The 70,759-nt window shown below is 41.5% G+C and overlaps 3 protein-coding genes and 1 long non-coding RNA gene across 10 annotated transcripts in view; 2 read left to right on the plus strand and 2 right to left on the minus strand.

Moving 5' to 3' along the window:
• Positions 1–43,053: 43,053 nt before the first annotated feature.
• On the plus strand, positions 43,054–46,374 carry LOC147268917 (uncharacterized). Its single transcript, XR_015119310.1, has 3 exons — positions 43,054–43,232; positions 44,020–44,058; positions 45,402–46,374. It is a non-coding gene; the product is annotated as an uncharacterized LOC147268917 (long non-coding RNA).
• Positions 46,375–49,271: 2,897 nt separating this feature from the next.
• Positions 49,272–50,175, plus strand: LOC147268918 (beta-arrestin arr-1-like). The gene is made up of 2 exons (XM_086224809.1): positions 49,272–49,693; positions 49,789–50,175. Exons 1-2 carry the CDS (start codon positions 49,551–49,553, stop codon positions 49,928–49,930), a joined length of 285 nt encoding a protein of 94 aa, XP_086080935.1. The 5' UTR covers positions 49,272–49,550; the 3' UTR covers positions 49,931–50,175.
• Positions 50,176–50,288: 113 nt separating this feature from the next.
• Positions 50,289–55,764, minus strand: LOC147268919 (uncharacterized). Its single transcript, XM_086224827.1, has 8 exons — positions 55,515–55,764; positions 54,971–55,213; positions 54,715–54,852; positions 54,388–54,453; positions 54,191–54,295; positions 53,826–53,929; positions 53,260–53,603; positions 50,289–52,828 (listed from the first exon to the last, which is right to left on the minus strand). Exons 3-8 carry the CDS (start codon positions 54,761–54,763, stop codon positions 52,801–52,803), a joined length of 696 nt encoding a protein of 231 aa, XP_086080953.1. The 5' UTR covers positions 54,764–54,852; positions 54,971–55,213; positions 55,515–55,764; the 3' UTR covers positions 50,289–52,800.
• A 4,905-nt stretch (positions 55,765–60,669) lies between these two features.
• ankdd1a (ankyrin repeat and death domain containing 1A) overlaps positions 60,670–70,759 on the minus strand; it is a 12,908-nt gene continuing 2,818 nt past the window's right edge. For 5 of the 7 annotated variants that reach the window (XM_086224865.1, XM_086224913.1, XM_086224893.1 and 2 more), the window contains 9 exons: positions 68,516–68,614; positions 68,281–68,379; positions 68,091–68,189; positions 65,330–65,428; positions 64,881–64,979; positions 64,436–64,531; positions 63,241–63,442; positions 62,872–63,003; positions 60,674–62,180 (listed from right to left, as the gene is read on the minus strand). In XM_086224865.1, the coding sequence (XP_086080991.1) occupies positions 62,119–62,180; positions 62,872–63,003; positions 63,241–63,442; positions 64,436–64,531; positions 64,881–64,979; positions 65,330–65,428; positions 68,091–68,189; positions 68,281–68,379; positions 68,516–68,614 (987 nt within the window). In that variant the 3' untranslated portion in view covers positions 60,674–62,118. Of the gene's footprint in view, positions 62,181–62,871; positions 63,004–63,240; positions 63,443–64,435; positions 64,532–64,880; positions 64,980–65,329; positions 65,429–68,090; positions 68,190–68,280; positions 68,380–68,515; positions 68,615–70,759 lie in introns of all 7 variants that reach the window. The other 2 variants (XM_086224855.1, XM_086224874.1) reach the window with 2 other exon arrangements.

Consider the following 70,759-nt stretch of genomic DNA (forward strand, 5'->3'; position numbering starts at 1 on the left):
CTCTAACTTTAGCTTTTTGCATCTTTCTATTCCTTCAGGTTGAAACTTGACTGAAAACACACTTTGAACAAAAGATATGGCTGTTTTGTGTCACAGGTCACAAATAGCGTTTTCTCAGTGAGAGAAGGCCAAAATGAACACTTCATGCATGCCTCCTGTATTTTGAGGAAAACTGAGTAAAATCCACCTCAAACTTCAGTTTTTTGCATCTTTTTATACTTTCAGGTTGAAACTTGACTGAAAAAACACTTTGAACAAAAGTTAGGGTTGTTTTGTTTCACAGGTCACAAATAGCGTTTTCTCAGTGACAGAAGGCCAAAATGAACAGGTAATGCATAACTGCTATATTTTGAGGAAAACTGATTGAAATCAACCTCTAACTTCAAGTTTATGCATCTTTCTATACTTTCAGGTTGAAACTTGACTGAAAACACACTTTGAACAAAAGTTGTTGCTTTTTATTTTCACAGGTCAAATTTAGCGTTTTCTCAGCGAGAGAAGGCCAAAATGAAAACTTTATGCATAACTGCTGTATTTTGAGGAAAACTGAGTGAAATCCCCCTCTAACTTCAAGTTTATGCATGCTTCTCTACTTTCAGGTTGAAACTTGACTGAAAACACACTTTGAACAAAAGTTATGGCTGTTTTGTGTCACAGGTCACAAATAGCGTTTTCTCAGTGCGAGAAGGCCAAAATGAATACTTCATGCATAAGTCCGGTATTTTGAGGAAAACTGAGTGAAATCAACATCTAACTCCAGGTTTTTGCATCTTTCTATGCTTTCAGGTGGAAACTTGAATGAAATTCACTTTGAAAAAAAGTTGTGGTTAATTATTATCACAGGTCACAAACAGCGTTTTCTCAGCGAGAGAAGGCCAAAATGAACACTTCATGCATAACTGCTGTATTTTGAGGAAAACTGAGTTAATTCCACCTCTAACTTCAAGTTTATGAATCCTGTCTATGCTTTCAGGTTGAAACTTGACTGAAAGCACACTTTGAACAAAAGTTATGGCTGTTTTGCTTCAAAGGTCACAAATAGCGTTTTCTCAGTGCGAGAAGGCCAAAATGAACACTTCATGCATAACTCCTGTATTTTAAGGAAAACTCAGTGAAATCGACCTGTAACTTCAAGTTTATGCATCTTTCTCTGCTTTCAGGTTGAAACTTGACTGAAAACACACTTTGAAAAAAAGATATGGCTGTTTTGTGTCACAGGTCACAAATAGCGTTTTCTCAGTGCGAGAAGGCCAAAATGAACACTTCATGCATAACTCCTGTATTTTAAGCAAAACTCAGTGAAATCCACCTGTAACTTCAAGTTTTTGCATCTTTCTATGCTTTCAGGTTGAAACTTGCCTGAAAACACACTTTGAACAAAAGTTGTGGCTTTTTTGTGTCACAGGTAACAAATAGCGTTTTCTCAGTGAGAGAAGGCCAAAATGAACACTTTATGTATAACTGCTGTATTTTGAGGAAAACTCAGTGAAATCCACCTCTAACTTCAAGTTTGTGCATCTTTCTCTGCTTTCAGGTTGAAACTTGCCTGAAAACTCACTTTGAACAAAAGTTGTGGCTGTTTTGTGTCACAGGTAAAAAATAGCGTTTTCTCAGTGAGCGAAGGCCAAAATGAACACTTCATGCATAACTCCGGTATTTTGAGGAAAACTGAGTGAAATCAACCTCTAACTCCAGGTCTTTGCATCTTTCTATGCTATCAGGTTGAAACTTGACTGAAAACTCACTGTGAAAAAAAGTTGTGGCTTTTTATTGTCACAGGTCACAAATATCGTTTTCTCAGCGAGAGAAGGCCAAATTGAACACTTCATGCATAACTGCTGTATTTTTAGGAAAACTGAGTTAAATCCACCTCTAACTTCAAGTTTATGCATCCTGTCTATGCTTTCAGGTTGAAACTTGACTGAAAGCACACTTTGAACAAACGTTATGGCTGTTTTCTATCACAGGTCACAAATAGCGTTTTCTCAGTGCGAGAAGGCCAAGATGAACACTTCATGCATAACTCAGGTAATTTGAGGAAAACTGAGTGAAATCCACCTGTAACTTCAAGTTTCTGCATCTTTCTATGCTTTCAGGTTGAAACTTGCCTGAAAACTCACTTTGAACAAAAGTTTTTACTGTTTTGTTTCACTGGTCACAAATATCGTTTTCTCATTGAGAGAAGGCCAAAATGAACACTTCACGCATAAATCCTGTATTTTGAGGAATACTGAGTGAGCCACCTCTAACTTAAGGTTTTTGCATCATTCAATGCTTTCACGTTGAAACTTGACTGAAAACTCACTTTGAAAAAGAGTTGTAGCTGTTTTGTGTCACAGGTCACAAATAGCATTTTCTCAGCGAGACAAGGCCAAAATGAACACTTCATGCATAACTGCTGTATTTTGAGGAAAACTCAGTGAAATGAGCCTCTAACTTCAAGTTTATGCCTCCTTCTATACTTTCAGGTTGAAACTTGACTGAAAACTAGCTTTGAAAAAAAGTTGTGGCTGTTTTGTGTGACAGGTCACAAAGAGCGTTTTCTCAGTGAGAGAAGGCCAAAATGAACACTTCATGCATAACTGCTGTATTTTTGGGAAAACTAAGTGAAATCCACCTGTAACTTCAAGTTTCTGCATCTTTCTATGCTTTCAGGTTGAAACTTGACTGAAAATTCACTTCGAAAAAAAGTTATGGCTTTTTTGTGTCACAGGTCATAAATAGCGTTTTCTCAGCGAGACAAGGCCAAAATGAACACTTCATGCATAACTGCTGTATTTTGAGGAAAACTCAGTGAAATCCAACGCTAACTTAAGGTTTTTGCATCTTTCTATGCTTTCAGGTTGAAACTTGACTGAAAACTCACTTTGAAAAAAGTTATGGCTGTTTTGTGTCACAGGTCACAAATAGCGTTTTCTCAGTAAGAGAAGGCCAAAATGAACACTTCATGCATAACTCCTGTATTTTGGGGAAAACTAAGTGAAATCCACCTGTAACTTCAAGTTTCTGCATCTTTCTATGCTTTCAGGTTCAAACTTTAATGAAAACTCACTTTGAAAAAAAGTTTTTACTGTTTTGTGTCACTGGTCACAAATAGCGTTTTCTCAGTTAGAGAAGGCCAAAATGAACACTTTGTGCATAACTGCTGTATTTTGAGGAAAATTGAGTGAAATCCCCCTCTAACTTCAAGTTGATGCATCTTTCTATGCTTTCAGGTTGAAATTTAACTGAAAACTTACTTTGAAAAAAATTGATGGCTGTTTTGTGTCACAGGTCACAATAGCGTTTTTTCAGCAAGAGAAGGCCAAAATGAACACTTCATGCATAACTGCTGTATTTTAAGGAAAACTCAGTGAAATCCACCTCTAACTTCAAGTTTATGCATCTTTGTATGCTTTCAAGTTGAAACTTGCCTGAAAACACACTTTGAACAAAAGTTATGGCTGTTTTGTGTCACAGGTCACAAATTGAGTTTTCTCAGTGAGAGAAGGCCAAAATGAACACTTCATGCATGCCTCCTGTATTTTGAGGAAAACTGAGTGAAATCCACCTCAAACTTAAGTTTTTTGCATCTTTTTATGCTTTCAGGTTGAAACTTGACTGAAAACACACTTTGAACAAAAGTTAGGGTTGTTTTGTTTCACAGGTCACAAATAGCGTTTTCTCAGTGACAGAAGGCCAAAATGAAAACTTTATGCATAACTGCTGTATTTTGAGGAAAACTGAGTGAAATCCCCCTCTAACTTCAAGTTTATGCATGCTTCTCTACATTCAGGTTGAAACTTGACTGAAAACACACTTTGAACAAAAGTTATGGCTGTTTTGTGTCACAGGTCACAAATAGCGTTTTCTCAGTGCGAGAAGGCCAAAATGAATACTTCATGCATAAGTCCGGTATTTTGAGGAAAACTGAGTGAAATCAACATCTAACTCCAGGATTTTGCACCTTTCTATGATTTCAGGTTCAAACTTGAATGAAAACTCACTTTGAACAAAAGTTATGGCTGTTTTGTATCATAGGTCACAAACAGCGTTTTCTCAGTGAGAGAAGGCCAAAATGAACACTTCATGCATGCCTCCTGTATTTTAAGGAAAACTCAGTCATCCACCTCTAACTTAAAGTTTATGCATCTTTCTATGCTTTCAGGTTGAAACTTGACTGAAAACACACTTTGAACAAAAGTTGTGGCTGTTTTATGTCACAGGAAAGAAATTGCGTTTTCTCAGTGAGAGAAGGCCAAAATGAACACTTCATGCATAACTCCGGTATTTTGAGGAAAACTGGGTGAAATCAACCTCTGACTCCAGGTTTTTGCATCTTTCCATGCTTTCAGGTTGAAACTTGACTGAAAACTCACTGTGAAAAAAAGTTGTGGCTGTTTATTGTCACAGGTCACAAATAGCATTTTCTCAGTGAGAGAAGGCCAAAATGAACACGTATTGCATAACTGCTATATTTTGAGGAAAACTGATTGAAATCAACCTCTAACTTCAAGTTTATGCATCTTTCTATACTTTCAGGTTGAAACTTGACTGAAAACACACTTTGAACAAAAGTTGTTGCTGTTTATTTTCACAGGTCACATTTAGCGTTTTCTCAGCGAGAGAAGGCCAAAATGAAAACTTCATGTATAACTGCTATATTTTGAGGAAAACTGAGTTAAATCCACCTCTAACTTCAAGTTTATGCATCCTGTCTATGCTTTCAGGTTGAAACTTGACTGAAAACACACTTTGAACAAAAGTCATGGCTGTTTTGTGTCACAGGTCACAAATAGCGTTTTCTCAGTGAGAGAAGGCCAAAATGAACACTTCATGCATAACTGCTGTATTTTGAAGAAAACTGAGTGAAATCCACCTCTAACTTCAGTTTTTTGCATCTTTCTATGCTTTCAGGTTGTAACTTGACTGAAAACACACTTTGAACAAAAGTTATGGCTGTTTTGTGTCACAGGCCACAAATAGCGTTTTCTTTGCGAGAAAGGCCAAACTGAACACTTCAAGCATAACTGCTGTATTTTGAGGAAAACTGAGTGAAATCCACCTCTACCTTCAAGTTTATGCATCTTTCTATGCTTTCAGGTTGAAACTTGACTGAAAACTCACTTTGAAGAAAAGTTATGGCTGTTTTGTGTCACAGGTCACATTTAGCGTTTTCTCAGCGAGAGAAGGCCAAAATGAACACTTCATGTATAACTGCTGTATTTTGAGGAAAACTGAGAAAAATCGACCTCTAACTTCAAGTTTATGCATCCTGTCTATGCTTTCAGGTTGAAACTTGATTGAAAACACACTTTGAAAAAACGTTATGGCTTTTTTGTGTCACAGGTCACAAATAGCGTTTTCTCAGTGAGAGAAGGCCAATATGAACACTTCATGCATAACTGCTATATTTTGAGAAAAACTGAGTGAAATCCACCTGTAACTTTAAGTTTCTGCATCTTTCTATACTTTCAGATTGAAACTTGACTGAAAACACACTTTGAACAAAAGTTATGGCTGTTTTGTGTCACAGTTCACAAATAGCGTTTTCTCACTGCGAGAAGGCAAAAATGAACACTTCATGCATAACTCCTGTATTTTCAGGAAAACTGAGTGAAATCCACCTCTAACTTCAGGTTTTTGAATCTTTCTATGCTTTCAGGTTGAAACTTGACTGAAAACTCACTTTGAACAAAAGTTATGGCTCTTTTGTGTCACAGGTCACAAATAGCGTTTTCTCAGGTAGAGAAGGCCAAAATGAACACTTGAATGTATAACTGCTGTATTTTGAGGAAAACTGAGTTAAATCCAACTCTAACTTCAAGTTTATGCATCCTGTCTATGCTTTCAGGTTGAAAGCAGACTGAAACCTCACTTTGAAAAAAAGTTATGGCTGTTTTGTGTCACAGGTCACAAATAGCGTTTTCTCAGTAAGAGAAGGCCAAAATGAACACATCATGCATAACTGCTATATTTTGAGGAAAACTGATTGAAATCCACCTGTAACTTCAAGTTTATGCATCTTTCTATACTTTCAGGTTGAAACTTGACTGAAAACTCACTTTGAAAAAAAGTTATGGCATTTTTTTGTCACAGGTCACAAATAGCATTTGCTCAGTGAGAGAAGGCCAAAATGAACACTTCATGCATAACTGCTGTATTTTGCAGAAAACTGAGTGAAATCCACCTCTAACTTCAGGTTTTTCATCTTTCTATGCTTTCAGGTTGAAATTTGACGTAAAACTGACTTTGAAAAAGAGTTGTCGCTGTTTTGTGTCACAGGTCACAAACAGCATTTTCTCAGCGAGAGAAGGCCAAAATGAACACTTCATGCATAACTGCTGTATTTTTGGGAAAACTAAGTGAAATCCACCTGTAACTTCAAGTTGATGCATCTTTCTATGCTTTCAGGTTGAAACTTGACTGAAAATTCACTTTGAACAAAAGTTATGGCTTTTTTGTGTCACAGGTCATAAATAGCGTTTTCTCAGCGAGACAAGGCCAAAATGAACACTTCATGCATAACTGCTGTATTTTGAGGAAAACTCAGTGAAATCCAACTCTAACTTTAGCTTTTTGCATCTTTCTATTCCTTCAGGTTGAAACTTGACTGAAAACTCACTTTGAAAAAAAGTTATGGCTGTTTTGTGTCACAGGTCACAAATAGCGTTTTCTCAGTGAGAGAAGGCCAAAATGAAAACTTCATGCATAACTCCTGTATTTTGGAAAAACTGAGTGAAATCCACCTGTAACTTCAAGTTTCTGCATCTTTCTATGCTTTCAGGTTCAAACTTTACTGAAAACTCACTTTGAACAAAAGTTTTTACTGTTTTGTGTCACTGGTCACAAATATCGTTTTCTCATTGAGAGAAGGCCAAAATGAACACTTCATGCATAAATCCTGTATTTTGAGGAATACTGAGTGAGCCACCTCTAACTTAAGATTTTTGCATCATTCAATGCTTTCACCTTGAAACTTGACGTAAAACTCACTTTGAAAAAGAGTTGTAGCTGTTTTGTGTCACAGGTCACAAATAGCATTTTCTCAGCGAGAGAAGGCCAAAATGAACACTTCATGCATAACTGCTGTATTTTGAGGAAAACTCAGTGAAATGAGCCTCTAACTTCAAGTTTATGCCTCCTTCTATACTTTCAGGTTGAAACTTGACTGAAAACTAGCTTTGAACAAAAGTTGTGGCTGTTTTGTGTGACAGGTCACAAAGAGCGTTTTCTCAGTGAGAGAAGGCCAAAATGAACACTTCATGCATAACTGCTGTATTTTGGGGAAAACTAAGTGAAATCCACCTCTAACTTCAAATTTCTGCATCTTTCTATGCTTTCAGGTTGAAACTTGACTGAAAATTCACTTTGAAAAAAAGTTATGGCTTTTTTGTATCACAGGTCATAAATAGCGTTTTCTCAGCGAGATAAGGCAAAAATGAACACTTCATGCATAACTGCTGTATTTTTGGGAAAACTGAGTGAAATCCACCTCTAACTTCAGGTTTTGCATCTTTCTATGCTTTCAGGTTGAAATTTGACGTAAAACTGACTTTGAAAAAGAGTTGTAGCTGTTTTGTGTCACAGGTCACAAATAGCATTTTCTCAGCGAGAGAAGGCCAAAATGAACACTTCATGCATAACTGCTGTATTTTTGGGAAAACTAAGTGAAATCCACCTGTAACTTCAAGTTGATGCAAATTTCTATGCTTTCAGGTTGAAACTTGACTGAAAATTCACTTTGAACAAAACTTATGGCTTTTTTGTATCACAGGTCATAAATAGCGTTTTCTCAGCGAGAGAAGGCCAAAATGAACACTTCATGCATAACTGCTGTATTTTGAGGAAAACTCAGTGAAATCCAACTCTAACTTTAGCTTTTTGCATCTTTTTATTCCTTCAGGTTGAAACTTGACTGAAAACTCACTTTGAAAAAAAGTTATGGCTGTTTTGTGTCACAGGTCACAAATAGCGTTTTCTCAGTGAGAGAAGGCCAAAATGAACACTTCATGCATAAATCTTGTATTTTGAGGAATACTGAGTGAAATCCAGCTCTAACTTCAGGTTGTTGTCTCTTTCAATGCTTTCAGGTTGAAACTTGACTGAAAACTCACTTTGAAAATAGTTGTGGCTATTTTGTGAAACAGGTCACAAATAGGGTTTTCTCAGCGAGAAAGGCCAAAATGAACACTTCATGCATAACTGCTGTATTTTGAGGAAAACTGAGTGAAATCCACCTCTAACTTCAAGTTTATGCATCCTAGTATGCTTTCAGGTTGAAACTTGACTGAAAACTCACTTTGAACAAAAGTTGTGTCTGTTTTGTTTCACTGGTCACAAATAGCGTTTTCTCAGCGAGAGAAGGCAAAAATGAACACTTCATGCATAACTCCTGTATTTTGAGGAAAACTGAGTGAAATCCACCTCTAACTTCAAGTTTATGCATCTTTCTATGCTTTCAGGTTGAAACTTGACTGAAAACTCACTTTGAAAAAAAGTTATGGCATTTTTTTGTCACAGGTCACAAATAGCATTTGCTCAGTGAGAGAAGGCCAAAATGAACACTTCATGCATAACTGCTGTATTTTGCAGAAAACTGAGTGAAATCCACCTCTAACTTCAGGTTTTTCATCTTTCTATGCTTTCAGGTTGAAATTTGACGTAAAACTGACTTTGAAAAAGAGTTGTAGCTGTTTTGTGTCACAGGTCACAAATAGCATTTTCTCAGCGAGAGAAGGCCAAAATGAACACTTCATGCATAACTGCTGTATTTTTGGGAAAACTAAGTGAAATCCACCTGTAACTTCAAGTTGATGCATCTTTCTATGCTTTCAGGTTGAAACTTGACTGAAAATTCACTTTGAAAAAAAGTTATGGCTTTTTTGTGTCACAGGTCATAAATAGCGTTTTCTCAGCGAGACAAGGCCAAAATGAACACTTCATGCATAACTGCATTATTTTGAGGAAAACTCAGTGAAATCCAACTCTAACTTTAGCTTTTTGCATCTTTCTATGCTTTCAGGTTGAAACCTAACTAAAAACTTACTTTGAAAAAAACTGATGGCTGTTTTGTGTCACAGGTCACAATAGCGTTTTTTCAGCGAGAGAAGGCCAAAATGAACACTTCATGCATAACTGCTGTATTTTGAGGAAAACTCAGTGAAATGAGCCTCTAACTTCAAATTTATGCATCCTTCTATACTTTCAGGTTGAAACTTGACTGAAAAGTAGCTTTGAACAAAAGTTGTGGCTGTTTTGTGTGACAGGTCACAAATAGCATTTGCTCAGTGAGAGAAGGCCAAAATGAACACTTCATGCATAACTGCTGTATTTTGCAGAAAACTGAGTGAAATCCACCTCTAACTTCAGGTTTTGCATCTTTCTATGCTTTCAGGTTGAAATTTGACGTAAAACTGACTTTGAAAAAGAGTTGTAGCTGTTTTGTGTCACAGGTCACAAATAGCATTTTCTCAGCGAGAGAAGGCCAAAATGAACACTTCATGCATAACTGCTGTATTTTTGGGAAAACTAAGTGAAATCCACCTGTAACTTCAAGTTGATGCATCTTTCTATGCTTTCAGGTTGAAACTTGACTGAAAATTCACTTTGAACAAAAGTTATGGCTTTTTTGTGTCACAGGTCATAAATAGCGTTTTCTCAGCGAGACAAGGCCAAAATGAACACTTCATGCATAACTGCTGTATTTTGAGGAAAACTCAGTGAAATCCAACTCTAACTTTAGCTTTTTGCATCTTTCTATTCCTTCAGGTTGAAACTTGACTGAAAACTCACTTTGAAAAAAAGTTATGGCTGTTTTGTGTCACAGGTCACAAATAGCGTTTTCTCAGTGAGAGAAGGCCAAAATGAAAACTTCATGCATAACTCCTGTATTTTGAGAAAAACTGAGTGAAATCCACCTGTAACTTCAAGTTTCTGCATCTTTCTATGCTTTCAGGTTCAAACTTTACTGAAAACTCACTTTGAACAAAAGTTTTTACTGTTTTGTGTCACTGGTCACAAATATCGTTTTCTCATTGAGAGAAGGCCAAAATGAACACTTCACGCATAAATCCTGTATTTTGAGGAATACTGAGTGAGCCACCTCTAACTTAAGGTTTTTGCATCATTCAATGCTTTCACGTTGAAACTTGACTGAAAACTCACTTTGAAAAAGAGTTGTAGCTGTTTTGTGTCACAGGTCACAAATAGCATTTTCTCAGCGAGACAAGGCCAAAATGAACACTTCATGCATAACTGCTGTATTTTGAGGAAAACTCAGTGAAATGAGCCTCTAACTTCAAGTTTATGCCTCCTTCTATACTTTCAGGTTGAAACTTGACTGAAAACTAGCTTTGAACAAAAGTTGTGGCTGTTTTGTGTGAGAGGTCATAAAGAGCGTTTTCTCAGTGAGAGAAGGCCAAAATGAACACTTCATGCATAACTGCTGTATTTTGGGGAAAACTAAGTGAAATCCACCTGTAACTTCAAATTTCTGCATCTTTCTATGCTTTCAGGTTGAAACTTGACTGAAAATTCACTTTGAAAAAAAGTTATGGCTTTTTTGTATCACAGGTCATAAATAGCGTTTTCTCAGCGAGATAAGGCAAAAATGAACACTTCATGCATAACTGCTGTATTTTGAGGAAAACTCAGTGAAATCCAACGCTAACTTAAGGTTTCTGCATCTTTCTATGCTTTCAGGTTCAAACTTGACTGAAAACTCACTTTGAAAAAAAGTTTTTACTGTTTTGTGTCACTGGTCACAAATAGCGTTTTCTCAGTGAGAGAAGGCCAAAATGAACACTTCATGCATAAATCCTGTATTTTGAGGAATACTGAGTGAAATCCACCTCTAACTTCAGGTTGTTGCATCTTTCAATGCTTTCAGGTTGAAACTTGACTGAAAACTCACTTTGAAAATAGTTGTGGCTATTTTGTGAAAAAGGTCACAAATAGGGTTTTCTCAGCGAGAAAGGCAAAAATGAACACTTCTTGCATAACTGCTGTATTTTGAGGAAAACTGAGTGAAATCCACCTCTAACTTCAAGTTTATGCATCCTAGTATGCTTTCAGGTTGAAACTTGACTGAAAACTCACTTTGAACAAAAGTTGTGTCTGTTTTGTTTCACTGGTCACAAATAGCGTTTTCTCAGCGAGAGAAGGCAAAAATGAAAACTTCATGCATAACTCCTGTATTTTGAGGAAAACTCAGTAAAATCCACCTCTAACTTCAAGTTTATGCATCTTTCTATGCTTTCAGGTTGAAACTTGACTGAAAACTCACTTTGAAAAAAAGTTATGGCATTTTTTTGTCACAGGTCACAAATAGCATTTGCTCAGTGAGAGAAGGCCAAAATGAACACTTCATGCATAACTGCTGTATTTTGCAGAAAACTGAGTGAAATCCACCTCTAACTTCAGGTTTTGCATCTTTCTATGCTTTCAGGTTGAAATTTGACGTAAAACTGACTTTGAAAAAGAGTTGTAGCTGTTTTGTTTCACAGGTCACAAATAGCATTTTCTCAGCGAGAGAAGGCCAAAATGAACACTTCATGCATAACTGCTGTATTTATGGGAAAACTAAGTGAAATCCACCTGTAACTTCAAGTTGATGCATCTTTCTATGCTTTCAGGTTGAAACTTGACTGAAAATTCACTTTGAACAAAAGTTATGGCTTTTTTGTATCACAGGTCATAAATAGCGTTTTCTCAGCGAGACAAGGCCAAAATGAACACTTCATGCATAACTGCTGTAATTTGAGGAAAACTCAGTGAAATCCAACTCTAACTTTAGCTTTTAGCATCTTTCTATTCCTTCAGGTTGAAACTTGACTGAAAACTCACTTTGAAAAAAAGTTTTTACTGTTTTGTGTCACTGGTCACAAATAGCGTTTTCTCAGTGAGAGAAGGCCAAAATGAACACTTCATGCATAAATCCTGTATTTTGAGGATTACTGAGTGAAATCCAGCTCTAACTTCAGGTTGTTGTCTCTTTCAATGCTTTCAGGTTGAAACTTGACTGAAAACTCACTTTGAAAATAGTTGTGGCTATTTTGTGAAACAGGTCACAAATAGGGTTTTCTCAGCGAGAAAGGCCAAAATGAAAACTTCATGCATAACTGCTGTATTTTGAGGAAAACTCAGTGAAATCCACCTCTAACTTCAAGTTTATGCATCCTAGTATGCTTTCAGGTTGAAACTTGACTGAAAACTCACTTTGAACAAAAGTTGTGTCTTTTTTGTTTCACTGGTCACAAATAGCGTTTTCTCAGCGAGAGAAGGCAAAAATGAACACTTCATGCATAACTCCTGTATTTTGAGGAAAACTCAGTGAAATCCACCTCAAACTTCAAGTTTATGCATCTTTCTATGCTTTCAGGTTGAAACTTGACTGAAAACTCACTTTGAACAAAAGTTATGGCATTTTTGTATCACAGGTCACAAATAGCATTTGCTCAGTGAGAGAAGGCCAAAATGAACACTTCATGCATAACTGCTGTATTTTGCAGAAAACTGAGTGAAATCCACCTCTAACTTCAGGTTTTGCATCTTTCTATGCTTTCAGGTTGAAATTTGACGTAAAACTGACTTTGAAAAAGAGTTGTAGCTGTTTTGTGTCACAGGTCACAAATAGCATTTTCTCAGCGAGAGAAGGCCAAAATGAACACTTCATGCATAACTGCTGTATTTTTGGGAAAACTAAGTGAAATCCACCTGTAACTTCAAGTTGATGCATCTTTCTATGCTTTCAGGTTGAAACTTGACTGAAAATTCACTTTGAAAAAAAGTTATGGCTTTTTTGTGTCACAGGTCATAAATAGCGTTTTCTCAGCGAGACAAGGCCAAAATGAACACTTCATGCATAACTGCATTATTTTGAGGAAAACTCAGTGAAATCCAACTCTAACTTTAGCTTTTTGCATCTTTCTATGCTTTCAGGTTGAAACCTAACTAAAAACTTACTTTGAAAAAAACTGATGGCTGTTTTGTGTCACAGGTCACAATAGCGTTTTTTCAGCGAGAGAAGGCCAAAATGAACACTTCATGCATAACTGCTGTATTTCGAGGAAAACTCAGTGAAATGAGCCTCTAACTTCAAATTTATGCATCCTTCTATACTTTCAGGTTGAAACTTGACTGAAAACTAGCTTTGAACAAAAGTTGTGGCTGTTTTGTGTGACAGGTCACAAAGAGCGTTTTCTCAGTGAGAGAAGGCCAAAATGAACACTTCATGCATAACTGCTGTATTTTGCAGAAAACTAAGTGAAATCCACCTGTAACTTCAAGTTTCTGCATCTTTCTATGCTTTCAGGTTGAAATTTGACGTAAAACTGACTTTGAAAAAGAGTTGTAGCTGTTTTGTGTCACAGGTCACAAATAGCATTTTCTCAGCGAGAGAAGGCCAAAATGAACACTTCATGCATAACTGCTGTATTTTTGGGAAAACTAATTGAAATCCACCTGTAACTTCAAGTTGATGCATCTTTCTATGCTTTCAGGTTGAAACTTGACTGAAAATTCACTTTGAAAAAAAGTTATGGCTTTTTTGTGTCACAGGTCATAAATAGCGTTTTCTCAGCGAGACAAGGCCAAAATGAACACTTCATGCATAACTGCATTATTTTGAGGAAAACTCAGTGAAATCCAACTCTAACTTTAGCTTTTTGCATCTTTCTATGCTTTCAGGTTGAAACATAACTAAAAACTTACTTTGAAAAAAACTGATGGCTGTTTTGTGTCACAGGTCACAATAGCGTTTTTTCAGCGAGAGAAGGCCAAAATGAACACTTCATGCATAACTGCTGTATTTCGAGGAAAACTCAGTGAAATGAGCCTCTAACTTCAAATTTATGCATCCTTCTATACTTTCAGGTTGAAACTTGACTGAAAACTAGCTTTGAACAAAAGTTGTGGCTGTTTTGTGTGACAGGTCACAAAGAGCGTTTTCTCAGTGAGAGAAGGCCAAAATGAACACTTCATGCATAACTGCTGTATTTTTGGGAAAACTAAGTGAAATCCACCTGTAACTTCAAGTTTCTGCATCTTTCTATGCTTTCAGGTTGAAACTTGACTGAAAATTCACTTTGAAAAAAAGTTATGGCTGTTTTGTGTCACAGGTCACAAATAGCGTTTTCTCAGTGAGAGAAAGCCAAAATGAACACTTCATGCATAACTCCTGTATTTTGAGGAAAACTCAGTGAAATCCACCTGTAACTTCAAGTTGATGCATCTTTCTATGCTTTCAGGTTCAAACTTTACTGAAAACTCACTTTGAAAAAAAGTTTTTACTGTTTTGTGTCACAGGTCACAAATAGCGTTTTCTCAGCGAGAGAAGGCCAAAATGAACACTTCATGCATAACTGCTGTATTTTGAGGTAAATTCAGTGAAATCCACCTCTAACTTTAAGTTTATGCATCCTTCTATGCGTCTAGCCACAACTTTACTGAAAACTCACTTTGAAAAAAAGAAATGTCTGTTTCCTGTCACTGGTCACAAATAGCGTTTTCTCAGCGAGAGAAGGCCAAAATGAACATAACTTGCATAACTCCTGTATTTTGAGGAAAACTGAGTGAAATCCACCTCTAACTTCAAGTTTATGCATCTTTCTATGCTTTCAGGTTGAAACTTGACTGACAACTCACTTTGAAAAAAAGTTATGGCATTTTTGTTTCACAGGTCACAAATAGCGTTTTCTCAGTGAGAGAAGGCCAAAATGAACACTTCATGCATAACTGCTGTATTTTTAGGAAAACTGAGTGAAATCCACCTCTAACTTAAGTTTTTGCATCTTTCTATGCTTTCAGGTTGAAATTTGACTTAAAACTCACTTTGAACAAAAGTTGTGGCTGTTTTGTGTCACAGGTCACAAATAGCGTTTTCTCAGCGAGAGAAGGCAAATGAAAACTTCATGCATAACTGCTGTATTTTTGGGAAAACTCAGTGAAATCCACCTGTAACTTTCAGTTTATGTATCTTTCTATGCTTTCACGTTAAAACTTGACTGAATACTCACTTTGAAAAAACGTATTGGCTGTTTTGTGTAACAGATCACACATAGCGTTTTCTCAGCGAGAGAAGGCCAAAATGAACACTTCATGCATAACTCCTGTATTTTGAGGAAAACTCAGTGAAATCCACCTCTAACTTCAAGTTTATGCATCTTTCTATTCTTTCAGGTTGAAACTTGACTGAAAACTCACTTTGAAAAAAAGAAATGGCTGTTTTGTGTCACAGGTCACAAAAAGCTTTTTCTCAGCGAGAGAAGGCCAAAATGAACACTTCATGCAAAACTCCTGTATTTTGAGGAAAACTCAGTGAAATCCACCTGTAACTTCAAGTTTATGCATCCTGTCTATGCTTTCAGGTTGAAACATGACTGAAAACTCACTTTAACCAAAAGTTATGGCTTTTTTGTGTCACAGGTCACAAATAGCGTTTTCTCAGCGAGAGAAGGCCAAAATGAACACTTCATGCATAACTGCTGTATTTTGAGGGAAACTCAGTGAAATCCTCCTCTTACTTCAAGTTTTTGCATCTTTCTTTGCTTTCAGGTTGAAACTTGACTGAAAATTCACTTTGAACAAAAGTTTTTACTGTTTTGTGTCACAGGTCACAAATAGCGTTTTCTCAGCGAGAGAAGGCCAAAATGAACACTTCATGCATAACTCCTGTATTTTGAAGAAAACTCAGTGAAATCCACCTCTAACTTTATGTTTATGCATCCTTCTATGCTTTCAGGTTGAAACTCGACGGAAAACTCACTTTGAACAAAAGTTGTGGCTGTTTTGTGTCACAGGTCACAAATAGCGTTTTCTCAGCGAGAGAAGGCAAATGAACACTTCATGCATAACTGCTGTATTTTGAGGAAAACTCAGTGAAATCCAACTCTAACTTTAGCTTTTTGCATCTTTCTATTCCTTCAGGTTGAAACTTGACTGAAAACTCACTTTGAAAAAAAGTTTTTACTGTTTTGTGTCACTGGTCACAAATAGCGTTTTCTCAGTGAGAGAAGGCCAAAATGAACACTTCATGCATAAATCCTGTATTTTGAGGAATACTGAGTGAAATCCAGCTCTAACTTCAGGTTGTTGTCTCTTTCAATGCTTTCAGGTTGAAACTTGACTGAAAACTCACTTTGAAAATAGTTGTGGCTATTTTGTGAAACAGGTCACAAATAGGGTTTTCTCAGCGAGAAAGGCCAAAATGAACACTTCATGCATAACTGCTGTATTTGGAGGAAAACTGAGTGAAATCCACCTCTAACTTCAAGTTTATGCATCCTAGTATGCTTTCAGGTTGAAACTTGACTGAAAACTCACTTTGAACAAAAGTTGTGTCTGTTTTGTTTCACTGGTCACAAATAGCGTTTTCTCAGCGAGAGAAGGCAAAAATGAACACTTCATGCATAACTCCTGTATTTTGAGGAAAACTCAGTGAAATCCACCTCAAACTTCAAGTTTATGCATCTTTCTATGCTTTCAGGTTGAAACTTGACTGAAAACTCACTTTGAAAAAAAGTTATGGCATTTTTTTGTCACAGGTCACAAATAGCATTTGCTCAGTGAGAGAAGGCCAAAATGAACACTTCATGCATAACTGCTGTATTTTGCAGAAAACTGAGTGAAATCCACCTCTAACTTCAGGTTTTGCATCTTTCTATGCTTTCAGGTTGAAATTTGACGTAAAACTGACTTTGAAAAAGAGTTGTAGCTGTTTTGTGTCACAGGTCACAAATAGCATTTTCTCAGCGAGAGAAGGCCAAAATGAACACTTCATGCATAACTGCTGTATTTTTGGGAAAACTAAGTGAAATCCACCTGTAACTTCAAGTTGATGCATCTTTCTATGCTTTCAGGTTGAAACTTGACTGAAACTTCACTTTGAAAAAAAGTTATGGCTTTTTTGTGTCACAGGTCATAAATAGCGTTTTCTCAGCGAGACAAGGCCAAAATGAACACTTCATGCATAACTGCATTATTTTGAGGAAAACTCAGTGAAATCCAACTCTAACTTTAGCTTTTTGCATCTTTCTATGCTTTCAGGTTGAAACCTAACTAAAAACTTACTTTGAAAAAAACTGATGGCTGTTTTGTGTCACAGGTCACAATAGCGTTTTTTCAGCGAGAGAAGGCCAAAATGAACACTTCATGCATAACTGCTGTATTTTGCAGAAAACTAAGTGAAATCCACCTGTAACTTCAAGTTTTGCATCTTTCTATGCTTTCAGGTTGAAATTTGACGTAAAACTGACTTTGAAAAAGAGTTGTAGCTGTTTTGTGTCACAGGTCACAAATAGCATTTTCTCAGCGAGAGAAGGCCAAAATGAACACTTCATGCATAACTGCTGTATTTTTGGGAAAACTAAGTGAAATCCACCTGTAACTTCAAGTTGATGCATCTTTCTATGCTTTCAGGTTCAAACTTTACTGAAAACTCACTTTGAAAAAAAGTTTTTACTGTTTTGTGTCACAGGTCACAAATAGCGTTTTCTCAGCGAGAGAAGGCCAAAATGAACACTTCATGCATAACTGCTGTATTTTGAGGTAAATTCAGTGAAATCCACCTCTAACTTTAAGTTTATGCATCCTTCTATGCGTCTAGCCACAACTTTACTGAAAACTCACTTTGAAAAAAAGAAATGTCTGTTTCCTGTCACTGGTCACAAATAGCGTTTTCTCAGCGAGAGAAGGCCAAAATGAACATAACTTGCATAACTCCTGTATTTTGAGGAAAACTGAGTGAAATCCACCTCTAACTTCAAGTTTATGCATCTTTCTATGCTTTCAGGTTGAAACTTGACTGACAACTCACTTTGAAAAAAAGTTATGGCATTTTTGTTTCACAGGTCACAAATAGCGTTTTCTCAGTGAGAGAAGGCCAAAATGAACACTTCATGCATAACTGCTGTATTTTTAGGAAAACTGAGTGAAATCCACCTCTAACTTAAGTTTTTGCATCTTTCTATGCTTTCAGGTTGAAATTTGATTTAAAACTCACTTTGAACAAAAGTTGTGGCTGTTTTGTGTCACAGGTCACAAATAGCGTTTTCTCAGCGAGAGAAGGCAAATGAAAACTTCATGCATAACTGCTGTATTTTTGGGAAAACTCAGTGAAATCCACCTGTAACTTTCAGTTTATGTATCTTTCTATGCTTTCACGTTAAAACTTGACTGAATACTCACTTTGAAAAAACGTATTGGCTGTTTTGTGTAACAGATCACACATAGCGTTTTCTCAGCGAGAGAAGGCCAAAATGAACACTTCATGCATAACTCCTGTATTTTGAGGAAAACTCAGTGAAATCCACCTCTAACTTCAAGTTTATGCATCTTTCTATTCTTTCAGGTTGAAACTTGACTGAAAACTCACTTTGAAAAAAAGAAATGGCTGTTTTGTGTCACAGGTCACAAAAAGCGTTTTCTCAGCGAGAGAAGGCCAAAATGAACACTTCATGCATAACTCCTGTATTTTGAGGAAAACTCAGTGAAATCCACCTGTAACTTCAAGTTTATGCATCCTGTCTATGCTTTCAGGTTGAAACATGACTGAAAACTCACTTTAACCAAAAGTTATGGCTTTTTTGTGTCACAGGTCACAAATAGCGTTTTCTCAGCGAGAGAAGGCCAAAATGAACACTTCATGCATAATTGCTGTATTTTTGGGAAAACTCAGTGAAATCCACCTCTAACTTCAGGTTTTTGCATCTTTCTATGCTTTCAGGTTGAAACTTAACTGAAAACTCACTTTGACCAAAAGTTGTGGCTGTTTTGTGTAACAGCTCACAAATAGCGTTTTCTCAGTGAGAAAAGGCCAAAATGAACACTTCATGCATAACTGCTGTATTTTGAGGGAATCTCAATGAAATCCACCTCTAACTTCAAATTTATGCATACTTCTATGCTTTCAGGTTGAAAATTTACTGAAAATTCACTTTGAACAAAAGTTTTTACTGTTTTGTGTCACAGGTCACATATAGCGTTTTCTCAGCGAGAGAAGGCCAAAATGAACACTTCATGCATAACTGCTGTATTTTGAGGGAAACTCAGTGAAATCCTCCTCTTACTTCAAGTTTTTGCATCTTTCTTTGCTTTCAGGTTGAAACTTGACTGAAAATTCACTTTGAACAAAAGTTTTTACTGTTTTGTGTCACAGGTCACAAATAGCGTTTTCTCAGCGAGAGAAGGCCAAAATGAACACTTCATGCATAACTCCTGTATTTTGAGGAAAACTCAGTGAAATCCACCTCTAACTTTATGTTTATGCATCCTTCTATGCTTTCAGGTTGAAACTCGACGGAAAACTCACTTTGAACAAAAGTTGTGGCTGTTTTGTGTCACAGGTCACAAATAGCGTTTTCTCAGCGAGAGAAGGCAAATGAACACTTCATGCATAACTGCTGTATTTTTGGGAAAATTCAGTGAAATCCACCTGTAAGTTCAAGTTTATGCATCTTTCTATGCTTTCAGGTTCAAACTTTACTGAAAACTCACTTTGAAAAAAAGTTTTTACTGTTTTGTGTCACAGGTCACAAATAGCGTTTTCTCAGCGAGAGAAGGCCAAAATGAACACTTCATGCATAACTGCTGTATTTTGAGGTAAATTCAGTGAAATCCACCTCTAACTTTAAGTTTATGCATCCTTCTATGCGTCTAGCCACAACTTTACTGAAAACTCACTTTGAAAAAAAGAAATGTCTGTTTCCTGTCACTGGTCACAAATAGCGTTTTCTCAGCGAGAGAAGGCCAAAATGAACATAACTTGCATAACTCCTGTATTTTGAGGAAAACTGAGTGAAATCCACCTCTAACTTCAAGTTTATGCATCTTTCTATGCTTTCAGGTTGAAACTTGACTGACAACTCACTTTGAAAAAAAGTTATGGCATTTTTGTTTCACAGGTCACAAATAGCGTTTTCTCAGTGAGAGAAGGCCAAAATGAACACTTCATGCATAACTGCTGTATTTTTAGGAAAACTGAGTGAAATCCACCTCTAACTTAAGTTTTTGCATCTTTCTATGCTTTCAGGTTGAAATTTGATTTAAAACTCACTTTGAACAAAAGTTGTGGCTGTTTTGTGTCACAGGTCACAAATAGCGTTTTCTCAGCGAGAGAAGGCAAATGAAAACTTCATGCATAACTGCTGTATTTTTGGGAAAACTCAGTGAAATCCACCTGTAACTTTCAGTTTATGTATCTTTCTATGCTTTCACGTTAAAACTTGACTGAATACTCACTTTGAAAAAACGTATTGGCTGTTTTGTGTAACAGATCACACATAGCGTTTTCTCAGCGAGAGAAGGCCAAAATGAACACTTCATGCATAACTCCTGTATTTTGAGGAAAACTCAGTGAAATCCACCTCTAACTTCAAGTTTATGCATCTTTCTATTCTTTCAGGTTGAAACTTGACTGAAAACTCACTTTGAAAAAAAGAAATGGCTGTTTTGTGTCACAGGTCACAAAAAGCGTTTTCTCAGCGAGAGAAGGCCAAAATGAACACTTCATGCATAACTCCTGTATTTTGAGGAAAACTCAGTGAAATCAAGCTGTAACTTCAAGTTTATGCATCCTGTCTATGCTTTCAGGTTGAAACATGACTGAAAACTCACTTTAACCAGAAGTTATGGCTTTTTTGTGTCACAGGTCACAAATAGCGTTTTCTCAGCGAGAGAAGGCCAAAATGAACACTTCATGCATAATTGCTGTATTTTTGGGAAAACTCAGTGAAATCCACCTCTAACTTCAGGTTTTTGCATCTTTCTATGCTTTCAGGTTGAAACTTAACTGAAAACTCACTTTGACCAAAAGTTGTGGCTGTTTTGTGTAACAGCTCACAAATAGCGTTTTCTCAGTGAGAAAAGGCCAAAATGAACACTTCATGCAGAACTGCTGTATTTTGAGGGAATCTCAATGAAATCCACCTCTAACTTCAAATTTATGCATACTTCTATGCTTTCAGGTTGAAACTTTACTGAAAATTCACTTTGAACAAAAGTTTTTACTGTTTTGTGTCACAGGTCACATATAGCGTTTTCTCAGCGAGAGAAGGCCAAAATGAACACTTCATGCATAACTGCTGTATTTTGAGGGAAACTCAGTGAAATCCTCCTCTTACTTCAAGTTTTTGCATCTTTCTTTGCTTTCAGGTTGAAACTTGACTGAAAATTCACTTTGAACAAAAGTTTTTACTGTTTTGTGTCACAGGTCACAAATAGCGTTTTCTCAGCGAGAGAAGGCCAAAATGAACACTTCATGCATAACTCCTGTATTTTGAGGAAAACTCAGTGAAATCCACCTCTAACTTTATGTTTATGCATCCTTCTATGCTTTCAGGTTGAAACTCGACGGAAAACTCACTTTGAACAAAAGTTGTGGCTGTTTTGTGTCACAGGTCACAAATAGCGTTTTCTCAGCGAGAGAAGGCAAATGAACACTTCATGCATAACTGCTGTATTTTTGGGAAAATTCAGTGAAATCCACCTGTAAGTTCAAGTTTATGCATCTTTCTATGCTTTCAGGTTGAAACTTGACTGAAAACTCACTTTGAACAAAAGTTGTGGCTGTTTTGTGTCACAGGTCACAAAAAGCGTTTTCTCAGCGAGAGAAGGCCAAAATGAACACTTCATGCATAACTGCTGTATTTTGAGGTAAATTCAGTGAAATCCTCCTCTAACTTCAATTTTATGCATCCTTCTATGCTTTCAGGTTTAAACTTGACTGAAAATTCACTTTGAACAAAAGTTTTTACTGTTTTGTGTCACAGGTCACAAATAGTGTTTTCTCAGTGAGAGAAGGCCAAAATGAACGCTTCATGCATAAATCCTGTATTTTGAGGAAAACTGAGTGCAATCCACCTCTAACTTCAGGTTTTTGCATCTTTCTCTGCTTTCAGGTTGAAACTTAACTGAAAACTCACTTTAACCAAAAGTTATGGCTGTTTTATGTCACAGGTCACAAAAAGCGTTTTCTCAGCGAGAGAAGGCAAATGAACACTTCATGCATAAATGCTGTATTTTGAGGAAAACTCAGTGAAATCCACCTGTAAGTTCAAGTTTATGCATCTTTCTATGCTTTCAGGTTGAAACTTGACTGAAAACTCACTTTGAACAAAAGTTGTGGCTATTTTGTGTCACAGGTCACAAAAAGCGTTTTCTCAGCGAGAGAAGGCCAAAATGAACACTTCATGCATAACTGCTGTATTTTGAGGAAAACTCAGTGAAAACAAACCTCTAACTTCAATTTTATGAATCCTTCTATGCTTTCAGGTTTAAACTTGACTGAAAATTCACTTTGAACAAAAGTTTTTACTGTTTTGTGTCACAGGTCACAAATAGTGTTTTCTCAGTGAGAGAAGGCCAAAATGAACACTTCATGCATAAATCCTGTATTTTGAGGAAAACTGAGTGAAATCCACCTCTAACTTCAGGTTTTTGCATCTTTCTCTGCTTTCAGGTTGAAACTTAACTGAAAACTCACTTTAACCAAAAGTTATGGCTGTTTTATGTCACAGGTCACAAAAAGCGTTTTCTCAGCGAGAGAAGGCCAAAATGAACACTTCATGCATAACTCCTGTATTTTGAGGAAAACTCAGTGAAATCCACCTGTAACTTCAAGTTTATGCATCCTGTCTATGCTTTCAGGTTGAAACATGACTGAAAACTCACTTTAACCAAAAGTTATGGCTGTTTTGTGTCACAGGTCACAAAAAGCGTTTTCTCAGCGAGAGACGGCCAAAATGAACACTTCATGCATAAATGCTGTATTTTGAGGAAAACTCAGTGAAATCCACCTCTAACTTCAAGTGTATGCATCTTTCTATTCTTTCAGGTTGAAACTTGACTGAAAACTCACTTTGAAAAAAAGTTGTGGCTGTTTTGTGTCACAGGTCACAAAAAGCGTTTTCTCAGCGAGAGAAGGCCAAAATGAACACTTCATGCATAACTGCTGTATTTTGAGGAAAACTCAGTGAAATCCAGCTCTAACTTCAAGTTTATGCATCCTGTCTGTGCTTTCAGGTTGAAACATGACTGAAAACACACTTTGAAAAAAAGTTGTGGCTGTTTTGTGGAACAGGTCACAAAAAGCGTTTTCTCAGTGAGAGAAGGCCAAAATGAACGCTTCATGCATAAATCCTGTATTTTGAGGAAAACTGAGTGCAATCCACCTCTAACTTCAGGTTTTTGCATCTTTCTCTGCTTTCAGGTTGAAACTTAACTGAAAACTCACTTTAACCAAAAGTTATGGCTGTTTTATGTCACAGGTCACAAAAAGCGTTTTCTCAGCGAGAGAAGGCAAATGAACACTTCATGCATAACTGCTGTATTTTTGGGAAAATTCAGTGAAATCCACCTGTAAGTTCAAGTTTATGCATCTTTCTATGCTTTCAGGTTGAAACTTGACTGAAAACTCACTTTGAACAAAAGTTGTGGCTGTTTTGTGTCACAGGTCACAAAAAGCGTTTTCTCAGCGAGAGAAGGCCAAAATGAACACTTCATGCATAACTGCTGTATTTTGAGGAAAACTCAGTGAAAACAAACCTCTAACTTCAATTTTATGAATCCTTCTATGCTTTCAGGTTTAAACTTGACTGAAAATTCACTTTGAACAAAAGTTTTTACTGTTTTGTGTCACAGGTCACAAATAGTGTTTTCTCAGTGAGAGAAGGCCAAAATGAACACTTCATGCATAAATCCTGTATTTTGAGGAAAACTGAGTGAAATCCACCTCTAACTTCAGGTTTTTGCATCTTTCTCTGCTTTCAGGTTGAAACTTAACTGAAAACTCACTTTAACCAAAAGTTATGGCTGTTTTATGTCACAGGTCACAAAAAGCGTTTTCTCAGCGAGAGAAGGCCAAAATGAACACTTCATGCATAACTCCTGTATTTTGAGGAAAACTCAGTGAAATCCACCTGTAACTTCAAGTTTATGCATCCTGTCTATGCTTTCAGGTTGAAACATGACTGAAAACTCACTTTAACCAAAAGTTATGGCTGTTTTGTGTCACAGGTCACAAAAAGCGTTTTCTCAGCGAGAGACGGCCAAAATGAACACTTCATGCATAAATGCTGTATTTTGAGGAAAACTCAGTGAAATCCACCTCTAACTTCAAGTGTATGCATCTTTCTATTCTTTCAGGTTGAAACTTGACTGAAAACTCACTTTGAAAAAAAGTTGTGGCTGTTTTGTGTCACAGGTCACAAAAAGCGTTTTCTCAGCGAGAGAAGGCCAAAATGAACACTTAATGCATAACTGCTGTATTTTGAGGAAAACTCAGTGAAATCCAGCTCTAACTTCAAGTTTATGCATCCTGTCTGTGCTTTCAGGTTGAAACATGACTGAAAACACACTTTGAAAAAAAGTTGTGGCTGTTTTGTGGAACAGGTCACAAAAAGCGTTTTCTCAGCGAGAGAAGGCCAAAATGAACACTTTATGTATAACTGCTGTATTTTGAGGAAAACTCAGTGAAATCCACCTCTAACTTTAAGTTTATGCATCCTTCTATGCTTTCAGGTTGAAACTTGACTGAAAACTCACTTTGAACAAAAGTTGTGGCTGTTTTGTGTCACAGGTCACAAATAGCGTTTTCTCAGCGAGAGAAGGCAAATGAAAACTTCATGCATAACTGCTGTATTTTTGGGAAAACTCAGTGAAATCCACCTGTAACTTTCAATTTATGTATCTTTCTATGCTTTCACGTTAAAACTTGACTGAATACTCACTTTGAAAAAACGTATTGGCTGTTTTGTGTAAGAGATCACACATAGCATTTTCTCAGCGAGAGAAGGCCAAAATGAACACTTCATGCATATCTCCTGTATTTTGAGGAAAACTGAGTGAAATCCACCTCTAACTTCAAATTTATGCATCCTTCTATGCTTTCAGGTTGAAACTTGACTGAAAATTCACTTTGAACAAAAGTTTATACTGTTTTGTGTCACAGGTCGCAAATAGCGTTTTCTCAGTGAGTGAAGGCCAAAATGAACACTTCATGCATAAATCCTGTATTTTGAGAAAAACTGAGTGAAATCCACCTCTAACTTCAGGTTTTTGCATCTTTCTATGCTTTCAGGTTGAAACTTAACTGAAAACTCACTTTAACAAAAAGTTATGGCTGTTTTGTGTCACAGGTCACAAAAAGCGTTTTCTCAGCGAGAGAAGGCCAAAATGAACACTTCATGCATAACTGCTGTATTTTGAGGATAACTGAGTGAAATCCACCTCTAACTTCAGGTTTTTGCATCTTTCTATGCTTTCAGGTTGAAACAGGACTGAAAACTGTTTTGAAAAAAAGTTGTGGCTTTTTTATTTCACAGGTCACAAATAGCGTTTACTCAGCGAGAGAAGGCCAAAATGAAAACTTCATGCATAACTCCTGTATTTTGAGGAAAACTCAGTGAAATCCACCTCTAACTTCAAGTGTATGCATCTTTTAATGCTTTCACGTTGAAACTTGACTGAAAACTCACTTTGAAAAAAAGTTGTGGCTTTTTTTTGCAATAGGTCACAAATAGCGTTTTCTCAGCGAGAGAAGGCCAAAATGAACACTTCATGCATAACTGCTGTATTCTGAGGAAAACTCAGTGAAATCCAACTCTAACTTCAAGTTTATGCATCCTTCTATGCTTTCAGGTTGAACCTTTACTGAAAACACACTTTGAAAAAAAGAAATGGCTGTTTTCTGTCACTGATCACAAATAGCGTTTTCACAGCGAGAGAAGGCCAAAATGAACACATCATGCAAAACTCCTGTATTTTGAGGAAAACTGAGTAAAATCCACCTCTAACTTCAAGTTTATGCATCTTTCTATGCTTTCAGGTTGAAACTTGACTGAAAACTCACTTTGAAAAAAAGTTTTTACTGTTTTGTGTCACAGGTCACAAATAGCGTTTTCTCAGCGAGAGAAGGCCAAAATGAACACTTCATGCATAACTGCTGTATTTTGAGGGAAACTCAGTGAAATCCTCCTCTTACTTCAAATTTATGCATACTTCTATGCTTTCAGGTTGAAACTTGACTGAAAATTCACTTTGAATAAAAGTTTTTAATGTTTTGTGTCACATGTCACAAATAGCGTTTTCTCAGCGAGAGAAGGCCAAAATGAACACTTCATGTATAACTGATGTATTTTGAGGAAAACTCAGTGAAATCCACCTCTAACTTTAAGTTTATGCATCCTTCTATGCTTTCAGGTTGAAACTTGACGGAAAACTCACTTTGAACAAAAGTTGTGGCTGTTTTGTGTCACAGGTCACAAATAGCGTTTTCTCAGCGAGAGAAGGCAAATGAACACTTCATGAATAACTGCTGTATTTTTGGGAAAATTCAGTGAAATCCACCTGTAACTTCAAGTTTATTCATCTTTCTATGCTTTCACGTTAAAACTTGACTGAATACTCACTTTGAAAAAAAGTATTGGCTGTTTTGTGTAACAGGTCACACATAGCGTTTTCTCAGCGAGAGAAGGCCAAAATGAACACTTCATGCAAAACTGCTGTATTTTGAGGAAAACTCAGTGAAATCCACCTCTAACTTCAAGTTTATGCATCCTGTCTATGCTTTCAGGTTGAAACATGACTGAAAACTCACTTTAACCAAAAGTTATGGCTGTTTTGTGTCACAGGTCACAAAAAGCGTTTTCTCAGCGAGAGAAGGCCAAAATGAACACTTTATGCATAAATGCTGTATTTTGAGGAAAACTGAGTGAAATCCACCTCTAACTTCAGGTTTTTGCATCTTTCTTTGCTTTCAGGTTGAAACATGACTGAAAACACACTTTGAAAAAAAGTTGTGGCTTTTTTGTTTCACAGGTCACAAATAGCGTTTTCTCAGCGAGAGAAGGCCAAAATGAACACTTCATGCATAACGGCTGTATTTTGAGGGAAACTCAGTAAAATCCACCTCTAACTTCAAATTTATGCATACTTCTATGCTTTCAGGTTGAAACTTGACTTAAAATTCACTTTGAACAAAAGTTTTTACTTTTTTGTGTCACAGGTCACAAATAGCGTTTTCTCAGCGAGAGAAGGCCAAAATGAACACTTTATGTATAACTGCTGTATTTTGAGGAAAACTCAGTGAAATCCACCTCTAACTTTAAGTTTATGCATCCTTCTATGCTTTCAGGTTGAAACTTGACTGAAAACTCACTTTGAACAAAAGTTGTGGCTGTTTTGTGTCACAGGTCACAAATAGCGTTTTCTCAGCGAGAGAAGGCAAATGAAAACTTCATGCATAACTGCTGTATTTTTGGGAAAACTCAGTGAAATCCACCTGTAACTTTCAATTTATGTATCTTTCTATGCTTTCACGTTAAAACTTGACTGAATACTCACTTTGAAAAAACGTATTGGCTGTTTTGTGTAAGAGATCACACATAGCATTTTCTCAGCGAGAGAAGGCCAAAATGAACACTTCATGCATATCTCCTGTATTTTGAGGAAAACTGAGTGAAATCCACCTCTAACTTCAAATTTATGCATCCTTCTATGCTTTCAGGTTGAAACTTGACTGAAAATTCACTTTGAACAAAAGTTTTTACTGTTTTGTGTCACAGGTCGCAAATAGCGTTTTCTCAGTGAGTGAAGGCCAAAATGAACACTTCATGCATAAATCCTGTATTTTGAGGAAAACTGAGTGAAATCCACCTCTAACTTCAGGTTTTTGCATCTTTCTATGCTTTCAGGTTGAAACTTAACTGAAAACTCACTTTAACAAAAAGTTATGGCTGTTTTGTGTCACAGGTCACAAAAAGCGTTTTCTCAGCGAGAGAAGGCCAAAATGAACACTTCATGCATAACTGCTGTATTTCTAGGATAACTGAGTGAAATCCACCTCCAACTTCAGGTTTTTGCATCTTTCTATGCTTTCAGGTTGAAACAGGACTGAAAACTGTTTTGAAAAAAAGTTGTGGCTTTTTTATTTCACAGGTCACAAATAGCGTTTTCTCAGCGAGAGAAGGCCAAAATGAAAACTTCATGCATAACTCCTGTATTTTGAGGAAAACTCAGTGAAATCCACCTCTAACTTCAAGTGTATGCATCTTTCAATGCTTTCACGTTGAAACTTGACTGAAAACTCACTTTGAAAAAAAGTTGTGGCTTTTTTTTGTAATAGGTCACAAATAGCGTTTTCTCAGCGAGAGAAGGCCAAAATGAACACTTCATGCATAACTGCTGTATTTTGAGGAAAACTCAGTGAAATCCAACTCTAACTTCAAGTTTATGCATCCTTCTATGCTTTCAGGTTGAACCTTTACTGAAAACACACTTTGAAAAAAAGAAATGGCTGTTTTCTTTCACTGGTCACAAATAGCGTTTTCTCAGCGAGAGAAGGCCAAAATGAACACATCATGCAAAACTCCTGTATTTTGAGGAAAACTGAGTGAAATCCACCTCTAACTTCAAGTTTATGCATCTTTCTATGCTTTCAGGTTGAAACTTGACTGAAAACTCACTTTGAAAAAAAGTTTTTACTGTTTTGTGTCACAGGTCACAAATAGCGTTTTCTCAGCGAGAGAAGGCCAAAATGAACACTTCATGCATAACTGCTGTATTTTGAGGGAAACTCAGTGAAATCCTCCTCTTACTTCAAATTTATGCATACTTCTATGCTTTCAGGTTGAAACTTGACTGAAAATTCACTTTGAACAAAAGTTTTTACTGTTTTGTGTCACAGGTCACAAATAGCGTTTTCTCAGCGAGAGAAGGCCAAAATGAACACTTCATGTATAACTGCTGTATTTTGAGGAAAACTCAGTGAAATCCACCTCTAACTTTAAGTTTATGCATCCTTCTATGCTTTCAGGTTGAAACTTGACGGAAAACTCACTTTGAACAAAAGTTGTGGCTGTTTTGTGTCACAGGTCACAAATAGCGTTTTCTCAGCGAGAGAAGGCCAAAATGAACACTTCATGAATAACTGCTGTATTTTTGGGAAAATTCAGTGAAATCCACCTGTAACTTCAAGTTTATGCATCTTTCTATGCTTTCACGTTAAAACTTGACTGAATACTCACTTTGAAAAAAAGTATTGGCTGTTTTGTGTAACAGGTCACACATAGCGTTTTCTCAGCGAGAGAAGGCCAAAATGAACACTTCATGCAAAACTGCTTTATTTTGAGGAAAACTCAGTGGAATCCACCTCTAACTTCAAGTTTATGCATCTTTCTATGCTTTCAGGTTGAAACTTGACTGAAAACTCACTTTGAACAAAAGTTGTGGCTGTTTTGTGTCACGGGTAACAAAAAGCGTTTTCTCAGCGAGAGAAGGCCAAAATGAACACTTCATGCATAACTCCTGTATTTTGAGGAAAACTCAGTGAAATCCACCTCTAACTTCAAGTTTATGCATCCTTCTATGCTTTCAGGTTGAAACATGACTGAAAACTCACTTTAACCAAAAGTTATGGCTGTTTTGTGTCACAGGTCACAAAAAGCGTTTTCTCAGCGAGAGAAGGCCAAAATGAACACTTCATGCATAAATGCTGTATTTTGAGGAAAACTGAGTGAAATCCACCTCTAACTTCAGGTTTTTGCATCTTTCTTTTCTTTCAGGTTGAAACATGACTGAAAACACACTTTGAAAAAAAGTTGTGGCTTTTTTGTTTCACATGTCACAAATAGCGTTTTCTCAGCGAGAGAAGGCCAAAATGAACACTTCATGCATAACTGCTGTATTTTGAGGGAAACTCAGTGAAATCCACCTCTAACTTCAAATTTATGCATACTTCTATGCTTTCAGGTTGAAACTTGACTGAAAATTCACTTTGAACAAAAGTTTTTACTTTTTTGTGTCACAGGTCACAAATAGCGTTTTCTCAGCGAGAGAAGGCCAAAATGAACACTTCATGTATAACTGCTGTATTTTGAGGAAAACTCAGTGAAATCCAACTCTAACTTCAAGTTTATGCATCCTTCTATGCTTTCAGGTTGAAACTTTACTGAAAACACACTTTGAAAAAAAGAAATGGCTGTTTTCTGTCACTGGTCACAAATAGCGTTTTCTCAGCGAGAGAAGGCCAAAATGAACACATCATGCAAAACTCCTGTATTTTGAGGAAAACTGAGTGAAATCCACCTCTAACTTCAAGTTTATGCATCTTTCTATGCTTTCAGGTTGAAACTTGACTGAAAACTCACTTTGAAAAAAAGAAATGGCTGTTTTGTATCACAGGTCACAAAAAGCGTTTTCTCAGCGAGAGAAGGCCAAAATGAACACTTCATGCATAACTCCTGTATTTTGAGGGAAACTCAGTGAAATCCTCCTCTTACTTCAAATTTATGCATACTTCTATGCTTTCAGGTTGAAACTTGACTGAAAATTCACTTTGAACAAAAGTTTTTACTGTTTTGTGTCACAGGTCACAAATAGCGTTTTCTCAGCGAGAGAAGGCCAAAATGAACACTTCATGTATAACTGATGTATTTTGAGGAAAACTCAGTGAAATCCACCTCTAACTTTAAGTTTATGCATCCTTCTATGCTTTCAGGTTGAAACTTGACGGAAAACTCACTTTGAACAAAAGTTGTGGCTGTTTTGTGTCACAGGTCACAAATAGCGTTTTCTCAGCGAGAGAAGGCAAATGAACACTTCATGAATAACTGCTGTATTTTTGGGAAAATTCAGTGAAATCCACCTGTAACTTCAAGTTTATGCATCTTTCTATGCTTTCACGTTAAAACTTGACTGAATACTCACTTTGAAAAAAAGTATTGGCTGTTTTGTGTAACAGGTCACACATAGCGTTTTCTCAGCGAGAGAAGGCCAAAATGAACACTTCATGCAAAACTGCTTTATTTTGAGGAAAACTCAGTGGAATCCACCTCTAACTTCAAGTTTATGCATCTTTCTATGCTTTCAGGTTGAAACTTGACTGAAAACTCACTTTGAACAAAAGTTGTGGCTGTTTTGTGTCACGGGTAACAAAAAGCGTTTTCTCAGCGAGAGAAGGCCAAAATGAACACTTCATGCATAACTCCTGTATTTTGAGGAAAACGCAGTGAAATCCACCTCTAACTTCAAGTTTATGCATCCTTCTATGCTTTCAGGTTGAAACATGACTGAAAACTCACTTTAACCAAAAGTTATGGCTTTTTTGTGTCACAGGTCACAAAAAGCGTTTTCTCAGCGAGAGAAGGCCAAAATGAACACTTCATGCATAAATGCTGTATTTTGAGGAAAACTGAGTGAAATCCACCTCTAACTTCAGGTTTTTGCATCTTTCTTTGCTTTCAGGTTGAAACATGACTGAAAACACACTTTGAAAAAAAGTTGTGGCTTTTTTGTTTCACATGTCACAAATAGCGTTTTCTCAGCGAGAGAAGGCCAAAATGAACACTTCATGCATAACTGCTGTATTTTGAGGGAAACTCAGTGAAATCCACCTCTAACTTCAAATTTATGCATACTTCTATGCTTTCAGGTTGAAACTTGACTGAAAATTCACTTTGAACAAAAGTTTTTACTTTTTTGTGTCACAGGTCACAAATAGCGTTTTCTCAGCGAGAGAAGGCCAAAATGAACACTTCATGTATAACTGCTGTATTTTGAGGAAAACTCAGTGAAATCCAACTCTAACTTCAAATTTATGCATCCTTCTATGCTTTCAGGTTGAAACTTTACTGAAAACACACTTTGAAAAAAAGAAATGGCTGTTTTCTGTCACTGGTCACAAATAGCGTTTTCTCAGCGAGAGAAGGCCAAAATGAACACATCATGCAAAACTCCTGTATTTTGAGGAAAACTGAGTGAAATCCACCTCTAACTTCAAGTTTATGCATCTTTCTATGCTTTCAGGTTGAAACTTGACTGAAAACTCACTTTGAAAAAAAGAAATGGCTGTTTTGTGTCACAGGTCACAAAAAGCGTTTTCTCAGCGAGAGAAGGCCAAAATGAACACTTCATGCATAACTCCTGTATTTTGAGGAAAACTCAGTGAAATCCACCTGTAACTTCAAGTTTATGCATCCTGTCTATGCTTTCAGGTTGAAACATGACTGAAAACTCACTTTAACCAAAAGTTATGGCTTTTTTGTGTCACAGGTCACAAAAAGCGTTTTCTCAGCGAGAGAAGGCCAAAATGAACACTTCATGCATAAATGCTGTATTTTGAGGAAAACTGAGTGAAATCCACCTCTAACTTCAGGTTTTTGCATCTTTCTATGCTTTCAGGTTGAAACATGACTGAAAACACACTTTGAAAAAAAGTTGTGGCTTTTTTGTTTCACAGGTCACAAATAGCGTTTTCTCAGCGAGAGAAGGCCAAAATGAACACTTCATGCATAACTGCTGTATTTTGAGGGAAACTCAGTGAAATCCACCTCTAACTTCAAATTTATGCATACTGCTATGCTTTCAAGTTGAAACTTGACTGAAAATTCACTTTGAACAAAAGTTTTTACTGTTTTGTGTCACAGGTCACAAAAAGCGTTTTCTCAGCGAGAGAAGGCCAAAATGAACACTTCATGTATAACTGCTGTATTTTGAGGAAAACTCAGTGAAATCCAACTCTAACTTCAAGTTTATGTGTAGCTGGCTGCTACCAACACCTACAGCAGTAAAACTGTCACTCAACTCATTGTTAGTGGATTACTGAGCAGACGGATGGATAAAGAGGTGGATTCTACTGGACAATGCACTGGAGAGTTTGTAATCTGATGTTTCTGGACCGTCTTGCTGTCGTTAGCCTTTAGTCACCATTGGCTTCAATCTAAATGTACATGAAATGCAAAAGACAGATTTTGAGTGAAGCATCGCTTTCAAGTGGAACGAGGTCATCCACAATGTAACTCCCTCTGATGCAATTGACAGATAGCAACTCGTTCTTTGATAATACTGATGGCATTTATTCCAAATAAAGTGAAATCACCAACGTGAGAACTTATTGGCTGCATATGCCTTTAAGAGGGAATTAAATATGCCTTTGCAAACTTATAAGCACCATGTGGCTCGTGAGTCTCTCCATACAACACGAATTACTGTGCAAAACAAACGGAGTGCATTTCTCTATGTGTGCATCTGCATAACATGTCCGTGGGAAACACCGTTTTCTGAACATTAGTTCCGCTTCATACTCGCATGCAATTAGGTAGGAACCTTCGACAAAAATGTTTAGGAACATAAAATAGGTGCACTCACTGACTCAGAGGCAGTTATACACAAGATGGGTTTAAGTTAGAGGCTCATAAATGAGTGTAAATGAGTGTGCTGTCTACATCAAGTTCACTTGGGAACTCTCCTCAAACTGAACATGAACTGACTTGTTCAAGTCATCTGGAAGTGTTGTTGTTATTTGCGAGGGTCAACCTGAAGGCCTGTGAATTTGTCCCTGGAGCCGTTGGTGTTACAGTCTGTGTCCCAGACCTAGAGGGTGGAGACTTGGATGCCCCAGAGCCTCAAGCACAGAAGAGCTACACTTCCTCTATTTATGCAGAGACCCTCCAGTTCCTACTGCAGAACAACGCCCTGCAGGTAACCAAACCCATGTCAGCTGCTCACCAACCTGCTGGACTCACACTGGTCCCATATGAAGTGAGCCAGAGGGCAGAAGTCCTCAGTGACTAAGAGTTGCTTCTACTGAGGAAAACACATCTATTTCAGTCAATGATTCATCATGGAAATGAAAAATCCTATCAATGTGGTCTGGTGTCCAACTGAGCAGACAGGCGATTCTCAGCTGCAAGACCATTTAAAACACACCAACTTCTTCATTCTTAGATAAATATCTACATGTTCCAACAAAAACAAAACAGTTCCAGTGTGTCTTGGTTGGTAATGAACTTGCTCCATTGCGTTGTCAGATGGTGGAGAAGGCCTTGTCCCATGAGCTGCAGAGTTCAGATGCTGGTCCAATTGTTTGCTACCTGCTTCATCGGGCCCATCTGAAGATGCTGAAAGCTTACTATTGCAGTGCCATTGCCAGCCTCAGAGAGGCGCTGCTTTCCAAAGACCAGGTACTCCCAGTGGTGACTGCAAGCTGCAGGATTCCTTGTTCCTGTATTTGTACTCTGAACTGTTAGACTATTGATAATGATGCTCACCAAACACATACTTTTATAATTCCTGTTCATTTACTGTAATTAGATGATGTAATTACCCAACCCTCCAAATAAAAGGAAGGTCGTTAGTCCGGGTCCCTGAGTGACAGCAGGAGCGTTTATATTGATGCTAACTTGCTTGTATCTTAGACGTTGTGTCTTTGAAGGCAAACGTTCTCTCAGTGAGTCCTGGTGGACGTTAATGAATGAGACACAACCCTGTTAGTTTCTTTGGTCCTGGTACTGAGAATGTGAGCAGCCATGCAACCGTATGGTAAACCAGGCTGTACCAAACCTGCTGAAACTCATGTGGTGTGGACCTGTGAGCAGGATGCAGACATGTGGGCTCTGAACGGCCACTGCCACTACCTGGCCGGGCTGTTCACTGAGGCCAGGGAGAGTTACGAGAGGAGCCTGAGCTTCCAGCAGCAGCCGTCAGACTCTCACCTTGTTCACCTCCGCCTTGGCTTCATCTGCCTCCAGGAGGGGAAGGTCAGACAGATGTACATAAATGTGTGTGTGTGTGTGTGTGTGTGTGTGTGTGTGTGTGTGTGTGTGTGTGTGTGTGTGTGTGTGTGTGTATATATATATGTGTGTGTATGTATGAATATGTATATGAATATTAAGGTTCTTCAAACAAATGACATTTTTCTAGGCTTTTCGAGGCTTCAAGTTTTCTTAGGCATGAGCAGCCAAAAGCGTCATGAAAACAGCTTTTTTCAAGACCATTTTTCATGATAACTGCTGATATACAAGACAGAGGAACATATTTGGTAGCAATATGAAGCATTTTAATCACTCTTGAGCCACAAACCAATCATACAAATAATTTACAAACGTCCAGTTGTACGTCAAATAAAACATGCTGACCTACTTCCTGAGGAAGGTACCACCTGTGGTTGTCTAGTTTCACCAGGACTGCTTGAGCAATGTCAGGATCAGTTTTTTTGAAGTGCAGCATGTCCTTGAAGAACTGCAGATCCTCTACCGGAGCATCAGGAGTGAATGTTGAGTTCATCCACATTGGTGTGTAGAACAATGACAGAAATTTGATGAGCCGTTCTACCTTTGTCCCAGTCTCTTTATCACATGCTAGCTGCCCAGAAAACATCACCATTTTCATAGAGTAGATGTTTCTGGCCAGGTGGATGGCTCCTGGCCGACTCCAATGGATCCCAGGAGGAGGTGTGTCCCCAAGAATTACCATTGTCAGCTCAGCTATCTCCCGGTAATCAGCTCTGGGTGGCCTCTCCCATCTCAGCATCTCCTGTAGCTCCAAACAGTACACTCTCTTGTCACTGAGCCATTTCCCTCTGATGGTCAGGATTTTAGGGGAATCGGTGCTCAGGCCAGTCCATGCCTCCCTGAATTGCTTAAACCAGGGGTTTTCTGGGCTCTTGACCTGACCAAACAGCTTCTCCCAGACAGCACCAACCAGCACTTCCAGGATGTGGTGCCTACATGCCAGGTAGAACACCTTTCTGTCCAGTTGTTGCTCCAGAAGCTTGGCAGCACTACAGTGTCCTCCACTGTTCCTGGACGTGGTGTCAAATACGAGGGCAGTAATCACTCCAGTAAGTCCCCACATCTCCAGCAAGTCCATGGAGGCCTCTGCCTGCGCTGTTCCCCTTGAGCTGTCTATTATTGGCACTCCCAGTAGTTTTCCTTCAATATGATCTGGTGGCCCGGAAACCAGCACAGCAAGAGTCTCTGATGTAGTCCCAGGCAGGTAACAGGTAAAATCTTGCCATCCCAGTGAAGAGCAGCATGCTGTGGAGGGTCCTCACGAAAGGCTGCCATGTACTCCTCGCTGATATGGTACCTGGCCAGCATCCTGTTCCTTCTTGTTGTCCAAGCAGAGATCACAAACTTGTTCAGGTCTCTCAAATTAGGTTTGAAATACTTGAAAATATGAGGTTTTTGTGGGAAAAACATCCAATTTCATGAATATTTGAGAATTTTGTTAAAGAATAGACAGTAAATGACATTCTTTGTCTTTATTACACCATTTTGAGGCAATAAAGTGAGGTTTTATGAAAGAAATCTGGTATATACATGTGTTAAACATGCCATTACATGACGCTTTTGGCTGCTCATGCCTAAGAAAACTTGAAGCCTCTTGGGGCCAGTCTTCCTGGCCTCCCAGGTCAAAGTGATGGTTATTTTGGGCTTTTTCATGCCAAAAAGCATCTGAAACTTTGCAGTAGCATACAAAAATAGAAAAAAATTGTAAACATTTATATATGTGTATATATGTGGGTGTATGTTTATATGTATGTGTGTGTGTGTGTGTTTGTGTGTGTGTGTGTGTGTGTGTGTGTGTGTGTGTGTGTGTGTGTCTGTGTCTGTGTCTGTGTCTGTGTGCGTGTGTATGAAGCACTGTAACTGTGTGGATGAGTGTGTAACATCAGGCTTCAAGTGAAACCATATGATCATTTTCATTTTTCTGTTCTGATAACTTTCAGTCTGATCAAGCCACAGCCACCTACCTGCAGGCTTGTCAACAGTCTCCATCCTGTCTGACCTGGCTGGGCCTGGGCATCACCTGTTACCAGGTAACCACCCCTCCTGCACCATGATGATGGAAATGATTACCATAGTGCCCAGGGAGATGATGGATTTTTGTTGGCAAACCTGGTGTGTGTGTGTGTGTGTGTGTGTGTGTGTGTGTGTGTGTGTGTGTGTGTGTGTGTGTGTGTGTGTGTGTGTGTGTGTGTGTGTGTGTGTGTGTGTGTGTGCGTAGCTGGGGGAGCTGTGTGTAGCTGAGAAAGCTTTGATGGAGGCCAACCATTTGAACAACCAGAATGCAGAAGTCTGTGCTCACTTGTCTCTCCTCTGCCTCAGGGTGAGTGATGATGAGCTTCCAGACCAGTAGAGCAGGTCCTCAACATTCCATTACAAAAAATGAAAAATAGAACAAAATGTTACAAATAAAGTCAGTTTTGCAGCAAATCTGGGGACAGAGCTTCAGGTCTTCACTCCTCTGTGGCTGCCCAGAGTCACACAAACATGGCAGGTACTCACATGTCTGACATCCACTGCGTCCTCTCCAGTTCTCAGAATGACCAGCGTTCCTGAACACAAACACAACATCAAACATGTCCACAATTCTAGAAGGACATTGATGTCAAATGATGGACACAAGTGATCCAGAAAATAAGGATTAGTCCTGCAGTCGTCACTCCCACCTGTTGTTTTGCATGACACAGCTGATATAGCATGAGATATTAAAAATATATGGAATGACTGAAAAAACCAAGCCCACTCGTGCCCCTCGTCACTCAGAGGAACCACACGGGAGTCGTGAGGCTCTGCTCAACACTGCCTGATTTACTTTGGGTCTGGCTGGTCTTGTTGGAGGGACAATCTGTGCTGTCTGGTTGTCTTCTAGTTATTAAATGTAGTTCTCTGGCTCCAGTGGTGGAGGTCAAGCGTGACTAAAAGGTGGCAGTCTGGGTCCTGCATGGTCAGTGGTCTTCAGTGGACCCTGACCTGAGACAGAATCTGCCCCCAGTCACCAGCCGTTTGATTTCAGGGACTTTTGTATTTTGGATGAAATCCAGCTTCAGTGGAACTCTCAGATCAGAGGCCAGCAGCAGCAGTCCAGTAGCAGTGGTCCCAGAGCAGAGAGAAGCTCATGATGACACTGTTTGCTCTTTTATGTTTCAGTCTGACGGACAGGAAGAAGCAGACCTGTTCTTCAAACGGGCCAGAAGGGTGTGTTGGCCTGACGTCATGACTGCATCAGACTCTGCACGCTCAGGGACCATTTTATCCTTCATTGATAATTAGAGTGTGTCTCTGTTCTTGAGGCATCTAATTATTTTGAGAAGCAAAAGGTTTGGTTCAGGAACAACCACATTTGCTCTGCATTCAAGAAATGTTGAAGGTGCAGTCTGACTTGGAGCTGTTCTGATTCAGATTGCTGGCCTTAGCTGGCCCTTCATCTCCAACGTCCCTGACCACAAACTCGTCAGCCACACAAACACAACTGACATCTGGACAACATGAGTTCTGATGAGCCCCATTGTTGAGGTGTCATCGTTGTTCATCTGCTCCTGTGTGAAGGGAACATTTGATGTGTTTTCTTGGTTTACAGTTCAACCTGCAGAATAGTTCACTTGTGGAGGAGGTGAGAGAGCTGCAGGATCAGGTCCGCCGCTGTCACCTCAGGGCACGGCTCAGAACCAGGGCTCAGAACAGCAGGGGCTTGAATAAAAAATAACTGAAAAAGATCAATGGTGTGTTTCCTCTGGGGTCCAAACTAAGACCCTCAATCATTAAGTTCCAACTTTGAGGTGATAAAAGGTCTCTCCAGAATTTGTCACCATCCTCTCCAGAAGGGAGGAGGATTTTACTGTGGATTTGATGGGTCCTTATTTCCTGTGTTCATGTTTGATTTGATAGGATTTGTAACGTGCTGAGACATGGAAAGTATCTTCTGTCTAACAGGATTTCTAACATCAAATACATCAATGTATAAATGAATTTGTAGTAATTGATACTTCCCTCTACATCTCCAGTACCATAAAACTAGGATGTACTTATCAAATGTACTTGTTGTGCCTGTGGTACTACACATATATTGGACTCGTGCTTCTGTGTGGTAGTGACATCACTGTGTGCTCTGGGCGAAGATGTCCCGCAGCCACGGTGAGTCCTCGTAGAGGCGAGGGTCCCCCAGATACTCCGAGGTCCTCTTGTAGAGGTAGAAGTACAACACAGAAGCTGTCAACAAATATTTCAGGAGGTTTGCAGATTTCAAAAACATCAAAGTGCAGGAAAGTCAGCAATGTCGCTCATTTAAAGCTGCAGGAACGATGTTGATGGTATTAATCGGTGCTGAGCTCTGAGCCTTTTGAAAGTATTTTTGGACAGTCGCCATCACGACCTGTACACTAAGTTGATGAGTATTTTGTTAACCTTTCCACTGAGGTGGAACCATCCTGGGCAGAAGGAGAGGCCAAAACTCCTCCTTCAACACTGTCTTTGAAAAACTGAACCAGGCCTCAGTAAAGTACTGCTCTCTCTCTCTCTCTCTCTCTCTCTCTCTCTCTCTCTCTCTCTCTCTCTCTCTCTCTACCTGGGGACATCTGATAATTTACAAATTGCTCCTGAAAAGCTGTCAAAACTGCAAATGAAAGTTTCCATCTGGAAAGAGAGAGAGAAGGCGTGCAATTCCAACAACAAACACTGAGATGCAGATCAGCACAGGACGTCTGTGTTTGGCAAAATATGGCAAGAATTTGGAATTTTTACTTTCCAAATTCCAGACACGGCACATTGGCACCAGATGAAGATCGCAGGCCTCCCCTGCAATGACTACAATCCTAGAGGTCCCAGGTGATAGGAATCCTGTACAAACAGGGTTGAAGTTGGGATTCAGCACTTTTGGTTTGAAAGACTTCTATTTCCCAGGATGCATTGCCAACCAATAGTATCATCATATTGTTGCGAGGTGAGCGTTTGTCAAAATGGCAAAACCCATCAGTGAATACATTTAATAGGAGTTTTCTTCCACTGAGGACCAGCAGGGCCAAGAAGCTCAGAAGTGCTCCTGACTGAATGGTCTTCATCAGACTGCAGTGTTCAGGACCAACTGATGCATTCAGCCACAGCTCAGCTTCCAGTCTTGAACCTGGGTTATTCTTCTGTCACAGCCCCACAGGCTGGCCCATGCACTCTAGGAGGACAGAAGAATGGAAACTTTACTCTTTTGTGAAAGCAGAAAGTTTGAATTGGAAGAAAGTTGTGAGAATCTGGAACTCCAAATAGTTTCCATGCAAAAGAAGACCCCCCTGTTCAGGCTTTTGTCAATGGGGCTCAGCCTTTTGGTTTGACAGGAACATGCAGGTAGGATATTAAAACCAGCATGAAGGCTCTCACTGAGAACTGTAGGCCTGGTCTGTGTTTGAATAGGTCCACCTTTGTTGACCCTTGAGTCAAGAACACAGTGTCTTATTATTTGTTGTCATTTGCTCAATAAACTGTTCCTTCAGCTCCTAGGTTTTCTTGGTCCTCTCAGGTTGAAAGGTTGGTTTTCCTTTTTATGTTCAGTTGGCGCACCATCTTTTGTTGACTTGTTGAATCTTGTTCTGATGTTATTTTCGTTGGACATTTTGATCCTTTCATTTGAAAGAGCCCTTATTTTGTTTTGTTTGTTTCAAATATTAAAAAAGAAATAAAAAGATCAGCACATATGAAGCTTCAGTGGAGAATCATGGTTGGACTGTGGAGCCACAAAGGCGCTGTCACACTCACCAGCCTCTTTGGGACTGGGAGGATTTGGGGCTCCAGGGCTGGAAGGACCATGCAGCCTTTTCTCTCCTGAGAGCAGGGACATTGCTGTGGACACTGGAGGAGATGGCAGGGGTCCCATGTTGTAACCCTGGACTCCTAACATCCTAACCCTACCCCATGAGGACATCTGGATCTCTCAATCATCTGCAGGGGAGGTCTTGATGTGGACTTGGCTGGTGACCACATGGTGACGCCTGACAAGCAGGAACTGGCCAGAAGGCAGTTTGAGCCACTTCCTCCCCATCTCACCCATCTGCCTGTCTCTTGCTCCAGTGGCCAAGGTGCCATGAATGGCCAGTGTGATCAGCTCTCCAGGACACACAGTGACATGAGCCAGCTGGGCCAGTTCAACCCCAGGAGGGGAGGTCCAGGGGATCATGGAGGGTTCAGGTGGTGGATCAGGACCCCAGGATGGACCCTCACCCTAAACCTGACCCCCCCATGGACTGAGCTCTGTGCAGGGATGGTGGGCAGAGATGAAGATGCACACACAGCTGTGCTGGGACTACCTGGTCCTGGTGGGACCGACTGGTCCTTCTTAGCTGTGTATGATGGTCACGCAGGATCAAGGGTTTTGAACTAGGAGGTTAAAGACCACCACACGCTGACTGTCTAGGCTGAGCTTTCTATATTCAGTGGTTTAATGTGTCTGATGTCATTTTCAGTCCAGTTGCTTATTTGAACTGTTGATGTGTGGCTCTGTTGGCCTGCTGTCCCTATGTGGTCTGCCCCTGGAGGGTCCAACATCAGAGGTCTACTTTCTGAAATTCTCCTTTTGTTCCCCATTAGAACAGAGGAGATAGAATTAAGATGAACTTTATTTCAAAACAAACTGGAAGGTGTGAGAAAATGAGCTTTTGATCATGTTCTGTTCATATGTCACCATTATATCAGGAGTTGATTGTGTATAAGTACATGATGTGATTGTTTATGTTAAGTTGTGCAGGCTGCTAGTTGCGCCCGAACTGTCAAGGCTGAATGACGAAAACAACAGGACAAGATGAACTGAGTGTGCAGGAGGCTGGAGTACTAATCAAGAAGTTTGATATGCATGAGTGTAAAATTACGTATGCAAAAAGGTGTGGCTTCAAGCATATATTCACTGTCTGTTAATATCTTACTCAGACTCTCTGCTGCACTCTCAAGGTGCATGTAGTGGGGTCTCCAGATATATCTGTGTCTGCTTTGTTGTGTGAAATAAAGTGTTGATTTGTCAAAGGCAGACGACTCCGGTTGATCTCTTCTCATCAACGGACCCGGTGAAGTCGGCGTACTTCAACAAAGGGAAAAGTTGACACACTTTCTTTGGTTGTTTTTTTTTTTATTGAATCTCACTGAGATTTTTTTTCCTTTTATTTTGAAAGTTCCTTCAGTTGTTTGTTTGTTTTATGAGTTGACTTTTTATCCTTTCATTCCAAAGTACTTTTTTGTTGTTTGTTTTAAATAATAAAAACATTTTCATTGCTAATTGGTAATAAAATGTTGAATTTGTAGTGTAATGGTTTAATGTATGTTTTTAATATCAATGTTTTTTATACAAAATGTTTCTTTAAATAAATGTTCTTCATTTAACTACGTATTCTCCCCTTTTTATCCCTCTTAATTGTTCATTCAGTTACTCCTACTATTTATTCTAGTTTTATCTCTCAGTTGTGAACTTCCTCTCTGCTCTTGGTCCAGAGAGAAAGCACCAGAGACTTGTGTTTGCTCCAGGTTCAGATTTAAGAAGGTTTTTGCTGATTTTTGCTCCCCAGAATTCAGCTGAAAGCTGAGGCAACTCTCCCAGGGCTGTTTGGGCCCAGAAAGTCCAACATTACCAAGCTTGGTGTCTCTGGAAAGGTCAGACTTCACCTTTCCATTGAGTCAGAGCTCATGGACATGGGATCATGCTAGCTTTAAATATCAAGTCATACATGTGGACGATTCCAGACACAGAGAATGAACTCCAGTAGGTTGATATCTGGAGGCTTCACCAATCGTGGTACGTGACACTCAGACTCTCACAATCAGACAGACAGTGAGAGATGGTGGAAGATGTGGTTCAGCTGAGATTATTGACCTCAACTGATGAAATATTCCCACCCAAGGGTTTTCATTAGTAACAGGGACTTTGTGAGGCCAGATATAAATTATGATCCTGACTTAAAGGGACTCAGACCTCCAGCACAAGTTCAGTGCAGTGACTCTCTGCATATGGAGCCCAGTAACAGACAGACTAAAGGTCACAAGGTCACTGTTAAAACACAGCTCCTAATATGGAAGATAAAAGCAATTTATTTTGTGTTATCAAGGAGTTTGGGTCTAAAAACAAGTCTGAAAATCTTGTCTTCTTATTTTGATCATCACTCACCAAACAAATAGAGCCTTACAGTCTGACTCCTCCTAACAACTCCCCCTGCACAGCCACTTTGTTTCAGGTGCTGCCACTTGCACCACAAATTCACATCTCATTTAAAAGTGAGCCTTTACAATACGTTAAGTTGTGTTTGCTTCTTTCTCAAATTTTTTTTTCCAACTTTCCATGTGATTCAATAAAATAGCTATTTAAAGCATTTGGTGATTGGAAAAGCGAGTAAATCCTAAATGTAACACTTGAGGAACGTCAGATATTCTACCGTGATTCTCAGGTATTTGTTGAGCTTCATTCGTCTATCAGACGCAGTCAACGCGATACTACAACTTTTAGATGCGTAGAAGAAGAAGAAGAGGCTGACGAACTTTGGTTGCTATGTTCGGTCTCCAAGCGCGTCATTCGCGATACGACACGACCGTTAACAAACGTCATCACGTGACCAAACTCGCAGGTGCGTCAGTTTGCTCTCAGCTGCTGTCAGACATCTTTACACAAACCTCACTTTTTCAAGCGTACAGAACAACTTTAAGAGGAATTTCGTGGCTTCCAACATGGCACCGGTGAGCTTGATCATGTTTTGATTAAATTCTGTGTTTTTATGTTGATTCGTTGTTTCTGTGGTTTGTTTCTCTGTGTCACTGTCGAGGCTTCGAAATTGTTCATATTCGCCGATGCGCTTTCCTTGGAATATGAAGGCTTTTTTTGTTTGAAACACAAGTTTTCTGATAAAAAATGAAATTCTTCAATGTGAACGTTATTGTCGAAATAAGGAGTTCAGTTTCTGCTGAATGAGTGGAACCTACCGTTGAAGTGCTTCATTCAAGCTAGCAGCTCACTTGTTGGTAGACCAGTCAAAGTGAATCCGCTCAGGCTTGATATTGGTCAGAAAATCAGCTTCAGTTTGAGAAGATTTTGGGTATGTTGGACTGATAATATTTGATGCTGCATTGAAAACCCTTCATAATCATTAAAAACGCCTAAATTAAACCAATGAACCTCAGCAGCTGCTACCTACAGGAGCAGAAGCTCTCAGTCTGTTGTCATTTCAACTCCATCTATAAACCAAGCAGACGAAGGTCAGAAACAAAACCTGGAATCTTCAAAATCTCCACTTTGAATTCCTCCAATGAAGGAACTCCAGCAACTTAAAACTTTAATTGAAACGGCTTATCGTTATTATTATGATTATTATTATTATTTATATTATTATTTATATTTTTATTATTATTGTTGTTATTAATGTCATCATCAGAATTCCTCTTGTGTTGCTCTAAATGTCTCCATAGTCTTCATGTGTCCTGGATGTTCAGCTGTAGTCTGATGTTCACTTTGTTTCCATCTTCACAGCGTCGGACACTCAGGAGGGCGGCACCTGAAGGATCCCAGGTGAGATCGCCCCCTTCCTGTCCTTCCTTTGACCCTCCAGCCTGCTCCACACCTCTCGTCCTCTCCCCTCCCTCCTCCCCTCACCGTTTCTCCCCTCCTTTCTGCTCCACACCGCTCGTCCTCTCCCCTCCCTCCTCCCCTCGCCGTTTCTCCACTCCTTTCTGCTCCACACCTCTCGTCCTCTCCCCTCCCTCCTCCCCTCGCCGTTTCTCCACTCCTTTCTGCTCCACTCCTCTCCTCCTCTCCCCTCCCTCCTCCCCTCTCTGTTACTCCCATCACTCCTGCTCCATTCCTCCCATTCACTCCTATTTCTCCTCCTCCTCTCATTCTTCCTCCTCCTCCCCCTGCTTCCATTCTTCCACCCCTTGTCCAATTCATCATCCTCTGTCTCCTCCTCCCATTCTTCCTCCTCTTTCTCAAGATCCTTTGATTCTTCCACCTCCTCATCATCCTCTTTCTCCACCACCACTGCTTCCCCATTCTCCTCCATCCATTCTTCCTCCTTCTACCCCTCCACCTCCTCCCACTCTTCATCTATTTTCTCCTCCTCCCATTCATCATCCTCCTGCTCCTACTTCTCCTCCTCCTTCTCTTCCCAATCTTCTTCATCCCATTCCTCCTGCTTCCTTTCTTCCTCCTCCTCTGACCTTTCCCTTTCCCGTCTCTGCCACTCCACACCTCTCGTCCTCTCCCCTCCCTCCTCCCCTCGCCGTTTCTCCCCTCAGTTCTGCTCCGCACCTCTCGTCCTCTCCCCTCCCTCCTCCCCACACCTTTTCTCCCCTCCTTTCTGCTCCACACCTCTTGTCCTCTCCCCTCCCTCCTCCCCTCGCCATTTCTCCCCTCAGTTCTGCTCCACACCTCTCGTCCTCTGCCCTCCCTCCTCCCCTCGCCATTTCTCCCCTCCTTTCTGCTCCACACCACTCGTCGTCTCCCCTCCCTCCTCCCCTCACTGTTACTCCCATCACTCCTGCTCCACTCCTCCCATTCACTCCTATTTCTCCTCCTCCTCTAATTTTTCTTCCTCCTCCCCCTCCTTCCATTCTTCCACCCCCTTGTCCAATTTATCATCCTGTCTTCTCCATCCATTCTTTCTCGTTCTACCCCTCCAACTCCTCTTTTGTTTTCTCCTCCTCTAATTTTTCCACGTCCTCCCACTCCTCACTTATTGTCTCCTCCTCCCATTCTTCCTCCTCCTCTTTCTCACAACCATTGAATTCTTCCACCTCCTCATCATCCTCTTTCTCCACCACCCATGCTTCCACGTTCTACCCATCCAACTCCTCCCACTCTTCATCAATTTTCTGTTTCAACAGTTTCAAATGTGTGTTGTCCTCTTATTACAGGAGTGAGTGACAACGTCAGGAAGACCGTCCAAGTTCAAGCGTGAGTGGATGAAGAGCCCCAGTTGAGGGCCTGGCTAGGAGAGGTGTCAGGAGATGAGCTCAGGCCACACTGAAGGTTTGCAGGAAATCTTCTGATATTGGCAACGTGGGTTTGTCAGCTCTGAGAAGTGCAGTGCAAGATATTGTGTTTTCAGATTTAGTTCCATTTATGACGATTTCTGTTCTGCTTGGCTATTTTGGCAGTGATTTTGAGTTTTCTTCTGTTTGAAAAATGCAGCTGTCAGATGTGTACCTAAACTGAGTTGTGCAGTAAAATGAGATGAAACAAAGGAAATTGTTTTTCAGTGATTTATTGAAATATACAAATATTTTTAGAGGAAGTGCAGAAGAAAAAATGAGAGAGAAGAGAAAGTTGAACTGGGAATTGCCCAGTTGAACATTGTTCCTCTCGTTTGTCATGCTAATGAAGTGCTACGCTGTAACCTGTGTGGTTGCATTATTCTATGATAGAGTTGTCACAATAATCAGGGGTGCAACGAAATAGTCAACTCACCAAACGATACGAAGGAGGAAACAGGGCTCACCATGCAAAAAACTTATGATAAGAAATAAAGATTTAAGAAAATCAGAAATACAAAAATGAAATATTCTTTATCTTCTTCTTAATATGCAGACATACAAGTTATTACTACGTCAGGACAATAAAATGCTCTTTGCTTTGAACAAACAAAATATTTCTATTTTCCCTGATTTAGACTACAATGCAAATACGAACATCAAATTTCAATTAAAAAAGTGCTTTGTTGTTTGAAACAATGAGGGCACCTCCATTCTTGAATGAAAGGAAAACAAACATTCACTCATCCTCAGGGCTGGACTCTCATCTCCGTCTGTAACGTCTGAGCTCAGTGAGCTGGAATATTGAGCCTTCAGCAGGTCCTCATCCTTCTGTCCTGCTTGTAGTGCAGTCTACGGTGTTGCGTACCCACAGAGTTTGCTCACGGTGTTTGTTTTATCCAAAATCGTCTCACCGCTGCCTTGTCTTTAACATGGGAAGCCAAAATAAGTCCAAACAACCGCATTGTTTGATGAAGGAGCGTCCGCTACTTGTTCGACCTCGTCGACCATGTGACTCCCCCCTTCGTAAAGGTGAAGCTGTATTTTACAAAAACCGTGGAGGAGCCTTTGTGTTCTGAGGTAAGCGCCTCAACATCAGAAAAAAAGGAGAGAAACTGAAGATCAACTCACAAGAAGAACCTTTGTCCCTTCCCTGTCCAGACAGCAATGTGGTGTCCATGCTTGTAGCGGTGTTCTTGTTTGCCTTGAGTCTCCGTTGTCTCCTGGCTTCCTGTTTTAAATTTCAATGTAACTCTCCTCTGGTGTCTGGTAGCTTCCCCTTCCCCCAGCTGGGTTTACCACCAGTCTGATTGTCTTCCCCACCCTGATTGTGTCCATTTATTTCCAGGCCAGACCAGGACCCCAGGAAGGACCCTCACCCTGACATGTGGCCTGAGCTCTGTGCAGGGATGGTGGGTAGAGATGAAGATGCACACACAGCTGTGCTCCCTGACTGGGTCCACCTGTGCCACCAGTGGCCCTGCAGCCCAGGTTGCTCCTACAGGGGAGGCAGTGAAAGCTGGGAGACTCCAGTGATTTCCTTATGAGGACAAAAAGAGGCAGCACCTCCATTTTGAACCAGGAGGTTAAAGACCTCCACACGCTGACTGTTAAGGCTTAGCTTTCTAAATTTAGTTGACACACTTTCTTTTGTTGGTGGGTTTTGTTTTATTTAATCTCACTGAGATTTTGTTTGGTTTTCTTTTTATCTTTTGTTTTGAAAGTTCCTTTAGTTTTTTGTTTTATTTGTAGACTTTTTATCCTTTCATTCAAAAGTGCTTTTTGTTGTTTGTTTTAAATAATAAAACATTTTCATTGCTAATTTGTAATATAATGTTAAGTTTGTAATGTAACTGTTAATATATGTTTTGAATATCAATGTTGTTTTTTATATAAAATATTTATTTAAATAAATGTTCTTCCTTCATTTAACTATGTATTCTCACCTTTTTTAATCACTTTTAATTATTCATTCAATTTCTCCTACTATTTATTCTAGTTTTCTCTTTCAGTTGTAAAATTCATATCTGCTTTTTGTCCAGAGAGTCTGCAAGAGGAAGCACCAGAGACTTGTGTTTTGCTCCAGATTCCCTCTGCTTCTCCACCTGCCAGGTTTTCCACCTTCTTTTCTCAGGCTGCTTGTCATTGCCTGGACTAGGATCCCAGGATCTTCATGACATGCAGACACCACGCTGGTTTTTTAGCTGGGAACTCTCTTTTCGCCCCACATGTTCAGGACTTCCTGTCAAAGTTCCTACCAAAGTCATTCATTTTTTTCAAGATGACATTTCTGGGCCTTTTTAAATCTATGAAAGCGGTGGGAACTCATTGACAGCGTGCAACTAGAACAGACCCTCTTATGACAGGACAACATGCTTTCCTGTGGAATGAGCATCCCATGCAGGATCCTGGGTATGAATGACGCGGCCTGGCAGGAGACGAGAGCCGGGATGCTGCATGTTAACGGTCGTCCTGTGGCTGGAGGTGTCATAGTCAACAGTGGAGGGCCCCTTGCCACAGTTGTGGGAGCTGGGAAGGCTCCCAGAGGCCCGCATGTACAGGGAATGGACAGGGCTGCTAACGAGGGCACTGCATTACTGACATTCTGAATGGCCGCCAGTATGGCAAATGTTGACCACACCAGCTGCTGGACAGCGAGCTCTCAGTTCATGACAGAACCAAAAGCTTGTTATTGCTGTAAAGGTGAGACTGTAAGCTTTTGATGGATGACAGGTTCACTTTGAAGGAAGGACAGGGAAAATCACCCAGGAAGCATTAAGAAAGTGTGGCTGCTTTTTGCATCCCTGAATTCAGCTGAAAGCTGAGGCAACTCTCTACCACTGAAATGAGCAGAATCAAATGAGGTATGACAAAAAATAAAAAGTCAGACAACATGAGAGGATGAGGACATTGAGCTGGGGTGTAACACAGCATTTGAACACTGGAGGGCAGTATGCTACCACAACCAGATCAAGCACCACTGCTGTGCTGCTGCAGGTATGACAGATAGAATGCCCAGATTTACTGCTGACATGGAACAAAGACTCAGTTGTAAAGTAGAACCCTGAACCCCAACCCTAACCCAGGTCTGCTTCTTCTTCTTTTTTTAAACCTCTTTGCTTTCTTTATTCCACACTGCCCCTCTCATTGTTTCTGTATTTAAAGAAAATGCAAAGATTTTACATTTTAAGCGCTCCTCAAATGAGAAGCCATAAAAGATGGAGCTTTGTATTTTACAGCACAGGCTTTCTTTGCTAATGATGGGTGGACGGTGGCGCGCTACCGGCAGCGCCGTTGCACTCATCCACCTACGAGACCGCCCATCCCTGACAGTCGGGGGAACTCCCCAGGTGCTGCTCCACCAATGTCACCAAAGAACCAGCCTCAGTTGTAAAGACCAACACTCCAAGAGACAGGATCCAAAAAGGTAACAGATCAACTTTAACTATCTTTTTACAACAGAACCCCCACCACCTTTGGGTGGTGGACCAGGCCCCCAGGATGGACGGTGCATCGGCTTCCTCCTGTCTTGGTGAGTCTGATTGTCTTCCTTGCCCTGATTGTGTCCACTTGTTTCCCATCACCCCATGTGTATATGTAGTCTGTGTTTCCCTTTGTCTGGTGCGAGTTCGTCTCGTCCTTCATGTCAAAAAGCTTACGCCCTTCCAGGCCTCATTCCAGGCCTTATTCCAGGCCTCGTCCAAGTTTGAATTTTTGTCGATTCTTTGTCTAGTCAGGTTTTTAGTCCATGCCATGCTCCTTAACTAATTTAACTTTGAGTTTCTTTGTTACTTTGTCAGATCAGGTTTTCCTCTGCAAAGTGATTTTGAGTTTTTGTAGTTTCGGCTTTTTCCTTCATCAGAGCGGTTTTGATTTGTACTTTGTTCTTCAACTCCCTTCATCTTCCACCTTGCCCGGGAGGAGGCAATAGAAATACCTATTTTAGGGGGAAAGAAGCTACGGGTGGAGGTGTTGCTCCTGTCAGCAAACATTTGACCTCTGACCCCAAATACAAGGCCAGGACTGATCTTCATGGACCTGGCGGGCACCAGAGTTTCCAAGAAGTCGAGTCCTAACTGTAAGGAGACCGTTTACCTGGGAAAGCCAGACTTCGTGGACCACGTTGACCCGGGAGCTGGAGTGAACCTTGTCGACCCTGAATATCTGAAGGACAGGTACAGTAAGACTTTGTCACACTCACCCGTGCGTTCTGATATGGGCGTGAAGACCTGGACCTGGAACTAACCCCGCCCAATGTCAAAATATTCAGCGGTAGGACACAACCGGACCTGACTCAGAAGATAGCTGACCACCTGGGTCTGGAGCTTGGGAAGGTTGTGACCAAGACATCCAGCAACCAGGAAACATGCATGGAAAAAAGGGTGGGGAAGCTTTCATTTGATGTGGGATGAGTTTAATTTGAAGGAAGGACAGGGAAAATCACCAGGCAGCATTAGGAAAAGTTTTTGCTGCTTTTTGCTCCCCAGAATTCAGCTGAAAGCTGAAGCAACTCTCCCAGGGGCTGTTTGGGCCCAGAAAGTCCAAAATTAACAAGCTTGGTGTCTCTGGAAAGGTCAGACTTCACCTTTCCATTGGGTAAGAGCTCATTGACATGGGATTTGAATATCAAGTCATACATCGACGTTTAGAGACAGCGAATGGCCTCCTTTATGGCAAACCCATGGCAGCGACTCAGAAGAAGCAGAACACCAGCAAAGGTGATAAAAAGAAGAAGCTGGTCCTGAAGTTGTTGCTGGACTGCACCCATCCTGGTGGACATGACATCATGGACACAGCCCAATTGGAGCAGTTCCCCCAGGAGAGCATCAGGGTCAATGGAAAAAAAGGCCTTTTCTCTCTGTTGAAGACAATGAAGCCCTCCGATCAACTGTGTCAGGTCAGAGATGAACCCCCCAGACTGGTCAGGTTTTGTGTCACGTTGGATTTATTGTACCAGAATTGCTCCTCCGTGTGACTCCTCATGGCCCTGGCCCTGAGTTAGTGAGTGTGGTGCATTCTAATCTGATGTGCAAGCTGCAGTGAAGAGTGATGGTGGGAGGCCAGCATTGCATCAGTTGGTGGGGGTCATAAGGAATAAAGGGTCTAGAGACGGTCTGGAAGATGTCACCTTGATTCAAAGACCTGAAGCTGGCCGTTACTGGGAGGACTGGAAACATGTGTGACGATGTCTGTGGAATGTGTGAGTAAACAGGAGGAAGCAGAAACGCCCAGGTGTGATGGACATAAACTCAACTGTTAGCGCTCCAAAGTCAGCCTTTTCTTTGAGAACTTCACGTGTGTGTTGCATTGTAAAACACTCCCTCTTTACAAGAAAATACATTCAACTTCAATTCTTCAGATCCAGTCTCTATCATTAAAAGGTCTTTAAGAAGAAATTCTTGTGACAAACACTCCCCCTCAATGTCTGTCCTATGCAGACGTCTGTCTGATGACGTCACCTGCACACACACACACACTCTCTCTCTGTCTCTTCTTGTCTTTTCATTTGACCTGGAACTCTTCTCTACTCAGGACAACGAGTGATTCAGAGTGTAACTTGTGTGACAGTGACTCCAACCAGCAGTCAGCTGCTCTACGTTCCAGTCAGCCTGCATCAAGTCAGTGGCACTAGAAGCTCAATCTGACACTGCTATTGAGGGGTTTTAAACAATTTTCAAAGAAACAATAAATGCAGCAACTTCTGATCAGTGACTTCATTTCTTGAAAGCAATTCAACAAATAAGAAAAAGTCTACAAAAAATAACAAAAGTCTGTTAGCATCTGCTACCTTCAGTCTTCTGCCCCAGCACACAACAGTGCCATCCTGTTTGCTGTTGGGTGCTGGGGCAGCAGACTGAAGGTAGCAGATGCCAACAGACTAAACAAACTCATCCGGAAAGCCAGTGACATTGTAGGGGTAGAGCTGGACTCTCTGACGGTGGTGACAGAGAGGAGGATGTTGTCTAAACTCCACACAGTCTTGGACAGCATCCACCACCCCCTCCATAAAGTCCTGGTTCAACACAGGAGCACATTCAGTGCTAGACTCATCCCACCTAAAGGCACCACAGAGCGCCACAGGAAGTCATTCTTACCTGTGGCCATCAAACTCTTTAACTCCTCCCTCTGAGTGATAAACACATTCTTCAGTGTATCTCATGTCATTACTGAACTGTGCAATGCTTTAAAATGTGCAATACTCTTTGTCATTACTACTGTGCTTTGTAAATAGTTTATGCTTACTCTTACTCTTACACTTGATCTTATTTCTTAAAGTCTCCACTTTTCTAATTATTGTAATTTGTAATTTCTTACTTTATAGTACTTTGAGAGCTTTAAAAAAACTGTAACAACAGAATTTCCCCCCGGGGTTAATAAAGTATTCTGATTCTGATTCTGATTCTGAAATAACACATTCCTCCATGTTAAGCTGCACCCACATCTGGTTTAACTGCCACCCATTTCCAGGTGAAGCCCCGCCCCCTCAAGGTGCAGGTATGGATACAGATCATTCTGGTGGTTGTACAGATACAGACAGTGTTGGACTCGCTCATCCCTACTGATTATTCAGGCTACTGAAGATATGACCTTGGAAAGTGCAGAGAAAAGTTCAGCAGTTGGCCGAAGAGCCAGAGAGGGAGGAGCAGATGACTTTGGCTGGGACTCTTCTTTTACTGGTTTACTGGTTTTACTGGTGGAGCCTTCAGGCTGCATCTCATGACTGAGGCTTGGTGGAGCAGAGATGTTGTTGGTGTACAGAACCGTGAGGATCCAAACCACAAGCCTGTCACTCACTTGTTTCAGGCAAGGTTGAGTCAGGAGTAGAGCTTCATGCTCCTCAGCTCCATATGTGGGACTTCCAGAATTCCGTCCAACAAAACCACTGTCACTTTTCAACTCCGAGACGTGGAAGGACACGATGAGGACGAGGACTGAGCAGCCCAACCAAGTGCAACAATCCATAAGACAGCAGCCAGCAGCAGCAGAGCAGCAAGAACAAACAGCAATAGAAGATTCTCTTTGGAAAGGTGTTTCAGTCTGTTTCCACTGACCCCTGGATGCCAGCAGGTCTGAGGAGACCTGCACTCAGGTGACCCATCTTCTGGGAGCCCCTGACCTCCATGGATGGGGTCGTTCTCATGGCGTATACTTGTTCTGCTAGCTGGTCCTTGATCTTCTTGATGTGAGTCGGACAGTCAAACATCCACATTGACTTTTGAACTGACTGGTTTCATCATGGCTGTTCTGTGGCAGGGAGCTCTGGCTCCAGTACACAGGGGTTTCAGCTGTCACCCTCACTCCTCTTGAGCCTGTACAGACAAAGTGTTATTGATGGTCAATGGATGAATTAGTGGAGTGCACACTGAAGAACAGCCCTTCACATTTGGAGCACATCAGAGTCACAGGGCAAATACGTTCTCTTTCATTCCCATTGCAGGATTCAGCATTTAGCAGAAAAGACTGGAGAGGTCGATAGCAGACATTTTGATCCTCTCGACAATCACTGAGGCTAATTTGTCTCTTTTCATGCAATTTCACTCTGGAAACTGAGACTCCCATATTGTCAGCTGCACCACTTCCCTGCTGGAAGGAGACTGAGTGACACCCCTCGCTGTCACATCCAGACAGTAACATTTCATTAATGTATATGAGCACACACACACACACACACACACACACACACACACACACACACACACACACACATACACACACACACTCTCTTTCTGGCTGAACTTACAATGTGAATGAAGACTTTTTTACTTGTGCTGTCTCCTTGTCCAGGTTCCAGTAGGCAGGTCTACCACAGTGCAGGTTTACATCAACATCTCTGAAGATGTACTTGCGGATAAATCTGGGCCACGTGCAGCTAAATCTGGGCCGCCGGTGTTCCTCAACAGGTCTGGGTGGTTCCCTGGACCCAGATGATGAGAGGGACGTCTGGCTCTCATGATCTGTCTCTGGTGAGGCGTCTGCTGTCTCTGGTGAGGCGTCTGCTGTCCTACTTTCTGTACTCTGTCTTTGGTTATCAGGGTCTGGACAGTCGTTTCCCTCGACTGGGACCTCTGGATATTCGGTTGAATCCTGAAGAACAAGACAAAAGTATAAAAGGTTCATCAGAGATCAGAAATGTCTGAGTTATATTCAGCTTTTTTCAATGTTCCAAGCTTCATGTGTCAAAATATGTGTATTTAGAAATACAGAGATTTGTAAAAACACTCAGCATGATTCTACGTTCAAGCTTTAGAAAATAAAAATGCATCTCTCTAAAAAAATGCACATGTTCCAATGATTTGAATCCCTTACCAATTTGCCAGAGCTCCTCTGCTCCTCCAGCAGTGGCACCAGACTACCAGCCTCTGTGGCTGAAGGGAATTCCTCTTCTGTCTGAACCATCTTGGTCTCTGTTCCTGTAAATCAGACACAACCATGAGTGAGTGTTACAGTGGAAGCTGGTGCAAGGGAGGAGCATGGACTGAGGTAGAACCCAGTATAGAACCAGTCTGCACCATGGGGCAGATACATCCTCTTCCATTAACACTGAAGGAATGGGTGAGGTGGACTACAGTGATGACATCACTGTCACTGTCAAATCCTTCTGTAGATTCACCTTTGAGTGCATGAATGAATGAATGAATGAATGAATGAGGGAACATGAACTGTGTGCTTACCTGCAGAAGGACATCCACTTGCCAAAGGCTCCTGTTGTTGTGAGTAAACGTGTGAAAGAGGGATCAAGAGTGATTCCTCTGTTTGAAGCCCCTTGTTTTTTCTCCCTGTCAAAGAGAAAGCACTCAGATAATGAGCCATCAGTGTCAACTGAGAAGATCCAGAACAGCTGAGTCACTCAGGAGATTATGTTTGATACCTCTGTTGGTGGAAGGTTTGGGGAATTTCTGGAAGTAAATATTCCTCCGTTCCAGCTCTCTCGATCCTGTTTGATGAGCAACACATGAAGTTACTGAAGGATTCCTCCGTATTACAGCATCACACACATTACAACTGTTGACCCAAAGCTGATGAGGAAAATCAATCTCCAATATTGGGTTCACTCAACATTAATATCAGCCTTCCAGCAAGGGTCACCTGTGCTAACATCTGATTATTCAACGTGATCATTTATGTCCTCAAACGCCCAGAAACTGGACGCAGGTTGGGACGACGTGAGGTCAGATTGACTGCTCCTCCAACTCACTTGTAGGTCCTTGTTTAACTGCTCTATCTGCTCTTGTAGAGAACAACATGTGTTTTGGGCTGTGGCAGCCTTTCTTTGTTCCATGGCTATTTGGCGATTGAATGCAGACTCTCTCAAATCCTGTTTTCTCTTTAAGTCCTAGTAGAAAAGACAGAAAGCCAACAAAAAGAGAATTATAATCTTAATGTTCCCACCTTGGGTTTATAATCCGATCCACATTTCTGACGTTGAACCACATCAGTCAACACAAACATACCTCGTACTTCCTGGTGATCTCAGCCCATTCCTATGTCACCTTGGCCAGTTGGAGGGTGAGCTCCTCCCTCTCCAGCAGGCTCTTATCCTGGTTGAGCTGCTCCAGGTGCTGTATGCGATCATTAACATGTAGCAACCTCTTGTCTTTTTCCTGCAGCTCCTGTCCCAGACAGTTACGGCAGGAACGAGTCTGATACAGCTACTTCTTTAAAGCTCTGACCTCATTGTCATGCCTGGCTTAGACCTGGGAACAACAAGAACATTGTTAGAAAACTGTCACTGGAACTGAGCCACGATTGAAGAACTGGGCTCATGATCTCTATCTAAAAAAACAGTCAGAGACTAAAGTCAGAATCAAGAGATCAAAGTCAGAACCCAAAGATTACTGCTGGGTATCAGAGATTAAAATCAGATCAAGTGAGAACTCTGAGGTCCAGTCAGAGATCCAAACTGAGCCTAAACTCCAAATTAGACTTGTTCCTCAGAACTCAAAGTAGGCACTGCATTCATGAGATTCAAGACACCAAAGGGACTCTGGAACTGACCTGTGACATGCTGTCCTCTGCATCCTGGAAATTGCGCAGTGACATCACGTGGCGGTGCTGAATCCTCTTCAGCAGCATCTCCTCCTTCCTGGATTCCCTGAGCTGATTCTGCAGATCATGGTTTTCATTCTTTCATTCTTTGTGAGACTCAAAACCAGTGCAGGGTCTCGGGGGATGGGACTGCCTGGACTCATCTGAGTTCTGCATTTCAGAGATGTGATTAACGCTGGAGGTGTCAAGTTGTTGTCTACCAAATGTGGTGTGAATGGAGTCTCTTCAACCGCCCCTCATATGAGTGAGTTCATCACTGATCTCATTCAGGGCAGCAGATGACTGGGAGCCACCTTCATCAGTCAGTCATCATCACTCATCCTGACCTGTCACTCATCTTGACTCTTCACTGCTCAACAGACTGGAATGACCTGTTTTCAGTTGGACTGACATCCTGTCAGCAACATTTCTGGAGTCTTTCAAAATAAAAGCTCTCACAAGAAGTTTGTTTGAAGGATTCATTTATTTTAAAGTTATTTGAATGGTCTTGTTGTGCACCAACATATGTTAAGAAGTTCTGGCTTTTATTTTTGAATAAATTGCTTGTGTGAAAAGGCTCAATGCAATTATTTCTGCAACTCTCCAAAAATGATCAATAAAGGCAACTGGACCCACCTCTTGTAAGTGAAGAAGGAGGCCCCCTCCTCTGTTCAAAGATGGACGTTCTAGTTTGACGTGAACGGCTTCTTTCACCCCTCTTTCAAACCATCTGTCCTCCCTGGCTGGAACACACACCTTGTGGTCTTCAAAGGAGTGCCCCTTCTCCTTGAGGTGGAGGTGGACTGCTGAGTCCTGGCCTGTGGTTGAGGCTCTCCTGTGTGGCGCCATGTTTCTGCAACTGTATCACAGAACTATGAGGTCCTTTGTGTCTTTGTTATGAAACCAAGAAAAAAAATCTCTTTGAAGGGCAAGACTTTTCTCACTGCATTCATGTTTTTATTGCATATAAAATTGGAATGTGATGATCTCAAAGGTTTGTTTGCACATAGTTTGCAAATTCAAAACCTTTGCAGGAGTCCACCATGTTTTGTTTGTGTCTCAGTCCATGTCTTGATATCCTGTTTTATTTTGTGGTTTGTGTCCTGTCTTCCTGTGCATTACCTTTTGTCTTGGTCTGCCTTTAGTTCCTGTTTTAATCTGAAGTTCAGGTCTTGTCTTCCTGTGTGCTCCCTGCTGTGACCGCCTCATGTGTCTCACCTGTATGATTGCACCACCTGTGTCCTTTCTTCATGTATTTTCACCTCTGTGTTTCCTATTGTCTCTGCTCACTTCATTGTCTTAGTCGGCATCATGGTCGTTCTCCACGTCTCCCCTAAGGCCTGAGTTTTCAGTCCTGTGTAGAACTTTGTTTGGTTTGTCCTTTGAACTCGTCCTGGACTTCAGGTGGTTGTCCCCCCACTTGTCCTCTAAGAACAGAGCAAAATATGTCCCCACAACAATGGTGGACAATGGGACTCCTCCACAATCCTGTTGACATTTCTGATCTGCTGGTACGTTATGAACCATCCAGACCTCTCAGGTCGTCAGGAACAGGTCTGCTCTCTGTCCCCAGAGTCAGAACCAAACGTGGAGAAGCAGCATTTAGTGTCTATGCTCCTCATATCTGGAACAAACTCCCAGAAAACTGTAGGTCAGCTGTAGGTCTCTGTTCTTTTAAATCACAGCTGAAAACTCCTATGTTTGCCGTAGCCTATTATTAAATCAAACTTGAGGCCTCTGATCAGTATCTCACACTGCACTGTAACTTCTGTCTGCCTGTTTAGCTTCTATCTCTAACTTTACTTTAGCTGCAATGTAACTCTTCTAATTGCTCTTCTAATTGTGTTGAATGTCTTTTTATGTAAAGCACTTTGAATTGCCCTGTTGCTGAAATCGTCGTCGTTGTCGTCATCTTCCGCTTATTCCTTACTAGTAAGGGTCGCGGGGGGGGGGGGGGGGGGGGCTGGAGCCTATCCCAGCATCTACGGGCGAGAGGTGGGGTTTACCCTGGACAGGTCGCCAGTCCATCATAGGGCCAACATACAGAGACAAACAACCATTCACACTCACATTCATACCTACGGTCAATTTAGAGAATCCAATCAGCCTAGTCCCCTCTTGATGTCTTTGGACTGTGGGAGGAAGCTGGAGTACCAGAGAGAACCCACACAGGAACAGGGAGAACATGCAGACTCCACACAGAAAGATCCCGCGCCTGAGCCGGGACTCGAACCCGGAACCTTCTTGCTGTGAGGCCACAGTGCTAACCACTGCACCACCGTGCAGCCCTTGTTGCTGAAATGTGCTATACAAATAAACTTGCCTTGCCTTGATGCTCCAGACCTGGCAGAGGTGCTAGTCCCATGGACGAGACATTTATTTTACTGCGTCGACCTATAGACCAAATCATCCACCCTACATGCTAACATTGTGTTTCAAGGGTTTAACCGGTTGAACACCAAAAAGTTTGACAAATGGGTTTTAGATGTTTATTTGTTGAGGCCAATTGCTTCCAAACCTGAATTTTTGTCTTGTATGTTCAGCAGTACAGTTATGACAAGCTCTTAGAATGTACATGTAGTACTACTAAGAGGCAGTAGTAGTTTTTAAAAAGAGAAGTGAGTAACAGTAGCAGTTGAAGCTAAACTTTTAAGTTGAACTTCAACCCTGAAAACAGAGGCAGTTCATGGAATTAAACATTGTTGAATTCATGGCCGAGATGAAAAGCTTCCTTCAGAAGCTCTTTGAATTGGTCCTAGGACCTCTAATGCCTCACAGCTAGCACAACAGTCTTGGTACATGCTGACACAACAGGGGAACAGACTTTGTGATGCCCAAAGCCTGCATTGCAGTCATGGTGAAACTTGACTGTTCCAGCAAAATCCTTCTTCTCTGATGGAAGGAGTGGGATTGATCTTGGCCTGTGGTCCACTGCAGAAACCTTGCAGGGGTGATCTTTCTGGTCTTTGGGCCGTCTTTGTCACCTTCTCCTGGGACGTCTTTGTCATCTACATGACCCTGATCTTCAGCTATGAAGCAAGTACATTCAAACAAAACAACAAGTGGATGTGACAGTTTAATATTTAGTTCTCTTTTACAGCAGTGCAGTTCTTGAATTTAAAAGAAAAAAACTGAAGATCAAAATATTTAAATGCGTGTATGATTTCATTTTTGGAGATCATCGACTATCTCAACCAGGCGAGCGAAAGAAGGTCATCCAGCTGCAGGCCTCCCATTCCTTGTTATGAACTGCGACTGCTCCAGTATATCCACAATTTAAGATTTTATCAGTTAGGTCTTTAATTGAATGATCGGTCGTCCTAAAAATCAAATATATAAATTACCAGGAAGAACATCTCTGCGTCATATTACAAGTAAACCTGACAATATCATTTGACAAAGAATTAACCCAGCATTTCCATCATATCGAGATCATCCCCGGTCAATTAACCCCCGCAACCGGGCATCAGCCACTGCATCACTGTTGAGTGGGCTTCTCCGATGCTCTCTGGTCCCTCAAAGAAACGACCCTCAATTCCTGCCACCATTTCTGTACACTAAAGTCCAAACAGTTCATGGGCCTTCTGTGTCAAGTACTACACAGTAGTTTTAGACCAGAATACTTTAAATGGAAGTTCAACCGAAATTTAAACGAGTGTGTGTGACACCTTCTTTTTAGAGTGAGATGTGACCTTGCCATTGTGTGGTGGGCCCCTGGTTGGTGGTCTTACTTGGTCTGAGGTGCCCTGGACTACATCTGCATCTGTGGAGAGCTCGGCCCCTGTATGGGCGGAGGAAGATGTGTCCATGTCACTAGTAAATTTTATACACTGCCAATCACATATAAACACTGTATGAGGTGTTGAGTCAGAGTTGTCTTGGTTCCTGAAGGCAACGTATTTGAGGAAGTTTCCTAGCCTTTGTTCAGCTGTCACTCATGATTCTACGCCCCTCTCATGCCCCCCACGCAATTCGGGGCCAAAAGTTTAAACCTGGAAAAAAAAAAAGGATCTGAAACTGAAAAACAGATTTGAAGTGAAAAAAATCAGATATGAATCTGCAACAAATAAGACATCACATGTAAAAAAATATATGTGGAGGTCCATCCTTTTCTACTGCTTATCCTGTTAAGGGTCATGGGGGGGTGGAGCCTGTCCCAGCAGCCTTCAGGTGAGAGGCGGGGTTCACCCTGGACAGGTCACCAGTCCATCTCAGGACCAACACATAGAGACAGACAACCATTCACACTCACAGTCACACCTACAGTCAATTTAGAGTATCAATCAGCCTCGTCCCCTCTTGATGTCTTTGGACTGTGGGAGGAAGCTGGAGTACCAGAGAGAACCCACACAGGAACAGGGAGAACATGGAGACTCACACAGAAAGATCCTGTGATGTAGCCGGGATTGGAACCTGGAAACTTCTTGCTGTGAGGCCACAGTGCTGACCACTGCACCACCGTGCCGCCACATGTGGAGGTGAAAAGTGAATAATTTATTCCAAAAAATTATTGAAGTGAATGAAAATTACATTCAAACTGAAAGTTTTCAGTTTCAAATTGTATTTTTCCAAGAAAAAACTTTTGTCCCCAATAAAGCTCCATACTCAAGCTGCTGTCAAGTAACAATTGAGAGGAAGTGTGGTAACGGTGAACATGCTGCCATGATTCCCGCAACTGTGTGGAGAGGGGAGCGTTGTTACTCTGGGTTAGCGTTAGGTTTAAACATTCACTTCAACAGCTTCTCCTGATGTGTGCAGCACAGCTCTTACCTGTCCTGCAGGTCTCTGTGTGTGAGGGTCCAGTGAACAATATTTAGCTTAAAGGTGACTTAAGCAAAGCGAAGACCAATCAAACTCAAGCTCACATGTAGACCAACCAAGCCAGCAGCTACGCCTGGGGTCCCAACACTCAGAGCCCCAACCACTGATTTACACATCTGTGCTCCACTTGGTGTTTTGGAGGACATGTGACAAAAATAATTTTTATGAACTGAAATGACCAGGGGAGGGGGCGGCCCCGTGCAGCGCATGTGTGTCATTTAAAAAGCTGACTGGTCGCACTGGTCTGTGTCAGTCAGCGGAGCAGGAACCACATCAGTGTTCCTGGGGTGTTTCTCATGCTCTCCTGAGTCTAGAAGAAAATGACGACATCTTTGTGGAGACTTTATTGGTCTCATGAACATATAAATTCAATGACATCTGCATACAATTATCTGCATTGTGACTTCATACATTAAATAAGGATAAATGTAGAAAAGTGCATGAATAGAGGAACATGTTATTGCATTGGTTTTGATCTCACGAGGCGTTGAAGGACGAGCTCGGCTCTCCTCCCTCCATCCATCGTGTTCTCACAGGTACTTCGACTCATGTTCATCTCATACAAATACGGTTACAAACTCAGACGCTTCACAGGAGGCAAACACGTGTAGATCTGACCGTGAGGTCGGATTCCCGTGTCAATGATGAATCGGCTCATCTATAAAAACAAGGTCTCAACACAAATACATGCAGACGTACTCTACAACTCCTTCCAGCAGTTTCCTTGGAATATTCCTGCGACAGTGAAATAACACTGAAAGTGTCTCACACATTATCAATAACCATGAATATTTTTAATAAAAACTGGGGGGGGGGGGGGAACCACCTTAATAACTAAAAGCTCTAGACTACTCTAAACCAGGGGTCGGCAACCTTAAACACTCAAAGAGCCACTTGGACCTGATGACCACAGGAGAGAAACCATCAGGAGCCACAAAACCCTTCTGACATCTAAAATGAAGACAACACTGCATTTATCTTGGACTGTGGGAGGAAGCTGGAGTACCAGAGAGAACCCACATAGGAACAGGGAGAACATGGAGACTCACACAGAAAGATCCCTTGCTGGAGCCGGGACTGGAGCCTGGAACCTTCTTGCTGTGAGGCCACAGTGCTGACCACTGCACCACTGATCATTACTCATTATTTACTTTCCAAAGCCACAGGGAGCAGCAGAGGGATGAAAGAGCTCCATGCAGGTTGCTGACCTGTCTCCTAAAGCCTTATAGAAGTTCCTACCGGAAACAGGACCGACTGTTTCCTCGAGTTAGCACCTTTTCTTAATTTCACATGTTTCTCATGTGTTCCACCATGATACCTGCAGTCATCGTTATGGCTTAGAAGATTGACATTTAGCTTTTACGTATATTCATTTTGATGTTTCACATTTGTTCTCTTTCTTTTATCTGTGCAGCTAATGATGATGTGTGGAGCTCAGAAAAAAAAAGGTAGACCTACACTCAGTATTGTCCCTGACCACACCCTGAACTGAAGCCCCTCCTTCACCACCAGAGATGTGTTCCGACACCGTCTCAGCAGGGTTCCACGGCTTGCCTGAAAAGAAACCTTTAGTTTGGTGTTTCTGCATGTTCACAACCATCATTTTCTGAAGCCTGACAGAAAACATGCTGAAGGAGCAAACTCAGTGGGTTCAGCGTGAGAATATAAGAATGAGTTGGAGGGTCCGCTCAGTGAGGGACAGCAAGGTCCAGGTCAGACGTCTGGGACACCTGGGACGTCTCGGTGGAGGTGCTCACATGGCGGAGCACATTTTAGGAGAGCTGGTCTCTGCGTTGGCCTTCTGTCGGATGCACTCTGAAGGAAGAACAAGGAAACCGTGATCATACACCTCTGGACACCTCTCATCCAGGAGCTGCCCACAACCAGAACACACGGTTCCAGGCTTAAGCCCCTTTCACACTGCCCCAAAAACGCGGGTCAATGCAGGTTTTTGGGAACTTTGAAAGGGTCGCCTCAGCATTTCGACCTGTGTCAACCAACTCGCTTGGTATTTAGCGGCTCGGCTCGGCTGCAGTGTGAAAAAGGCAACCCACGTCATCTCAGGTTTCACGCGACCTTCCTGTCACATCCTGATTTTGTCTCTGTGCCGCCTGTCAGGCTTCACTTGTAGCTTCTTCAAAACCCTTCCAGACAAACCAAAAACTCCATCCTCCTTTGCTGCATTAGCAACATTTTCCTATCTACGCCGAGTTTGTCTGCTTTGCAAAAGAGACAACATTGCAATGCACACAACGACAACGCAAATGATCGACTCGATTTGTTTGTTTTCCTGTCAGTGTTCTGCCGCACATTTATGTGAAATGATGACGTTGTCAGCACGATGACGTAGGAGAGAGAAGAACACAGGCACGCAGCCCTCACAGCGGGGGTTCAGACCTGGGTCTTCTGGAAGCTTGAATGAACCCTAAAGCCGAGCAAACGCGGGTCCAAAAACCCGTGTTGACTCGCGTTCTTCAGTGTGAAAAGGGTATTACTGAGGTCTCACCTGCCAGGTCTGTCCTGGAGATTTCTACCAGCCCCTCGTAGAGACTTTTGATGGGGTTGTCCCCCGCCATCACTACGCCGTGAAGCCAGATCAGCAGCATCCGGTGACCGTGCTCTTTGAAGCTTTTCATCCCTAAAAAGGCCAAACATGAACATTATTGGTGCGCTGAGAGCTCCAAGGTTCCCAGAACAACCCAAACATCTCTCTACTCATCACATCCACGAGACTGAGGCAGACCTGAGACCAGCCGCGCTCGCAACGTGTGATTTAGAACATATTGCCAGCTGCTTTCAACTTATCAATATTACAGATAATATCAATGCCATTTTATTTATCTCCAAGAGTTGTGAGCTGCTCAGCAACGCTCACCTGTCCACTGCTGCTCTATGGCTCGTATGTGTGCGTCGCTGAAGTCCCAGTGCTGTGCCAGGATCTTCCATTCCCCGCGGCACAGGTGCTTGGTGGCCAGGCTCCACAGGACCGAGCGGAGGTGCTGTGTATCAGGTTGGTGGTCCTGCTTGAAGCTCAGAGGCCTCCCCATCCACAAATTCTGCTCACTGGACATGTGATCCTGAATACAGCAGTAAGGTCACTCTGATGTGAGGTGGTCAGACGCTCTGCAAATTTACATATGTGTGTGTGTTGGTGCCACTTGTGCAAGTAAAACACACCCAAGTAATTCACACGTGAATATTCCTGTTTCTCATCTGGAGGAGAGGAGCAGGAGACCAGCCTTCAAGGGGAAACTTCTTTCATTCCTCAACATGGATGAAACAACAGTATAAATGCTGCCTTGCACCCAAGGGTCGGAGGTCACCCAGCCCCGGAGGCCCATGTCTGCATGATGGCTGCTTCAACATAGATTTGAGTGTGACTGAACTTTCATGAATCACGCTCAGTTTGCATCAGATGCAGCCAGACAATGTTGTACTCCTGCAAGAAACGGGACCTCCTCCTCTGAGGCTTTGTGCTTCTCCACTTCCCAGATGCCTGACTGATGCTGCTGCTGCTGGAGGAGGAGCTGCAGCCCTGAGGAGGCTCCAGCTGCCACCCTCACGATCACTAGTAGTACTAATAGTACTAGCTTTAACATCAGTACGGTGTCAGTACTAGTATCAGTACGAGCATTGTAAGAATACTCTTATACTTGAATGCTCCAATGATGGGGATGTTTGCTGTTGTGCTGGCTGGTAGATGTTATCAGCTTTATTCTGTTGTGGTTATTTTTTTATTGTCCTGTGTCCAAGTCTCCCGTCCCTCTTTCTCCCTCTCTGTCCTTGTCCGTCTGCTTCCGTCTGTCGCTTTCTCAGAGTTGCTCCGTGTTTTTTCGTCACTGATTCAGATGTGCGATCTCACAGGGAATTGCTGGATCTCTTTAAACTAAATTAATTCTCTATTTGTGAAGTTTTGTGAGATACCTTTTGTTGTGATTTGTAGCGACATAAATGAAACTGACTTGACTTGGCAAGGGGGAGAAACTCATGTTCACCATATCCAGGTTATCTGCCAGTTCTCCCACTGAGGGATGCATAAGGGCTTATCTTATCTCATCTAACACCCTCACCTTTTCCCATCGATAAAAGCGGTCGGCCTTGATGATCATGTCGACCAGGATGACGTGGTTTCCTCGTGCTGCCACCTCCAGACACGTCTTCCCCTGCTGTGGATGTCACGCAGTACATCATCAACTACATGTGAAAGCACCGGAGAATTACACAGAAATCCCACTTACTGATACGGAGAGTTGTTTACAATTTCAGTGATGGATCACAAAACAACTTAGTACTCTGACAGTGTCAAAGCAGACCATCGTGACAATACACAGCTAACAGTACAGAGAAAGAACTGTGTCCCCTCAGGACAGTTCTGCCACTGACATTATTATCATGATCCATCTCCAACAGTTATTCACCAGAAACAGGAGCACGGATTACATTCAGGGATAAATGTATTATAATTAATTCTAATCGACGCGATAAAGACGTGGGAGGCCGGTGTGCTGTGGTTACCTTGTCAGTCAGATTGAGGTCAACACCAGAAACCAGCATCATCTCTGCCAGGTCCTGCCAGCCGTGCTCAGCAGCTACATGCAACGCCGTCTGTTGCCTCTGTGAACCACAACAGGAAGCTGTGACCATACATGACTGCACGACCCCCTGGAGGCATCATCACAAGACTGAGACATGTTGAACACATGACCATGTTCAAATGCACATTTGCGTTCACAGATTGTACTGATGGAGGACGGGTTCTAGCAAAGCAGCATGGTAATCATGGGTGAGACATCAGCAGCAGATGTTACTCAACGCACAATGGACCACTGTAGGTCACACCGTCTGATGTCACCATGGTTCACACTGGTAAAAACAGTTTTGGGTGCAGACATTTAGACCTTTGGTACAGGAGGCAGAAGAGAGGCACTGCTGGCAGTGAGGTCATCACCATCACTGGTACTCACACTGTCAACAACATCCAGGTCACAGTCTGCGTCTATCAGCAGCCGTACCAACTCGGTGTGATTGTTCAATGCGGTGAGGTGGAGAGGTGTGTTGTGTTGCTGTTTCAAGACACAAAGACAGAAGCCATGAGAGAGGAAGTCCACACAGGTGGGGTCCCTTGTGCGTCCCTGGCTGATGTCAGCGGGAGAGGACGGTGACTGAGTTTGGAGCTGTAGGTCCTTTATCTGGTACTGTGCTATAGGGGGCATCATGCCATGATGCACTCTGGGTAATGTAGGCAGGGTTTAAAAGTGGGGAATTTGTTTCTAATTCTGCAGCAACAATTCTGATACCTTCCCAAAGGATGATGGTGAAAGTACTGGCTCAGTTGTATCTGAGGTGTGATGAGAACCACTGACAAACTTTAATAAAAAGGCAGGTCACAGACGTCAAGCAGTCCCGCAATGAATGTTTAAGACTGGTAACAATGCTGCAAATCTCTCCTTGTAGGGTCTAACATGTACTCAGTGTACATGAACTAGTCCTACTAGTATCAAGTCCCTCATGGTGTCAGACTGAACTCCTCCTCCTCTGCTGTAACCACACCCTTCAAATCCACCTGCCGGATTTGCACTAATATTGACCTCAGTGGTCAGGTTTTCCTCTTCCATAAGAGATTTTGCATGACATTGATACTGACATAAAAACAGAAAAATAGATTCAAGATGTGCCTGAACTCGAACAGCCAAAGGCACCAGGTCTGTGGGTGCTTCTGGCCCCGAGCTCCTGGCTGGAGAGTTGCCGTGCTGTTTGGGCCAATAGGAAACTCCAATCAGATGACATGAACATACCATAGTGCTGTTAATATACCCAACACTGCATCCTTATATGGTCAAGGGCATTCAAAGCCCTCAACAATCAGGCACCTTCATATCTGACAGAGCTCACAGTCTCATATTACCAAGCCAGAACCCTTCACTCCCAGGATGCAGGGTTACTGAGGGTTCCAAGAGTTCTAACAGTAGAATGGGAACCAGAGCCTCCAGCTATGAGGCTCCCCTCCAGTGGAACCGTCTCCCAGTTTCGGTCCAGGACTCAGACTCCCTCTCTAGGTTTCAGGGCAGACTTAAGACCTTCCTTTTTACTAAAGCTTATAGTTAGGGCTGCTTAGACTCGCCCCAAGATATGCTGCTCCAGGCTTAAACTCTCTCCGATGATGCACTGGGCTTCTCTCTCCTCCTCTCTGTCCTCCTACTTGTTGCTAACATGACCTCCTCCTCTGAGTCTTTGTGCTTCTCCACTTCCTAGTCCCCTATGATCCAGCTAGAACCCTTCACTCCCAGGATGCAGGGTTACTGCTGGTTCCAAGAGTTCTAACAGTAGAATGGGAGCCAGAGCCTCCAACTATCAGGCTCCCCTCCTGTGGAACCGTCTCCCAGTTTCGGTCCAGGACTCAGACTCCCTCTCTAGGTTTAAGGGCAGACTTAAGACCTTCCTTTTTACTAAAGCTTATAGTTAGGGCTGCTTAGACTCGCCCCAAGATATGCTGCTCCAGGCTTAAACTCTCTCCCATGATGCACTGGGCTTCTCTCTCCTCCTCTCTGTCCTCCTACTTGTTGCTAACATGACCTCCTCCTCTGAGTCTTTGTGCTTCTCCACTTCCCAGATGCCTGACTGATGCTGCTGCTGCTGGAGGAGGAGCTGCAGCCCTGAGGAGGCTCCAGCTGCCACCCTTAGCATCAGTATTAGTATTAGTACTAGCAGTACTAGCTTTAACGTCAGTACGAATATCAGCACTAGTACTTTAATGCTCATATTGTGCTTAAGTTGATGCTTCAGTAGCTGGTAGATATTTTATTGGTAGCTAGTTTACTATCGTTGTTGTTGTGTCTCAACTCTCCCATTCCCCATCCCTCTGTCTTTCTCTGCTCATTTTCCCCTTCTGTCTCTTTCTTGGTTCCCGTCTCTCTGTCATTCTCTCCCTCCTTTCTCTCGCTCTTCATCTGTTCTTTTCTTTTCTGTCTCTGTCTTTTCCCTGTCTCCATTCTCCATCTCCCCCTCCCTCCAACAGGTCAAAGCAGACGTGCGTCCCCACTGAGCCTGGATCTGCTCCACATTCCTGCCTGTTAAAGGAAGGTTTTCATCTCTGCTGTCTCAGATGTGCTGGTTCATGGAGGATTGTTGGGTGGAGACTGAAGGAGTGAGGGACTCCACCTGCTCTACCAGTAAAGAGTCATCAGATGACTTTTGTTGAGATTAAGAGCCATACAAATAAAACTGACTTGACTTGATAACATTAGATATGAAATAACAATTTGAAATGAGGAGACATTATAATGTTGGAATCTGACACATAGCTGGAACTACTTTCCTGACTGGGTGCAGTGATTTGATGTAGCAGCTTCAAAGCTCCATTGAAATTTAGGTTGATAAAACCAAACATTTGTTGAGGAATAGAAGAGCGACTGCTGCAACTAATCATGAGGATGAGGAGGATTCCTGCTGGACACAACAGCACCCTGAACCTGAGCTAGTTGATGCTAACACTTCCCACCCACTACAATTCATTGTGCTAAGCTAACTAGCATGGGTCTCAGCTCTCTAGAGAAGGGTCTGTCTTCTGGTTTGGCTCTGGGGACAATGGACAGTAAGATGCATTAAAAGTTATTGTGTTAGTTTAATAGCCACATTTTTTTAAACCAGTCTGCTGTTGGGTTGTTTCATGTGAGTAAATGAGTGCACAAGTACATGTCTTTTATCCAAAGCAGCTGCAAGACTTACACTGTCTAAAGCATCAACGTTGATTCCGGCCTCCAGCAGCAAGCTGGCCACTCGCTCTAAACCTCGCTGGGCCACCAGATGGAGGGCGTTCATGTTCTTCTGCAGAGGAAGAAGCAGACCTCTACCATCACCTGATCTCATTACGCAGCCTGATTGATGACCTCGAGAGGTAGAGTTCTGCTATACGTACATTCGTTAGTGCATTGACATTGCAGCTGGACTCCAGCAGCAGCCTGATACATTCGTAGTGACCCCCATCCGCAGCAAGGTGCAAGGCTGTAAGACCGTCCTGAGAACAGGACGAGCACACGCCAGTCAGGAAACTTTACTCTAACTTCTGTTACGTCAAAGTTTCAAAGAATTCAGGGACATGTGATGGACAGCTGACCGATTCCTCTTCTCCACAATGAGTTGATTCCACTCACAATATTCCGCTCGTCAACGTCCACTCCAGTCTCCATGATCTTCTGCAAGACGTCTGCGTGGCCCTGCCGCGCTGCTACATGCACACACGTGTTCTCTTCCTGCGGGTCAGACACAACACATTCATGACGGGAGACTCAATCAGCTGCTGCTTCCTCTCCCTGCTGACCTCTCACACAATGGCTGAGATAAAGTGTGTGTGTGTGTGGGGGGGGGGGGTGTTAGCAGAACAGCGATGATTATCAGGCCTCTCAAGACTGATAACATGTCCTGTCCCACAATGTTCCACACAGTCACCTTCATTGTGTCCCATACTGGGCTCGTTGGATCAGGTTGTTAGCAGAAGCATAACAATGTTTTTGCTGGAGTGGACAAGCGATTCCAAACATGCCGTTTTTTTTTTTATGAAATCCTGTTGTTCAGGAATGTCTAGAGCCGGTCCTTGTTCAACTCAGTCAGCTGACTGCAGGTCATCAAGATGGCTGCCCAGTCATGCAACTCCCCTCAAAGAGGCTGCATGTTTAACTTTAGGTTTAAGAGCTGTGAAATCAGCGACCTGCTACACACGGTTAAACTCCCCCCAGTGTCAGCCCTGCTGATCCACACACCTCGGAGTGAACAGGGTGGGACGTTAGTGAGGTGACAATCATGTACGAAGATGAGGAAAGTCCAGCCAGCTGTGTGGGATTTTGTTCTTAACAAGTAAACAAGAAAAAAACTGCCCTGAGGTTCTAGTCCTCCCCCAACAGTCCAGAGGGGGGCACTACAGAGCAAGTTCAACATGGCCAGGCTTTCTTTCAATAAGCCGGCTTGACAAACCCTAAACTCACAATCTGAGCTAACTGGTGTCACGACAGTGGCTGTGATCTTTGTCAATCAAGGCTCTCTGCTTCAGGCTCTGTGCGCGTCCCCATAAAAAGGGGTGTGTAACGCGTCATTTGACTCTTTGGAAATGGAGAGATCGCGCGCCGCCTACTTTAGTCAAGAAGAACAAGTGACTATGATGGAGGGTTATGAACAATATCAAACAATAATGACAGCAAAAAGCAACACAGTTGCTGCAAATAAGGCAAGAGAGGAACGCTGGCAGAAAATTGTCGATCATGTAAATTCATAAGTTCCTATATTCATTTTACCACTCCATGCACTCTTTGTGCCTCCCATATCCAAAACTCTTGAAGTCCCTCAGGAATCCGATGAAGAAATTAGATTTATACATCCCATTTCACATGCAAGTATTGGTCCCACTGATTATAATGATATAATAATTATCATATGGTGAACTATAAATGTATGTTACCTGCGATTCTATAGAAGGCCTCTTTTATAGCCATCCTGGTCAAATGGCCAGGGACCACAAACATATTCAGTAGTCCAGTGAGGGTAAGTACAACTTTGCAAGTAGTGCAGCATGCAGTCTTGTTCAGATTTTCCACATCACCAACTGAATGCATTGAGGTTCCCAAAGCAAAAAAAACCCATAGTGTGTGCTACTGTGAGTGTGTGGCTCCTTTTTGTGGGGTTCCTCACATACGGCTGCTCCAGCAGTTCGCATAAATAAGGTTTTCCCTCAGCTGAGAATCTGTGGCGTTCTTGGAGAATGACATCAGAAAAAGACAGCGGATCACTCCCGTCACTGAATACTCTCCCCCTCCGAAGAGAACCTCACACAATAATTGCGCCAAGGTCTACCAGATTATTCAAAAATGGTGATGCCATTTTCAAAAGAGGTGGTTACTGAAAGGGTGTCGCTCTTTATAGCCGATTTAAGCTGAAACTCGGAACATAACCTGCTCCAGACCAGGTTAAGTTTGCCGAATCAGATACCATGGTGACCAGGTTAAAAGACAGCCACCTTCATGACATAGAAAACCCTGGCTTTAGTCTCAACATGCCTCGCTAACCCACTAATCTCCCTTGTAGTACACCCCTCAGGTTCAGTTTCCATGGTTTCTGTTTGTCTGACTCTTGATGAAGTGGATGTAGGTCAGGAACACAGCCCGTCTTTTGAGTGGATGCATACAAATATTTGCTCCTTAACTCCAAATTCATTTACTTGCTGTCGTCAAAAGTTCTTCTAAGCCAGACCAGCTCCTTGGCAGCCATCTTGTTAAGCCCTCTACCCTGTTTATTGTTTACCAAACCTTGCTTGGATCTAAAAGAACATGGAGAGAGAACTGTAAGTATCGAATCACCAGTCAAATCAAACACACACACTCGTTAAGTCCAGTGCTCTCAGGCCAGGT

This window comes from Aulostomus chinensis, chromosome 2 (assembly GCF_037954235.1).
Source record: "Aulostomus chinensis isolate RoL2024-O1b breed Wild chromosome 2, RoL_Achi_v1.0, whole genome shotgun sequence".
In the NCBI taxonomy this organism is placed as follows: Eukaryota; Metazoa; Chordata; class Actinopteri; order Syngnathiformes; family Aulostomidae; genus Aulostomus; species Aulostomus chinensis.

Excerpts from the sequence above, each read along its gene's own strand:
- LOC147268919 (XM_086224827.1), bottom strand. The coding sequence starts at position 54,763 with ATGTTGTTCTCTACAAGAGCAGATAGAGCAGTTAAACAAGGACCTACA. Across the intron at positions 54,296-54,387 it reads CAAACCTTCCACCAACAGAG|GGAGAAAAAACAAGGGGCTT; the intron begins GTATCAAACATA and ends TCTCTTTGACAG. Across the intron at positions 53,930-54,190 it reads AAGTGGATGTCCTTCTGCAG|GAACAGAGACCAAGATGGTT; the intron begins GTAAGCACACAG and ends TCTGATTTACAG.
- LOC147268918 (XM_086224809.1), top strand. The coding sequence starts at position 49,551 with ATGGACCTGGCGGGCACCAGAGTTTCCAAGAAGTCGAGTCCTAACTGT. Across the intron at positions 49,694-49,788 it reads CCTGAATATCTGAAGGACAG|CGGTAGGACACAACCGGACC; the intron begins GTACAGTAAGAC and ends CAAAATATTCAG.